Raw genomic sequence first — 72,089 nt, 5'->3', positions numbered from 1 at the left:
AAATGGGATCACTTATTAAAGCTCTACTTTAAGTCTTATTTTTTTAATGTATAAATACATAAGGAAGTGTTTTTCTTTTGCTACAAACTGAATTCTCAAAGAGATTAAACCTGAAGAGGGATTTATCCTTCCAGTGATGGGCACTGTTCTTGAAGTTGTAATCCACTGTAGAAATGGGGGGATCATTTAGACATTACTCATGGATCGTCAGGACAGTCTCAAAGGCCTGAGAATGGATTTTGAGATGTCTCCTGGGCTGGAATTACAATAAAATGTATATTCCTGTAAATTACATTGCCCACATGAAAATGTGCTACACACTCCAAATAGAGATTGCTGGTAACATCAATGGCAAATAAGGGTTGTGTTATTTTATTTATTTTATTATTTTATTTTTTTTGAGACAGAGTCTTGCTCTATTGCCCAGACTGGAGTACAGTGGTGCCATCTTGGCTCACTGAACCTCCGCCTCCCGGGTTCAAGCGATTCTCCTACCTTAGCTTCCGAGTAGCTGGGATTATAGGTGCACGCCTCCACACTTGGCTAATTTTTTTGTATTTTTAGTAGAGATGGGATTTCACCATGTTGGCCAGGCTAGTTTCGAACTCCTGACCTCAGGTGATCTGCCTGCTTTGGCCTCCCAAAGTCCTGGGATTACAGGAGTGAGCCACCACGCCCTGCTGCATTATTTTAAATTTGATAGATGTTGTCCTCTTGCGCATTTCTGAAAGAAATGTACTGAAGTCAGGTGACTCCATAGTAGTCTTAAGTGACACTTAACCTGATGGTTCTTCAATAAAGATGTTCTCCTTGAATGAGCAAGAGGCACCAGGACAACTAGATTCAATTTCATGCTGAAGTGTGTGAATATTCATTTCTCCCAATTGTTACCGAGAGTCCAATTTTAATTTGTTTGCTATTTCTGTTAATACCAAGGCCTACTTAATAAATCCATTGAAAGTCCTTAAGAATATTCACAGGGAATCCTCCTAGAATTGCTACAGAGTTTTTAAATGTTTGTGAATTACCCTGACAGGCTTTTAGTTTCAACTCACATTAAGTAGATTTCATCGTTAACAAGAATATATGCAAATTAAAATGAGGCCATTAACATCTTAAATACACTGCATTTTTAAAAAGAAAGCAAGTTTGCAAAAAATTGGGAGAGTGAAATTTTTTTTTTTTTAATTTTTGGGGAAAAAAGTTGCCAAAAATAAAGAGAGAAGAGAAGCCAAATGTAACCATCCTATGAAAGGCATACTTGGCTTACAACGAAATACTGAGAAATATTTCAAAGAAAGTAAGTTGGACTAGAAATCTAGGGTCTGAGTTCCAGTTCTGGGTCAGTTTTCCATAAACCAATTTGCTGTCAGGTGAGTCACTATATGGTCAACTTGCCAAATAAATGTATTTATTAAATTTACAAAAAAATAGTATTTATTTTAAACTGTTGGATAAAATGGGTTTTTTTTTTTCCTTTCTTTTTTTTTTTTTTGAGGCGGAGTCTTGCTCTGTCGCCCAGGCTGGAGTGCAGTGATATGATCTCAGCTCACTGCAAGCTCCGCCTCCCAGGTTCATGCCATTCTCCTGCCTCAGCCTCCCGAGTAGCTGGGACGACAGGCTCCCGCCACCATGCCCGGCTAGTTTTTTGCACTTTTAGTAGAGATGGGATTTCACCATGTTAGCCACAATGGTCTCGATCTCCTGACCTTGTGATGCGCCCACCTCAGCCTCCCAAAGTGCTGGGATTACAGGCGTGAGCCACCGCGCCTGGCCAAAATGATTTTTTTTAAATATTATATCCACCTAAAGGAAGATGCTAATGGAAAGTGAATATAGTGAGTTTATTTGGGCCAAGGTTAGGGACTGCAGCCCGGGACACACTTCCAATTTGCCTGGAGGAGTGTTCCAGTGAACAAAAGAGAAACTCAAATCTTTAGAGATAAAAGGACAATTCAGAAGAGTGGGTGATTACAAAAGCTGTTTAACAGGAATTCTCATCGGTTTACAGAAAGAACATTGATTCCTGATGAGCTATATATTGTTGAACTATAGGGTAAGTTTTATGGTGTCTAGTTTACGACACTGTGTGGCTAGTAGGCATGAGTTAGTTTAGAGACCACAGAGCAAGTGGCTTGAAGAAGTAATTATTTAGCACAAGGGGGAGTGTGATGTGGCAGTGATTGCTGTTATATTTTAAATGCAGCTCTGGGCCTGATCATTTAAAGGGGCTCACAGTCCTTAGATAATTTTTTTTTTTTTTTTTTTTTTGAGACGGAGTCTTGCTCTGCCACCCAGGCTGGAGTGCAGTGGTATGATCTTAGTTCACTGCAACCTCCACCTCCCTGGTTCAAGCAATTCTCTGCTTCAGCCTCCTGAGTAGCTGGGATTACAGGCACCTGCCACCAAGTCCAGCTAATTTTTGTATTTTTTAGTAGAGGTGGGGTTTCACCATGTTGGCCAGGTTGGTCTCGAACTCCTGACCTCAGGTGATCTGCCCTCCTCAGCCTCCCAAAGTGCTGGGATTACAGGCGTGAGCCACCGTGCCTGGCCAAAAGTTTGTTTGTTTTTTTTCTTTCTAACGCTTTAGAAAATTTCAGTGACATTTTAGGTGATCAGCATTCATTTTGCCTTCAGAGTAAGCTTTTAAGGACTATTCATCTTGCCTTCATCCTACCTCCCCATGGCTGGAGCTTAGTGAGCCAGGATCAGAGAGGGGACCCTCTGATGGAGGAAGACAGAGAATATGGTTAGCTGAGAACACAGCCTGGCTTCTGATCCAGTAAGGAAGTCACTAAAGAGCAGAAAGCAGAGAGTAAGCAGACACAATGCTTCCAAAGAAAACTTTTTCTTTGCACACGTTTCTTCTTCTTCCTTTTCTCTTTTTCTTTTCTTCTTCTTTTTTTTTGGTTTGTTTGTTTGTTTGTTTGTTTGAGATAGAATCTCACTCTGTTGCCCAGGCTGGAGTTTAGTGGCATGATCTTGGCTTCCTGCCACCTCCACCTCCCAGGTTCAAGTGATTCTCCTGCCTCAGCTTCCCAAATAGCTGGGATTACAGGTGTGCTCCACCATGCCTGGCTAATTTTTGTATTTTTAGTAGAAATGGGGTTTCATCATGTTGGCCAGGCTGGTCTTGAACTCCTGGCCTCAGGTGATCCACCTGCCTCGACCTCCCAAAGTGCTGGGATTACGGGCGTGAGCCACCACACCTGACCTCTGCACGTACATCTGACACCAAATGTGTAGATTTTCCCTCCCATACCAACTAAGCCTCCAACTCTCCAGACACCAGCTAGTATCCTATAGTTAATTTAATTCTGACACTGACTACCTTTAGTTAGTGCAGACGCCATTGGTTAAGGGCTTAGTCCCACAAGATTACCCCTACTTCAGATGCCAATGGCAAGTAATGGGTCTCCAATCTGACCTGGCTACAAATTGAGGCTCCTACAGCCCTCTCCTCAGTTTTGATACTTTGCTATAAAGGCTCACGGACTTTAGGAAAACACTTTACTTACATACAATGGTTGATTATAAAGGATATCAATAAACAGGCAGATGCAGAGGTGCACAGAGGAAGGTATGGGGAAGGTTTGCAGAGCTTCGATACCCTGTCTGGGCACACCACCCTCCAGCGCCACAATGAGTTCACCAGCCCAGAAGCTGTCTGAATCCTGTTCATTGGGGTTTTTTATGGAAGTTCTGAAACCATCCCTATACATTTTATAACATTAATCAGGAAAGAAGACAGGGGTACAAGTGAAAATAAACCAAGTTTGTAGCACCTTTGGCATTCATCATTAGGTCACCTTGCTCTCTGACCTGCTTCCTCATAGTTGCTTGGTGATTCTTGCCCCAGAATCACACAGACCCTGTCACAAGATTATAGCTCTTCTTAACAGCTCTATAGATAACAACTTAAGCATTCTGAAACACTGCATTTTCCCTCTGAGATATTCCTTCAGATCCTGCATACCAATGAAACTACTGACATCAGCTGATCTGAAGGATCCCACAAGGAACTGACTCACCAAAGAATGCGGTTTCCACTTCCTGATGATTTCATCCCCCTTTCCTCAACCAGTCAATGACACCAATTTTCCAGCCTCTTGCCTGCCATGGTGCCCTCAAAATTACCAGCCCAGAACTCCTTGGAGAGATGGATTTGAGAGTTCCTCCCATCTTCTCATTGGCTTCCCCGTGATCATTAAACTCTTTCTCTGCTGCAAACCCTTCTGTCTCAGTGTATTGGTCTGTTATTGTGCAGTGCGCATCGGAACCTGGTGGTCCTGTAACAGTTTCATTATGTGGACATGATTGCTTAAGTTATTGGCCATTGGTGATTGAACTCAATCTCCAGACATTCTCCACTTCCGATAGCAAGTTATTGATAATTTGGGGGAATATCGGGGAGTGGGGCTAAAAGTTCCAATCTTCCAATCACATAGGTGGTTTCTCTGACAACCAGCTCCCATGATCTGATAGTCACCTCATTAGCATAAACTCAGGTACGATTGAAGGGCTTGCTAAGAATAACAAAAGTTGCTCCTCCCAGCCTCATCACTCAGAAAATCCTAAGGGTTTTAGAAGATCTGTGCCAAGAACCAAAGACAAAGACCAAATATCTATTTTTGATTATATCACAGTATGACAGGCTGGGGCAGGGTAAATAGAGAGTACAGAGCTGGAGGATAGAATGAGGAGCCCAGCACTTTGAGGGTAGAGGAAGATACTGAGGGATGGGGACACTAATGGTAGAATGGGTGGGACTAGGGGCAGTGAGAGGGAGACCCAAGGGATATGCTGAGGATGTGAAGGTATGAAACCATCTTTGCAAAATTATGACAGTAAGCAAAATCCGACATGGCTGACTTCATCTTGCTTCTAGTCTCACAGGTTGCCCACCTTTGCTCATTCCTGGGCATGGGCCAAGCTAACTTTGGGATAAATTTAGTTTATAATTTATAAAATAGCCCTTTCCCCAAACTAAACTGCTGTTGTAAAACTAATGAAAGGCCACTAAGTTAGGAGGATGAGAAGGGCCTCAATTCTCTAAGGTATAAGTACAGTTAGGTGATTACCAGTCATTACTCCAGAAATCACAAGATATTACAACTTGCTCAATTATTCCTGCAGATGACATCACTATTGCAGAAACTAAGATTGGCCTTTCGAGATGACTTTTCAGGGTTTTGCATTTCTGGTGACTGATGGCTCCACCCGGACTCACCAACCAGTACTGCGGCTCCCACCCAGGAATCGATTCAGTGCAAGAGGACAGCTTTGACTGCCTATGATTTCATCTCTGCCCAACCAATCAGCATGCCCCACTCACTGGTCCCCTGCCCACCAAACCATCTTTGAGAAACCCTAGTCTCCAAATTTTGAAGGCAACTGATTTGAGTAATAATAAAACTCCAGTCTCCTGTTCAGCCCCCTCTGCATGAATTAAACTCTTTCTCTATTGCAATTCTCCTGTCTTGACAAATTGGCTTCATCTGGGCAGCAGGCAAATGAACCCATTGGGTCACTATAGGTATCTGGATTGAGTGCAGGCTCCCCACATTTCTGCCCATGGGTCCAACATGAACTGTTGCAAACCTAATCAAGAGTTTAAATAGCAAGTTATTGATGATTTGGAAAACTCAGATATTAGTCATTTGATGACTTGGCATTCAGCAGACTAATGTAAAGTGCAGTGATTTTCATCGAACTGACTTAGTGAAGTGGCTGTTTGTTGAACTGGTGGTTCAGAAACCAGACTTAGTCCCAGGTGAAGAGGCTACAAGATGTGGCTCTAGCCAAGTCATCCTCCTCTGTGGGCCTCCACAGTGGAGGAACTAGACCAGGTTGGAAGACCACTGAAAGACCCTTCTCCAGGGAGGCTCCTTGAGGTTGTCGATGGATAATCTAAACTCCATGAAATATTTAAAGAGGTTTATTCTGAGCCAATATGAGTGACCATGGCTCCAGGGAACAGTCTCAAAAGGTCCTGAGAATGCGTGCCCAAGGCAGTTGTGTTACACTTTTGTTTTATACATTTTAGGGAGACAGAAGTTACAGGAAAATACATAAATCAATACATGGAAGATTTACATTGGTTCAGGCCTGAAAAGGCAGGACATCTAAGCAGAGGCTTGAGGTTATAGGTAGATTCCAAGATATTGTTTGATGAGTTATGATTTATCTGAAGTCTTGAAGTCGGTGGAAAGAAATGTTTGCATTAAGATAAGGGAGGTTGTGGAGATCGAGGTTCTTGCTATGTAGATGAAGCCTCCAGGTAGCAGGCTTTGGAGAGAATGGATGGTAAATGTCTATTTTTTTTACTTAAAAAGGTGTCAGGATTTTAGTTAATGTCTCCTAGACCCAGGAAAGACCTGGTTGCATTAATGGAGATTCTCTACAAATGCAAATTTCCCCCACCAAAGACAGCTCTGCATGGCTATTTCAAAATATGTCAAAGAAATATATTTTGGGGTAAAATAGTTTTATTTCCTTCAGGGTCTGTGATACTATACCAGAATCAAGTTGGAATTTGGTATCTTGTTGCCATAAAGAGTCCATTTTGTCAGTCTTATGATCTCTATTTTAACGTTAACGCTGGACAGTTTTACCTAAACTCCAAAGGGAGGGGGTGTAATGAATTGTGTCCAATCTCCCCATCATGGCTGGGGATTCAGTTTTTCAGGTTTCTCTGCAGTCCCCTTGGCCCAGAAGGGGTCTGTTCAGTCAGCTAGGGGGTGCTTAGAATATTGTTTTTGTTTTACAGACATTAGGTTTAGCCCAAAGCTGCCTCCATACATATTTTAAGTTTGGCCTAAAAGTTTCTCTGTACATAGTGAACTATCACCTAGATGGAGGTGTAAACAGACTATAACTTACTCTTGTGCCAATCAATGAGTTTTGGCCAATCAAATGCAGCCAATGGCTCAAATGGTGTTCAAATAAGGCAAACGCCAAGCTGTAACCAATCCAGCTGTTTCTGTACCTCACTTCTGTTTTCTGTACATCACTTTCCCTTTTCTGTCCATAAATCTCCCACCACGTGGCTGCATTGCAGCCTCTGTCAGCCTACTCTGGCTTGAGATGCTGCCTGATTCCTGAATCATTCTTTGCTCAACTAAACTCTGTTGCATTTAATTTGGCTAAGTTTTTTCTTTTAACACAGAGGAGCAAGAGGCCTAAGAAAAAAGGATTCTGGGCTTTGAACCCTCAAGTCCACCAGACCTGCCTCTTTTACCATATGAGGTTTCTTTAAGAAAAAAATGTTTATCTGCTAAAACCATCAGAAACACGTTTGGAAAAACACTAGCAAGATGAGATGCATTCTTTGGAATAGTAATAGCAATACCTTTTGAGCACTTACTGTACCCAGACGCTGTGCTGAGCACTTCAAAGTCATTCCCTTATTTGCTCCTCACTTCTCCTCTTGGAGGAAGGTGACTGTCACCTTTCTATTAAAAGTGAGGAAATAGGCTCAGAGGGTCAAGGCATGATTTGGACCCAGGATCTCTGACCTGTTTCTAGAAAACAGCACATTCCAGAATATCCCTGCAAGCTGCAAATGGCCTGCGGTCTCTCTTTTGATCCCATTCATTTGGAGACTCTCTGGGGGATTTTTAGGCAGCCATTAGGACCACTGTATAATCTGACCCCAGCCTCCTTGTTTAACAGAAGCTCTGAGGCTCTTCCACGTATGCCAGCTGGGCTGTTCTTGCGCCTAAATGCGTCTCATGCCTTGTCGTGACCTTTGCTTTCATCCCTGCCTGGCCAACCCTTTAAATTCTAGCTTCAAGGCCATTCTTTCCACAAAGACTTCAGTGTCCTCAGAGTGACAACGGCAGCTTAGGAGCTGACATGGAGTATGCTTAACATGTTCCTGGTACTGTGCACAGGGCTTGCTTCACAGCTATCACCCAAGAGTCCTAACATCCTTGCCTTTCCACAGAGAGGGAAACTGAGGCACAAGAAGTTAAGTCACTTGTCCAGAGTCACCCAGCTGGTGAGTGCCGAGCCTACCCCCAGTGCGTTACTGCTTTCTCACCTGTCTCTGCTGACCTCTCTCCCTCTCTCCCCAGGCCACAGGAACCCCTGCCTTCTTCCAAACTCCTCTAGCTTTTTAAAAAGCATTTCACATTGGGAGGCTGAGGCAGGATTGCTTCCGCCCAGGAGTTCAAGGCTGCAGTGAACTATGCTCATACCATTGCACTCCAGCATAGGCAACATAGTGAGATCGCCATTTCTAATAAAAATATTTAAAAATTAGCCCAGCTTGATGGCACATGCCTCTGGTCCCGGCTACTTGGGAGGCTGAGGCAGGAAGATGGCTTGAGCCCAGGAGTTTAAGCCTGCAGTGAGCTCTGATTGCACCATTGCACTCCAGCGTGGGCAACACAGTGAGACCCCCGTCTCTAACAAAAATATTTAAAACTTAGCCCAGCTTGATGGCACATGCCTGTAGTCCCAGCTACCAGGGAGTCTAAGGCAGGAAGATGGCTTGAGCCCAGGAGTTCAAGGCTGCAGTGAGCTGTGATCATATTACTGTGCTCTGGCCTGGGTGACGGAGCAAACTCTGTCTCAAAAATAAAATAAAATGAAAAGCAACAAAAAAAATTTGGGAGGCCAAGGTGAGTGGATCACTTGAGGTCAGGAGTTCAAGACCAGCCTGGCCAACATGGTGAAACTGGTCTCTACTAAAAAGACAAAAATTAGCCAGGCGTGGTGACAGGTGCCTGTAATCCCAGCTACTCGGGAGGCTGAGACAGAATAGCTTGAGGCAGAACCCAGGAGGCGGAGGTTGCAGTGAGCTGAGATGGTGCTGCTGCACTCCAGCCTGGGCAGCAGGAGACTCCGTCTCAAAAAAAAAAAAAAAAAAAAAAAAAGAAAGAAAAGAAAAAGAAAGGAGCTCACAATTATTTGGCCTATGACAGAGTGTGTCTGCAATTGTAAATTCACTTTGTTGGGGAGTGCATTTCTCTCCTCTCCAGCTAGGGCGTGAGGCTCATAAGGGTTCTTTTTCTCATCATGCCCTCCAGGGTGTTCCCATAGATAGCTGGCCACAGGATGCAAGGATGTGCTTGTTCATTCTTTAAGGGACCAGCATTGGAAGCCATTTCCCTGGTAAGTGATGGCCTTGGGTTTCTTTTTATTGATTACCGCGGGGATTTGTTTCCTGTCCTTCTATATAAATGTCTTTGTGGAATAATTGGGGCAGTGTTATAGAGAAGGTTGGCACTTCTTGGAGAAAGCGCCCTTTGTTTTGTTTGGCCTCCATCTCCCTTTTCTTCAGTTAAACATCAGCAGCTCTGAGTCCATTGTGACCCACCCAGGCTCATCCCACACTGGCAGACAACTGCATCCTTGTTCTTCCACAAGAATATGATTGTCTAGGCCAGTCTCCCTAACATCAGAACCCCCCGTGTCCTTGTAACAATCCCTCACGTGGCTGAACCTTATTCTACAGACCCTCCTCTGCACTAAATTGGGGCAAAGATTGGGGAAAAGATTCCGGGTCATACGTTTGTTTGTTTTTCTTCATAAGGATGGACTTTAGCCAATAGCCAGAACAGGCAAAAGGAAGACACCAAATAGACATGGTACCTCAGGGTGATGACATGCTATGCTCCTGGACATGAGCTGGAGAAATGACAGGAGAAACCTCACTATTATCTTCCTCATTGGAAAAATCTGCCTATGCTGCTGTATCTACTGTGGTCACGGGAATAACAGCTCCACCAAGACAGACATATTCTATTAGGTTGGTGCAAAAGGAATTACGGTTTTTGCCATTAAAAGTAATTGCACATTGGCCGCGCACGGTGGCTCACACCTGTAATCTCAGCACTTTGGGAGGTCAAGGCAGGTGGATCGTCTGAGGTCAGGAGTTCGAGGCCAGCCTGGCCAACATGGAAAAACCCCATCTCTACTAAAAGTACAAAAATTAGCCAGGCGTGGTGGCATGTGCCTGTAGTCCCAGCTACTTGGGAGGCTGAGGCAGAAGAATTGCTTGAACCCTTGAGGCAGAGGTTGCAGGGAGCTGAGTTCGTACCACTGCACCGCAGCCTAGGTGACAAAGCAAGACTCTATCTCAAAAAAAAAAAAAAAAAAAAAAACCCATCTTAACATCTGCTGGAACTTGGGACTATGATAGGTTACGTGGCCAAGAGGAATTAAGAGTGCAGATGGGCTTCAGACTGTCAATAGCTGACTTTAAAATAGAGAGATTAGGCCGGGTGCGGTGGCTCATGCCTGTAATCCCAGCACTTTGGGAGGCAGAGGTGGGTGGATCATGAGGTCAGGAGATCGAGATCATCCTGGCTAACATGGTGAAACCCCGTCTTTACTAAAAATACAAAAAAATTAGCCAGGCGTGGTGGCGGGTGCCTGTAGTCCCAGCTACTCAGGAGGCTGAGGCAGGAGAAGGGTGTGAACCCGGGAGGCAGAGCCTGCAGTGGGCCGAGATCGTGCCACTGCACTCCAGCCTGGGCAACAGAGCGAGACTCCATCTCAAAAAATATAAATAAATAAATAAATAAATAAATAAATAAAAATAAAAAATAAAATAAAATAGATTATCCTTGACAATAGAAGAGGGAATCAGATGAGATATCAAAGAGGTGGCAGTTTGAGGACTCAGCTAAACATTGCTTGCTTTGAAGAGGGAGGAGGGGGCCATGAGGTGAGGAAAGCTGGATACTTCTAGAGACTTGAAAAGACAAGAAAAAGGACTCTTCCTGAGAGCTTCCAGAAATCACTGCACCCTGCCAACACCTTGATCTTAGCCTAGTGAGTTGCAAGGCAGACTTCTGATCTACAGAATTGTATGATAAACTGGTATTTTTTTAAGCCACTAAATTGTGACAATTTGTCACAACAGCAATAGAAAACCAGCACAATTGGCTGGGCACGGTGGTTCACACCTGTAATCCCAGCACTTTGGGAGGCCTAGGTGGGTAGAGCACCTGAGGTCAGGAGTTTGAGACCAGCCTGGCCAACACGATGAAACCTCATCTCTACTAAAAATACAAAAAATTAGCCCAGCGTGTTGGCAGGTGCCCCGTAATCCCAGCTACTTGGGAGACTGAGGCAGGAGAATCGCTTGAACCCAGGAGGCAGAGGTTGCAGTGAGCCAAGATCACGCCACTACACTCCAGCCTGGGCAACAGAGAGACTCTGTCTCAAAACAAACAAACGAACAAACCTACCTTAAATATGCTCTTTTCGTGAATCTTTTGTCAATTCACATTTTAAAGCTTCCATACTATTGCATTTTAGATTCAAAACTCTCCCAGACTCTGCAAGCCTGGACTTTTCCCTTTTCATGCCTCATACAGGTTGGCAGAACTGCTTTCTAGTTGTTTTCAAACTTTGCTATGAATTTCTTAAGAGGTATGAAAAGTTAAGCGCTGGTTAACTGGTCATTTCAGTTTTGCCTCTGCCAATTCTTTCTAAATGCAATTTTCTATTGGAACCAACTTTGTTAAAATTGTGAAAGATAGCCATGGTTGCTAAGAGAAACTGCTAGGGTGTTGCCATGGGAACAATTGTTTTAAAATCAGGAATAACAGTCTCTAACTGTTAAGAGCTAAGGTGGAGAAGGTGGGGGCGACAGCTACCCCACAATTCCTCCCCATTAGGAGAAAACAGCCTGGGGTTTCCTGCTAATTCCATATATTGGGCAGATGTTGCTGTGCCTCTCTGTGAAGGACAATAGTAAATGCATGAGTTTTGGATTCAAACAGACTCTTGGGTCTGAATACCTGATTCACCAACATTGCCATCTGCAAGATCTAGGGTAACCTACGGAACTTCCCTGGGACTCCATTGTGTTAATCATGAAGTGGGGTTTTCAACAGCATTTATCTTGGAGAGTTGGTGTAATTACATGAGAGGACATATGCAATTTGTCTAGCACAATGCCTGGAGAGCAATGAGAAGGCAATAATTAATAGAGCTATTATGGTGAGACAAGAGATTGTCTGTGATTGCAGAGCTCTAGGTGGCGTTTCCCAAGCCAACTTGGAGAAGGACCTCCAATCCTTCACTGATAAGTGGTCCTCACGGATATGACTGGTAGGTAGCTCAGCCCACACGTGACTCACCTTGAGTCAGCCATACCTGAAATTGTCAATATTTTGCACAGTAAGACAAGTCTTGTGTTTCTGCACTTGGCTGTGCTGGCAATGCCATCACAGTTTGACATGCTTGCCATCAGTTTCTGCTCTTTGCTTTGTGGGCCAATAACAAGCAATTGTGGACTGGCACCAGCTGTGAGGGGCACTGGTCTAGATGCCGTCTGCTCATGCCGGGCAGTAGCTGTTTGCTCTCTCTGATTTCACCCATGGGTGACTGGTTAGAAGGCCAAGAGGGCAGACGGAGCAGGGCCACGCCTGGGGTGAGCCGGCATGAAGGCCCTAAACAGGTACAGCAGTTTGAAGGTTGGTTGTTTTCAGAGCTGCTACTATGATGAGAAAAGGCTCCACTGAGTTCAGAGAACCAAATCTACCACGTGGAGCTGGGAAAGTAGCTAAATGTTGGATGGAACTGGGAGGACTGGGCAGGAGAGAGCCAGGAGGAGGATCAAGTGTCAGCATAAAGACAGCAGCAAAACAGGGTGGGGTACAAGTGATGGAGAAGGTGTCCCCTGTAGCAGCTATGCCTTGGTTTGGCAAACCCAAGAGGCACAATGGTGAGATGATGTCTGAGCAACTTGGCCCGTAAGCTCAGCCGATTTGAACAATGCAACTTCTCCTAGCAGAATCTGCCTTCTTCTGAGAGCTTATAAGATAAGTTTCTGTCTGGGCCCAGAGTCAAGAAATACTATACCTCTCTGGGATAATTGGTCTGTTTCTGTCTGATGGTTGGAGCTGTGGAACTACTCAGGTATCCTTTTTTTCACTTGGCTGCTGAAACCTTAGAGTCAAATATATGGCCTACTCAGAGCACATGCACGGTCTCTGGGGGTCTGTGTGTTTGTTTAAGATTCAGTCCTGGATTTGTTTTATGTTTTGACCCTGGTTTGTCTTTCTTACCTACACTTGAAAAATGCTTGCTTCAGACAAAAAGAAAAATGATGTTTTTAAGTGTAATTCTTCATTTGACAAATATTTTTTTATTTAATTTTAATTTTAATTTCTCTTTTTTGAGACAAGGTCTCACTCTGTTGCCCAGGTTGGAGTGCAGTGGCAAGATCATAACTCACTGCAGCCTCTACCTCCTGGTCTCAAGCAATCCTCCCACCTTGGCCTCCCAAGGTGCTGGGATTACAGGCATGAGTCACTGCACCCAGTTACAAAGAATGTTTTAAATGACAAAATACATAATATAACCCATAGTATAGTAAAATCTGTAACCAAATCTATGTACATAGTGTATCTATAATACACTAAAGGATACTGTATTTATAGTATAATCTATGATCAAATCCGCAATCAAGATAGTACAACATGCAAAGTGGAAAATTTAGACAAACACACAAAAACGCTTAGCCCTAATCCTGCTACAATTAACATTTTGGAACATATGTTCACTGCACAGTCATCAGTGTGATGGAAACCAGTTCTTGACCTTCTCACCCAGTGTTCCATGAACTTGCTGGTCCAGATGCTGAGGCTAGAGAAGAATTTCCCTTTGGAAATGTAATTGCATTTGAGAATAATTATAGAGGTCATATATATGTACAGACCGCCTCCCCAAACAACAAGGAAACCCAACAAAATCTGAACTAAAACTGGCTTAACAATGGCTTCCTTTTGTGGGCATGGTGGCTCATGTCTCTAATCCCAGCACTTTGGGAAGCTGAGGCAGAAAGATCACTTGAGCCCAGGAGTTTGAGACCAGCTTGGGCAACATAGTGAGACCATTCTCTAAAAAAGTAAAAAATTTAAAACAACCCAAAAAGCCACATAGTAGTTTCAAATAGCACCCCCAAAAATATAGTTTCTTTTTCAATGACTACTAACAGCCATTATTATCTGGTTATTTGCTGTTAGCTTATTTCAGTGAATTCTGGAATTTTCAAGTAAATTTATGTGGATGAATAGCCAGGATATTAGCAAAGGTAAGAAAAAGAATACCAAGGAGCAATTTGATATATTAAGTAGTTGTTGAGTTGCATCTTCTCACACCCTAAAGAGGAAGAGAGGCCGGGTGCCGTGGCTTATGCCTGTAATCCTAGCACTCTGGGAGGCCGAGGTGGGCAGACTGCCTGAGCTCAGGAGTTTGAGACCAGCCTGGGCAACACGGTGAAATCCTGTCTCTACTAAAAGACAAAAAATCAGCTGAGTGTGGCGGTGTGCATCTGAAGTCCCAGTTACTCAGGAGGCTGAGGCAGTAGAATTGCTTGAACCCGGGAGGCGGAGGTTGCAGTGAGCTGAGATCATGCCACTGCACTCTAGCCTGGGTGACAGAGTGAGACTCCTCAAAATAAAATAAGATAAGATAAGATAAAATAAAATAAAATAAAATAAATAGATGAAAGGCACAAAGAAGAAAAAATTATTTAATATGGCATTATTGCAATCATTTAAATTTTTATTAGCCTGTAATTATGCATTGCTTTGGAGCTTAAAAAATGTTTCAGAGTAATGTTTTTTTCTACATCTAAAATAAGCAGTAAAGTCACATACCATAGCCAATAGTTCATCAATTCATTCAAGTAGTATTTACTGAGCACCTGATTTGAACAAAGCAGCACTCTTCAAGGAACCAGGGATAACTTATTCAAGGCCCTTACCTTCAAGGAGCTTCTATTCTGGTGGGAAGACTGCATGTTGAATTTTAACTTAGTTTTGCCTCTCTGGGAATTTTGGTAGCACAGACAGAAAACAAACTAAGTCAATGTAAGAAAGCAGGAGATGGGGAACCCAAATGAGTGGAATTTCTCCAGACAGAGAAGGGGCAGCCAGGACCACGAAGATAATGAACAGCAAACTGCAAAAAGATCATAGCTGGCAATATCACCATTGGCCTGAGTTACTGTGAGTGTGGCTGCCGGGGTTGAATGAAAAAGTCGGAGGGAGCAGCATCTTCTTGCTGTCTCTAGTCTCCGGGACAGCTCATCTCCCTGTTTCCGCATCTTCCTATCTAGTTTCCCCTTATTTAATTCCCATGATCACACTCCTTGACACGGGCTCTGTTTTCTGGACTGCATGCAGCTGAGAGATTGTGGAAGGAATTCAGTAGTTGGTAAGTGCCCAATAAATGTCAGCTATTTTTATTATCAATGTAACTGGCTGCTCTATTTCTATAAAGTTACAGTCACTCGAATTTGCGTGTCAGTTAGAGTGGGCATGGAAGCTTTACAGCTAAAGGGAAGCAGATCCACACTGGATGGAATCTTTTAATTGTAATCCCCATGAAAATCTCTTTGTGGCATTGACAAGTGAACATCTTTCCTCATGACAACTAGTCTTGAGAGAACTGTAGCTTCTGTCTTGCTGGGCCCAGAGTCCCCCGCCTAGGACTCAGTTCCCAGGGGGACAAGAGGACAATGTAAAGAGAAGTGAACCCCAGCTGCCATGTTTTTTCAGGGACCAGGTGGCAGCCCTGCCTCTGTGTCCTCCTAAAAAGGGGATCATGTGGCTTCATCTTCCCCCAACCCTCCAGCCAAGAGTATATCCAATCCAAAGGCGAGGACGTGAATGCGGAATCATTTGGCTAGAAAGCCATTCCTTCCACTTTTACCTTTTGTGGGGGATTGCTGGTGTGTCTGGAATTGGTGCACGACAAACACACCAGGCCATGATGCGTAAAACCCACAACATTCATGTTTTAAAATGTCAGACCTTTGAGTTTAAAAACGGACTTTAAAGAGCTTGAGAACCTGGCAATTTATCAGCACCCTCTGCTCAGAATGAAAGCATAGGACAGGTTGGTGTGTCTCGACGCACGGATGGATATGGCTGGATCTAATTACTTTTTCTCTATGGTGCTCAAACACCTATTTGTTTTATGTTTCTCCCCCTCTATTTTGTTATTTATTGCTTGGCATTTGGTAGGCATAGCCCAGTATTGCAGGGGGTTTGGAAATCATTTTTGAAAAATTGGTGCCACTGTTGTATGCAGGACAAAATCTGCTGCGGTTTTGATCGCAGTGAGATTGGGTTCTCGTTGTCTTACTATTACTTGATCAATTCACAGAGCCAGGGACTGGATTTTTTTTTTTTTTTTTCCCCTTGAGATGGAGTTTCACTCTTGTCTCCCAGTGCAATGGCGTGATCTCGGCTCACAGCAACCTCCGCTTCCCGGGTTCAAGTGATTCTCCTGCCTCAGCTTCCTGAGTACCTGGGATTTTAGGCATGCGCCACCACGCCCGGCTAATTTTGTATTTTTAGTAGAGATGGGGTTTCTCCATGTTGGTCAGGCTGATCTCGAACTCCCGACCTCAGGTGATCCTCCCACCTCGGCCTCCCAAAGTGCTGGAGTTACAGGCATGAGCCACGCGCCTGGTTGGTACTGGATTCTTTTGCTTGGTCTCCTGGTTTCTGTCTTAGCAAACTGCAGGAGTTTCTGCCTTGGTTTCTTTAATTAATGTCTAAGATTTACTCCACATGTTTGTCCCCTTGGAACGCTGTATGTTTGTCCCCTTCCCTGGAAAGTTTCTCTTGACTTTATTCCTCAGACTTATTTATTCCACAGTCAAGACGCATTTATTGAGTTCTTATTTTGCACTAGACACTAAGGGCATGGAGTGAAACACGTCACTGTTGCTAGCCTTTGGGAGCTCACACTGGGGCTTACACAGAAGTCTGAGCTGCACGGAAACACAGACAGAGAAAGGCACTCAGCAGCAGGCAGCCAGCACAGCTTGGGTAGTAGGAGAGATTGATGGGGAGGCTTTGGAATTGTTTCCTTTTTGGAAATTGACCACTTTCTGATTTAGACTTTAGACAATGTTGATCAGGCATGGATGGTGTCTTTCTCCTGCAATCCTGGCACTTTGGGAGGTCAAAGTGGGAGGATTGATTGAGGCCAGGAGTTTGAGACCACCTGGGCAATGTAATAAGACCCCATCTCTACAAAACACACATACAAAAATTAGCTGGGTGTGTTGATGTGCACCTGTATTCCCAGCTACCCAGGAGGCCAAGATAGGAGGATACCTTGAGGCCAGGAGATTGAGGCTGCAGTGAGCCATGACGCCACTGCACTCCAGCCTAGGTGACAGAGTAAAACCCTGTCTCAAAATAAAAAAAAAAAAAAAAAAAGGAAGGAAAGAAAGAAGAGAGAAAATAAAAGGAATTCAGAGAATATAATTTAAGGCAATAGAAATTCTATTTCTTTCTACACATGAGATCAGAAAGGTGTTAAAAATATTACATTGTGCCAATGTGGCAGAGTGAAAAGAACTTGGAAGCTGGGGAATATCAGAACCCTTCTGTAAAATGGCGATTCTCAGGATTGGACTTGACACCACGTGTGTAAAGATTATATTTAGAAAAGGCTTGCCTTATGAACCAAATAGGTAAGACATCTTGTACATCTATGTGTGATTAATTTTCTAATATTTGAAAATGCTGAGATTAATAACATACTTTTTTTTTTTTAAGGAATTGCCTCATTGATTGTATCTTTTTATAGCAGTTGTTATTCACTTCCTCCAAAGTAAATTGAAAAGTATAATTGCTACTATTTTGGGGGAGAAGGTCTTTTGGATTCATTTGATGATAGAAAGGTGTATTAGTCCATTTTCACGCTGCTGATAAAGACATAACCGAAACTGGGTAATTTATTAAGAAAAACAGGTTTAATGGACTCACAGTTCCACGTGGCTGGGGAGGCCTCACCATCATGGTGGTAGGTGAAAGGCACATCTTACATGGCGGCAGGCAAGGGAGAATGAGAGTCAAGCAAAACAGGGAAATCCCTTGTAAAACTCTCAGATCTCATGAGACTTATTCACTACTGATAACTGTGTGGCAGTAACTGCCCCCATGACTCAATTACCTCCCCCTGGATCCCTCCCACAACATGTAGGAATTATGAGAGCTACAATTCAAGATAAGATTTGGGTGGGGACACAGCCAAATCATATCAGAAGGGCACACCATACTCTGAAACACTGGGAAACATAGAAGATTCTTTAAAGAATAAAGCCAGTCTCTGTTTTCTGCTCTGCACGGTCCAGGAGCCTATAAATGATACACTTGTCTGAGCATTCCTCCAACTTGGAAAATGACCAAGAAATGTCTTCCCAGCAATGGTAATCTACATTGTGCTTTTGAATCCTGCTGCTGTAACTGGAAGGGATTAAGGTAGAGGAAAATTGGCTTTTCTCAGGTCCCATCTGTCAGGTTTGCCTTTGTTTTGTCATGGGGTAGGAACTGGCTCAGGCAGGATGCCTCTCAAAAGCAGCCTGAGATGAGAAAGACTCTGGCCAGTATTTCCAGTTAGAAGAATACTGTTTTCTTATTTTGCTATTTCCTACTTCTCATTTGTAGACTGTCGCTACGGATGAGAATTTTCAGACCATTCCTTGCCCAATTCTTAATGAGTCCCAGTGATCTCCTAATACCTGTGCTGACTCTCTCATCCCAGGGTGACAGACTGGGCCTTCTGCCTGCTTGTGGATTTCTGGCACTGGCCTGAATATTTCTGGTTTTCATGTCTCTTCAGCCCAAACTACACCAGGTCCAGTATCCACCATCTTTATCTAGAATCTTAAAGAATTCATCCTCTAGCAAGGAGGGAGCTGTTGTGCGTTAGACCATGATATTCATCTCTCAAGACATAAATCCTATCTGTTCTTTATTATCTTGAATGGCAAGCTATGGCATATTCTTTAGTCTCTCTGTATCTCAGTATCCTAATCTGTAGAATGATACTGTAGTGGCTCAGGTTCTCCGGAAAGCAGGTGCCAAGATGTATTTAGAAATGCAAGAGCTTTGGGTCAGGCATGGTGGCTCATGCCTATAATCCCAGCACTTTGGGATGCTGAGGCAGGTGGATCACCCGAGGTCAGGAGTTTGAGACCAGATTGACCAACATGGAGAAACCCTATCTCTACTAAAAATACAAAAATTAGCCAGAGGTGATGGCACATGTCTATAATCCCAGCTACTTGGGAGACTGAGGCAGGAGAATGGCGTGAACCTGGGAGGCAGAGCTTGCAGTGAGCTGAGATCACACCACTGCACTCTAGCCTGGGTGACAGAGCGAGACTCCATCTCAAACAAACAAAAACAAACAACAAACAAAGAAATGCAAGAGCTTTACCTGTGATGTGAAAGGTAAATAGGAATAGGAGAAGGAGGCAGTGAAGTCTTCAGACCATTATGGTATGGGTTGTTAAAGAAAAATTATTCCATGTTACTTGTTAAAGCACAATAAGAAAGACTTTATTTAGGACCATCGCAATAGGGCTGGACATTCACCTGTTTCCTGGCTATCATTCAACTCTGAACAATTGGCACCATGGTGTCCCCTGCAATGAAGACCACCACAACAGGGACTTGCAATGGAAGAGAGGGACTGGGCTCAACTCCAAATCCAGTAGGGGCAGGTGGACATTTTTAGCCATGGACAAGGTGTGAGTTAGTAGGTGGAAACTCACTAAGAGAAGACATCAGGGGTAAGGGGAGTTTTGGCTAAACTGATCTAACAGGAGTTTTGCTGAAGACAGGACAGGAGGATCAGACACACCTGAGGGATGGTGGAGGCTAAGAAACCTGGTCACATATCAAGGATTATCAGATATCAAGGATGAAAGGTGTCTTAGTCTGTTTGTGTTGCTACAAAGAAATATTGAGGCTGGATAATTTATAAAGAAAAGAGGTTTATTTGGCTCACAGTTCTGCAGGCTGGAGTTTCCCAGGCTGGAATGCAGTGGTACAATCATCATAGCTTATCGCAGAGTGTACAAGAAGCGTGGAGCCAGCATCTGCTTCTGGTGAGGGCCTCAGGAATCTTCCACTCATGGCAGAAGGTGAAGGAGAGCCAACCCTAGCAGTACATGGTGAGACAGAAAGGAAGAGAGAGGGGAGGAGGTGCCAGGTTCTTGTTAACAATCAGAACTCACAGGAACTGGCAGAGTGAGAACTCGCTCATTGCTGCTGGGACAGCACAAAGAGATTCATCAGGGATCCAATCCCCATGACCAAAACACCTCCCATTAGGCCTCACCTTCAACACTGGGTATCACATTTCAACATGAGATTTGGAGGGGACAAATATCCAAACTATGTCGCGGGGTTCTTGCTAAACTGACTTAGCAGGGTTCTTGCTAAAACGGGATTGTGTAAGAAAGTGCACAGACAGGCCTAGCAGGAGATTCAAAGGCCTAACTGAGGTTTGACGAAGAAAAGTTTTTGTCAGGGCAGGGAATGCCCTGAGATCATTGTACAAGCCTGGTACCTGTGAAAGGAGAAGGGGAAGAAAAGGAGATGGAGTAGCAAGAGTCTGAGACAGTGGTGGTATTATGAGCATATCTAAGCAAGCTGAATGGGGACCTCTAGTGCAGAGAGACATCCCAGAGAGGTGTCCCATGTTGTGTGGGACTGGCCAAGCCCTGGTGCCCTTTCCAAGCTCAGTCACTGACTGGGCACTGTATGGGAAGACTGTGGCCTCAGCTCAACTGCTGCAGCCAGAATGTCTTTGTAGTTAAATGGCAAATTCATTCATTCTTTTTTTTTTTTTTTGGAGACAGAGTCTCGCTCCGTGGCCAGGCTGGAGTGCAGTAGTGATGCAATCTTGGCTCACTATAACCTCCACCTCCTGGGTTCAAGTGATCCTCCTGCCTCAGTCTCCTGCGTAGCTGGGATTACATGCATGCACCACCGTGCCCAGCTAATTTTTATATTTTTAGTAAAGACCAGGTTTTGCCATGCTGGCCAGGATGGTCTCCATCTCTTGGCCTCGTGATCTGCCTGCCTCGGCCTCCCAAAGTGCTGGGATTACAAGTGTGAGCCACTGCGCCTGGCCCAAATTCATTCTTGGACAGAGATCTGAGAGGCATATCTGCATGGCTTCTTTTCTTTTTTTTTAATGAAGAGCCATGGCTGGGCATGGTAGCTCACATCTATAAAACCAGCACTTTGGGAAGTCAAGGAGGGAGGATGGCTTGAGACCAGGAGTTTGAGACCATCATGGGCAACATAACCAATACATCTCTACAAAAAATAAAAATCAGCCCAGCATGGTGATGGCTGTCTTTAGTCCTTCTATTTGGGAAGCTGAAGAGGGAGGATATCTTGAGCCAAGGAGTTCGAGGGTGCAGTGAGCTATGATCACAGCACTGCACTCCATCCTAGGCAACAGAGAAAGACCCCATCTCAAAAAAAAAAAAAAAAAAAAAAAAAAAAAAAAAAAAAAGAAAAAAGAAAGAAAGAAAGAAGAAAGAAGGAAAAGAAAAGAAAAGAATTAAAAAGGACCAGGGTGGGCCGGGTACAGTGGCTCATACCTGTAATCCTAGCACTTTGGGAGGCCAAGGCAGGAGGATCCCTTGAGCCCAGTAGTCTAAGGCTGCAGTGAGCTATGATTGCAGCACTGCACTCTAGCCTGAGTGACAGAACAAGACTCTGTCTCAAATTAAAAATAAAAATAAAGAAAGAAAAAAAAAGAGCCAGGGTAGGACCAGGTGTGGTGGCTCACGCCTGTAATCCTAGCACTTTGGGAGGCTAAGGCAGGAGGATCCCTTGAGCCCAGCAGTTTGAGACCAGCCTGGGCAAGGTAGGGAGACCAGATCTCTATAAAAAATAAAAAATATATGTAAATTTAAAAAAGAAAAAAGAAAAGAACCAGGGTAAAGCCATCTCTAATGTTTCAATGCAAGCTGCATGTAGCTCTTCATAAGCATTTTAATTGTGTGAACATTTCAAGCATGAGCATAAACAACTCTCTGTGTTTCCTTGAAGCTAAGACATGCTTCCCTTGAACATCTGAATGCATTTCACCAGGATTGGTGTCCTGGGCCTACGTGCCACTATGTCACTATGAGTTGGCAAAGTCAGAGACCCATGACGAGACCCAGGAAAGCTCTGGACACACACAGATGGAGAGTGAGTTCTGAGCTGCCTGCCACCTGAGGAGAAGCTGGAGCTCCAGAGAGAAGCTGGCGAGTGGGTGCTTCTCACTTCCCAGGAAGGGCCTCACACCCGCCTCGTCAATCCTCTCTGGGCTTCTTTCCAGGTCCAACAGTCGAGGACGTCTTAAGATCCTCACTGTTTCCTGACTTGCCATTTAGGTTTTAGGAAATTAGATGTAAGAAAACACATCTTGCTTTCATTTTTTTTTTTTTAAGCTGGTGCTTTTGAAGATGGGGTTTAGGAAGAGGCTGCTTGATCCCTGAGCCAAAATGCTACAGCAAAGGGGTACCAATCCAGACACCAAGAGAGGGTTCTTGGATCTCATGCAAGAAAGAATTCAGGGCAAGTCTGTAGAGTGAAAGCAAGTTTATTAGGAAGGTAAAGGAATAAAAGAATGGCTACTCCATAGACAGAGCAGTCCTGAGGGCTGCTGGTTGCCCATTTTTATGGTTATTTCTTGATAATATGCTAAGCAAGGGGTGGATTATTCATGCCTCCCCGTTTTAGACCATATAGGGTAACTTACTGATGTTGCCATGGCATTTGTAAGCTGTCATGACTCTGATGGGAGTGTAGCAGCCAAAACCACCAGAGGTTACTCTTGTGGCCATCTTGGTTTTGGTGGGTTTTAGCCAGCTTCTTTACTGCAACCTGTTTTATCGGCAAGGCCTTTGTGACCTGTAACTTGTGCCGACCTCCTGTCTCATCCTGTGACCTAGAATGCCTTAGCTGTCTGGGAATGCAGCCCAGTAGGTCACAGCCTCATGTTACCCAGCTTCTATTCAAGATGGAGTTGCTCTGGTTCAAATGCCTCTGACAATAGCATTGCAGGAAAGAAAGAGTTTAATTGATGCAAGCCCAGCTACTCCATGTCAAAAATCAAGTTATTACTAAAATCAATCTTTCTGAGCATTTGGAGGCTATGGTTTTTCCAAGGTAGTTTGGGGGAAAGGTTGGGGGTGACTAGGCAATGGGTGCTTTTTGTTGATTGGTTGGAGGTGTCATCATAGGGGTGTAGGAAATGGTCCTCCTGCATTCGGAGTCACTTCTTGGAGGGGACACAGGAGCAGTTGGGGTTGGTGGGTCCAGGTGGGGCCATCTATAGTCAGAAATGCAAAAAATCTGAGAAGATATCTCAAAAGGCCAATCTTAGGTTCTGCAATAGTGACGTTATCTGCAGGAGTAACTGGGGAGGTTGCATATCTTGTGACCTCTGGAATAATGGCTGGCAATCGTTTATGTCTATACCTTAGCAAGAATCAGGCTCCACTCATCTTCCTAGCCTGGCGGTCTCTCACTGGCTTTATGAAAGTGGTTGAGTCTGGGGCAAGGGCTATTAGCATTTAAACTATAAACTCAATGTCTCCCAAAGTTAGCTTGGTCTAAATCCAAGAATGCTTAAGAGCAGCTTGAAGGCCAAAGACAAAGTGAGGGTTGGCCAGACCAGACCTTCTAACTGACACAATTTTTGCAAAGGCAGTTTCAGTGAGGTTGAGCTAAGTTTACAGGTAAAAACAGAAAAAAAAAAAAATGAATGAAACAAAAGTTAGGTAATGAATAAAATATATTCCAGGTTAACTGTTGTAGAGTGCCACAACTTGCAACTCAACATTAGCATTTCTTTCGACTGTAACTGTGGTTTCCATGTTGTTAGTGAACAGTTTCCTGGTAGTGAACTTTACCCTTGGATAACTAGCTGTTTCCACGTGTTTGTGGCCCTGTGGACTTCGATAGCCACATGCATCTGAAACTCCTATGCAGTCATAAGGTAGAGGCAGTGGTTTTACATATTTTATTGCTCAGATAAATAAGTTGATTAGCAGGGCATGGCGTCTTGCACCTGTGGCTCCAACTTCTTGAGAGGCTGAGGCAGGAGGAGGATCACTTGAGCCTGGGAGTTTGAGTGCAGCCTGGACAATATAGTGAGATCCTGTCTCTTAACACAATAAATAAATAAGTTGGTCTTGTGTCTACATGCAGATTTGGGAGCTGGGGAATGAACATGAGTTTGCTTATGTTAGAAATGATTGCTCCTTGGTGCCATAAAGAAATAGCACTTGAACCCAAATTTAATTTCCTCAGCAAGGCCATTTTTACTTTCTGCAGAAAAGGTACACTCACCAGCAGTTTTGCAATGTGAGGACACCGAACAAAGGAGACAGTCATTTATAACCTGACGCGTCCACCCTACTGCTGTTACCAGTTCCCATTGGTTGGAACGGGACCTCACATTCTGGATTTGTCCTGATTGGCTAGCAACTTAGAACTTTTTAAAACAGGCAAAGGCAGAGGAGAACAAAGGAAAGAGGAAGTAACTTGTGGAATGCTGAGAAAGGTAAAAACACCTTCAAATAAGGAAGAGGAACAGGCTATATGACCTAATGCTTACCTGACCAGTATAAGCATGCCAGGGCAAATATTTAGGGCTAAATTGTGAGAGCTAAGAATATAAAGTACATTGATTTCTTTATTACGGCTAGCAGATATTTAAGAATGTTAGCACAGGTCTTTGAATAAATTTCGCTTTCTAAGAGAAGTTACTATTTATTCCTAATTAGATGGGGAGGAAAGTCTTTGAAGAGGAACCTCTACGTTGCTTTTTACACTTAGAACTGGTTTCTTCCCATTGCGGCACTTTGATCTGGCAGAAGATAGGAGGATGGAATACACAAGGTCCAGTGCCTGAAGAAATTACAGTGCATTTGTAGACATGCTAATGACTCACAGTGGATGGAGCACAAGGCTTGGGGAGACACATACCCAGAATGAACAAAGCCAGGAGGTCTTTGCCCAGCCGGTGAGGAGCCTGGGCTCAAGCTTGGGAAGAATGGGAAGTTCTGCAGGGCTTTAAGCAGGCAATGACACCATCAGCTCTGCTTGTGGAAAGATCACTGGCAGAAACATGGAGAGGCCAAGAGTTGGAATGGAAAACTGTTAGAGGGTTTTAGAAATAATCCAGGTGAGAGAATGATGGTGACCTCAATTAAGGTGGTGTCCCTGGACAGGGAGGCAAGTTCACTGCTTTGAGAGCAGAGAAACAAAATACGGTAGGAACAAGAGTGTGAATCACAGCTGTGGGCAAAGCCAGCAAGGAGTTTGCAAGGAAACAGGCTCAGCTTCTGAGACTGAGACCCCCAACGACCTGTTGTGATAGAATATCTTTAAAATTTTTCTTTTCAAATATCCAATTGACAAGGATCGAATTGAAGGAGCATTGAGAATTTCACCCCCAAACATGGCTTCCTGGTATAATGAAAATTTTGAAAAATCCTTCGAAATCCACAGGACTTGGAAAAGACTTTTCCCTTATCTTCATAAAGATCAGATGCGCCCACCAAGAACAATGGCTTTATCCTTCTCTTCTCTGCTATCTCATTATCCATTTCAGGAAAGGAAAGGAAGAATGTAGCCAGACCTGGCCTCATCATTTTTACAAAATAATGCCTGTCTCCCTGGTTCATTCAGCTTCCAAAGAGAACCATTGACAAGTCAATCTCTCTTCCCAACTTCCATTCATTCTCCCAAACACTCATTCATTTTTATCTTGGTAATCATTTCATGCCGCTCAACAGAATTACCTATATTCCTCATCTGTTATAATATTTAATGATTAATTAATCATTTAATGCCCCTCAACAGAATAATCCTTTTGAACGGAGGTTCTGTAACTGCCCAGTGGGTTCACCTTGCCTGCTGCCTAGACAGAGGCGAATTATAAAGACAGGAATTGCAACAGAGAAGGAGTAATTCATGCAGAGCCGGCTGTGTGGGAGACTAGAGTTTTGTTATTACTTAAATCAGTCTCCCCAAAATCTCCAGGGATTAGAGTTTTTAAGGAGTGTTTAGTGGATTAGGGGAAGCCAGTGAGCCGGGAGTGCTGATTGGTCAGCGATGAAATCTTAGGGAGTCAAAGCTGTATTCCTGTGCTGAGTCAGTTCCTGGGCGGGGGCCGCAAGATCAGATGATCCAGTTAATTGATCTGGGTGGTGCCAGCTAATCTATCAGATGCAGGGTCTGCAAAATATCTCAAGCGCTGATCTTAGGAGCAGTTCATGAAGGGTCAGAATCTTGTAGCCTCTAGCTGTATGACTCCTAAACCATAATTTCTAATCTTGTGGCTCACTTCTCAGTCCTACAAAGGCAGTCTAATCCCTAGGTAAGAAGGAGATTTGTTTTTGGGAAAGAGGCTGTTATTGTCTTCGTTTTAAACTGTAAACTAAGTTCCTTTCAAAATTAGTTCAGCCTACACCCATGAGTGAACAAGGACAGCTTGGAGGCTAGAGGCAAGATGGAGTTGGTTAGGTTAGATGTCTTTTACTGTCTCAGTCATAATTTTTCAAAAGTGGTTTCAGTTCTGTAAGTGTTTGAGCCCCATTGGGAAACTGCATTATCATCCTGTGACTCATGCGCATGGTTAAATAAATTTGTATGTTTTTTTTTCTTATTAGTCTGCCTATTGTGAGTTGATTTTTCAGTGAACCGTCCAAAGCTGAGAGAGAAGCTTCCCCTCTTCCCTTACAGAATATATTCGAGGTGTACAATGTGATGATTTTCTTTTCTTTTTTTAAAGACAGAGTTTAGCTCTTGTTGCTCAGGCTGGAGTGCAACAGCGCGATCTTGGCTCACTGCAACCTCTGCCTCCTGGGTTCAAGCAATTCTCCTGCCTCAACCTCCCCAGTAGCTGGGATTACAGGCACGTGCCACCAGGCCTGGCTAATTTTATATTTTTAGTAGAGATTGGGTTTCTCCATGTTGGTCAGGCTGGTCTCGAACTCTCAACCCCAGGTGATCTGCCCGCCTCGGCTTCCCAAAGTGCTGGAATTAGAGGCATGAGCCACTACACCTGGCCAATGATTTCTTATATGCATAAATTGTGTTATGAATACTACAATCAAATTAATGAACACATTCATCACCACCCAAGCTATATATTAGGTCCTCAGAACTTCTTCATCTTTTAACTGAAAGTTTGTACTCTTTGACCAACATCTTCCCATTTCCCCCCATACCCTAGCCCCTGGCAACCACCGTTCCACTTCTTGGCTTCTGTGAGTTTGACTTTTTTGCATTCCACATATCAGTGTGAACAGGCAGTATTTGTCTTTTTGTGTCTGGCTTATTTCACTTAGTATAATGCCCTCCAGACTCATCATGTCACAAATGGCAGATTTCACTCATGAATGAGTGGTATTCCATTGTATATCTAAGACCATGATTGTGTCCGTTCATCCATTGACGGACACTTAGGTTACTTCCATATCTTGTCTGTTGTAAATAATGCAACAATAAACAGGTAGGTGCAGAGATCTCTTTGAGATACTAACTTCGTTTCCTTCATATGCATACCCAGAAGAAATATCGCTGGATCCTATAGTAGTTCTACTTTTGATTTTTTGAGGAAGTGATGGGATCTTTTTGGAAAGGCCAAGGCTTCTTGCAACAGGGAACTCATATTTGTCTTGGAGATTCTTTTCCAACTTGGCATCCACTCCTATCAAGCACTGATATTGGCATGTCCAGAAGGTGAATGCCATGTGAAATTAGTGTTTTCTGATTATCTAGTGAATATAAGCTAGTCTAGATGAGGCCCTTGAAACTGGATGATTTCCATGGAATACTACACAGCCATAAAAAAGGACGAAATCATGTCTTTTGCAGCAAGATGGATGAAGCTGAAAGCTATTATCCTAGGTGAATTAATGCAAAATGGAAAATCAAATATTGCATGTTCTCACTTATAAGCAGGAAGTTAAACATTGGGTACACATGGACATAAAAATGGGAACAATAGACATTGGGGACTAGTAGAGGAGAGAGAGAGGAAGAGGGGAAAAGGCTGAAACACTACCTATTTGGTACTATGCTCACTACCTGGGTGATGGAATCATTCATATCCCAAATCTCAGCATCATGCAATATACCCAATGTAAAAAACCTGGACAGGTACCCCCTGAATCTAAAATAAAAGCTGAAAAATTTTTTTTAAATGCCAGCAAGACCGGGTGTGGTGGCTCACGTCTGTAATCTCAGCACTTTGGGAGGCTGAGGCAGGTGGATTACAAGGTCACGAGATCAAGACCATCCTGGCCAAGATGGTGAAACTCTGTCTCTACTAAAAATACAAACATTAGCTGGGCATGGTGGTGTAGGCCTGTGGTCCCAGCTACTCAGGAGGCTGAGGCAGGAGAATCACTTGAACCTGGGAGGCGGAGGTTGCAGTGAGCTGAGATTTTGCCACTACTTTCTAGCAACAGAACAAGATTCCGCCTCAAAAAAAAAAAAAAAAAAAAAAAAAAAAAAAAAAAAAAAAGGCCAGCAAGTCACTTGAAAAAAAAAAGGAACTAGGTGATTTGGTTGATTCAATCAAACAATTCATAAAAATATCCAGTGATATTTTGGCATCATGTCTCAGCTTTCCTCTTCCCATTGCAATGACATTGTACCTGTTCATTCAGGCAGCACCATAGTTGACTGCAGCTCGGGCTTTGGCATTTAAAAGACCTGGATAAATGACTTCATCTTTCCTGGTCTCAGCTTTCACATCTGCAAACCGAGGATAATAATAATAGCACCTGCTTTTCTATGGCTGTTGTGAAGTTCAAATGAGTAATGTTCTCAGCACAGCGCCCGGCTTGCAATAAACCTCCATAAATGTTAGCCAAGATGAGTATTATTACACATCCCTGTGCGCCAGAATGTCCCGGCCTCTCCATAGCCTTCTAGCTCATTGGGATGTCTGCAACTGAAAGAGCCGTTCCTATGCTCTGGTTCACAATGAGTCTCTGCTCAGAAACGCACCTTCCACGCCTGCCATTCTTCCGCTAGCTTTCCCTCACCGGCCCTTCTGCCCTCTTCTCCCCCAGACCCTTTCAGAATGTCTACATTCATGAAGGAAACCATGAAGGAAACCTGTTTGATTACAGTCAGAAGTCTCTCTGGGAAGCTCTAACCCTTTCAGGGTAATTTGGCATGATTTTATGGAAGTGAGCCTTGGGGAAAATTCAAATGTCAAGCATAATTTGGTACTTGAAACATGAAAGAAAAAGCCTTCTGATTTCTTTTCATCTACATTTCCCCCTCTGCACTCTGTCCAGCCTTCCCTCTTCTCTCTCAGGGGTCATTACCTCACAGCAGGGACTAGAGGTGAAGCAACAGAAGCAGGTGGCAATCTTTCAACCCTTGCTTCTTCCATCAGAACCCAGGCATTTGGCCTCACTCATTTGCCCAGGGACCTCTGCTGACCTCTTGTGTTTTTTGGGTGCTGGTAAGGTTGGATTCTTTAATGAATGCCAAAGACTCAGCTGAAGGAGAAGGAGCAGCAATTCTTATTTTTTTCTTTTTCTTTTCTTTTTGAGAGACAGAGTCTCACTCTCTTGCCGAGGCTGAAGTATGCAGCGATGCAATCATAGCTCACTGCAGCCTCTGACTCCTGGGATTAAGAGATCCTCCAACCTCAGTCTGCTGAGTAGCTGGGACTACAGGTGTGCACCACCACACCTAAGTAATTTTTTAAATTTTTTTTAGAGACAGGGTCTTGCTTTGTTACTCAGACTGGTCTTGAACTCCTGGGCTCAAGCAACTCTCCTGTCTCAGCCTCTGGAGTCACTGAGAATACAGATCTGAGCCACCATGGCTGGCAATTTGGTTTGGATCTGTGTCTCTGCCCAAATCTCATGTCAAATTGTAATCCCCAGTGTTGGACTTGGGGCCTAGTGGGAGGTGATTGGATCCTAGGGGCAGAGTTCTCATGAATAGTTTATCACCATCCCCCCTTGGTACTGTATAGTAAGTGAATTCTCATGAGATCTGGTTGTTTAAAACTGTGTAACACCTCCCCTCTCTCTTCTCTTCCTCCTGCTCCAGCCATGTAAGACGTGCCTGCTTCCCCCTCCCCTTCCGTCATGACTGAAAGTTTCCTGAGGTCTCCCCAGAAGCCACTATGCTTCCTATACAACCTGCAGAATTGTGAGCCAATTAAAACTCTTTTCTTTATAAATTGCTCAGTCCCAAGTATGTCTTTATAGCAATGCAAGAACAGACACACACCTGGTTAATTTTTTTTTTTTTTGAAAGATGGTGTCTCTCTATGTTGCCAAGGCTGGTCTCAAACTCCTGGCCTGCAGTGATCTTCCTGCCTTGGCCTGCCAAAGTGCTGGGATTATAGGCATGAGCCACTGCACCCGGCCAGGAGAAGCAATTATTTATACATAGTTGATGATGAATTAAAGTTCTCATACATGTTTTCTGAATGTCTATTTTATTTAAAAAGACATAATACAGAGGAAAAGTTGTCTTTTCAGGTTAAGGATGGTTCATTTCCACCCCTGCCCCTATTTGAGTTTAGATGACCAGGCTTCCTGGTTAGTTGCATCCCAAGGTTGGGATTTATATTAGTCTAGTCTCACATTGCTGTAAAGAAACACCTGAAACTGGGTAATTTATAAAGAAAAGAGGTTTAATTGGCTCATGGTTCTGCAGGGTGTACAGAAAGCATAGTGGCTTCTGCGTCTGGGGAGTCCTCAGGAAGCTTCCAATCATGGCAGAAGAAAAACGAGGAGTGAGGAATCTTACATGACAGGAGCAGGAAGGTGGTGGCAGGGGCAGGCGGGGGACATGCCACACACTTTTAAACAACCAGGTCTCATGACAACTCACTCACTGTCACAAGAACAGTACCAAGAATATGGTGCAAAACTATTCATCAGAAATTCACCTCCATGATTCCTTCACCTCCCACCAGGCTCCACATCCAACATTGGGGATTACAGCTTGACATGTGATTTGGTGGAGACACAGATCCAAGCCATATCAGGATTCCAGTTTCATCATTCACAAGCCAAGTGACTGGCAATTTCCCTCACCATGCCAGCCAGGTGTGCCAGAGATGAGGGACAGTGTACCTGAGCAGACACTGTGCCTGGTACCCAGTGCCAATCACCTAAGCAAATAAGAAACATGGCTGCTACTTTAGGTCCACCTTCTGAATCTCATGTAGAATGTCTCCTGGGTCCATGCTAACCCAGAACTATACAGGGAAGGGAATTCTTGGAAACATAATTTCACTGTAGCCAAATGGACCCAGAAAAAAATCCACAGAAAGGATTATACAATGCATGTGACTGGGTTTGGTGGCTCATGCCTGTGATCCCAGCAACTCAAGGGGCCAAAACAGGAGGATCACGTCAGATAAGGAGTTCACGACCAGCTTGGACAACATAGTGAGACTCTATCTCTACAAAAATTTTAAAAAATTAGCTGGGCGTTGTGGCACTCATCTGTGGTCCCAGCTACTCCTCAGAAGGCTGAGATGGGAGGATCGCTTGAGCCCAGGAGTTCGAGGCTGCAGTGAGCTATGATTGTACCACTAGACTCCAGCCTGGGTGACAGAGTGAGACCCTGTCTCAAAAAAAAAAAAAAAGAAAAGAAAAGAAAAAAGAAAGTCAAGCGTCCAGCCCATGAGGACACTCAGTGGTCATGAGTTGCCATTCTTCTTTCTCTTTCTTCTTTCATCAATAAGGAGGACTCTTGCCCTCCTGAGTTTTTGGGCAGCAACGGGGCATGGAGGTAGATGTACAGTGAGTTGAAGGATCCTCTGTGTGTGTGTGTGTTCACAGAATGGGTGCATACCACTCTCAGATCAAAGAATACAGCTTGGGGAGAATCTGTTTTGAACATCCTGGTCTTCTTTTCTCTCTGTCTGTTTTTTAGTGTGGATGATAGCGAGTTTTTCCAGCTTTACTGCTCGGGTATAAGCATCTGTCCCCGGCTAGGAAAAACTAGATTCTAGAAGAGCTGACAGGCAGGAGTTCAAGACCAGCCTGGTCCACATGGTGAAACCTCCTCTCTACTAAAAATACAAAAAACAATTAGCCAGGCATGGTGGTGCACGCTTGTAGTCCCAGCTACTCAGGAGGCTGAGGCAAGAGAATTGCTTAAACCTGGGAGATGGAGGTTGCAGTGAGCTGAGATCATGCCACTACACTCCAGCCTGGGCGACAAAGCAAGACTCCATCTCAAAAAATAAAATAAAATAAAATAAATAAAAGAGCTGATGCGGCCACACACCTCATTCGTCTTGTCCTTGGTTTTTCTGGGGTTCATGGTTGGAACCACAGTCTCCTTAAGCCAACCATGTTTTCTGGTTTTTTTGTTAAGTAACTTTTACTGATGATAACTTTGTCATCTGCGACATGATGGATAACCTGCCTTAAATGCTGCAACACTCGGTCACAGGAATTTTAATTCCTGTAAGAAGCCTTGGAGACAATTTTATTATCTTAACCTGTTGGAAGTTCCTGGGTCCCAGCCACAGGTACATGGAATTTGCTTTCCAATAACCCCCTCACAGTCTGGGATGAGCAGATGGATCCCAGTCTGCAAGAAATGAGACAGAAAGCAATTATGATGGCCACCTTCTAGGCCTACAGGGACAGCATAATATGTGGTGAAGGCAGGGCTTCCCTTATCTGGCTTTCTGGGTCTCCTTGGGTGCACCTCTTCTAGATTCCTTTAGTTGATGTCTATCTCTCTGTCTACCTTTGTATCTATCCCTAGATAAGGGGAAGTTACACGTCTATTGATTACAGGACATACAACCAATGCATATCACTGGACTAACCATCAAAAGACCTTGTGTGACTTGGTTTTACAGCTCCTGCAAAATAGGGATTTTTTCCATTGGCTTATTTCAAGATCACACCCTCTTGCTCGGAGGTTAGTTTGGTCAGTTATGGTGGTTATTGTTCCCCCAGTCAATGAAAGCACTTGGATGGACAGATACCTCATTTGTTGGGCTTGTACCATTTGATGTCATCGCAGGTGGGCAGACACAGTTGGGAAAGGGGCCAGATCCAGTGCTTTGGGAGGCTGAGACGGGAAGATCACTTGAAGCCAGAAGGAGTTCCAGACCAGGCTGGGCAACATAGTGAGACTCCCTGTGTGCGCACACACACACACACACAAAACACACACACAGAAGAAAAAGGAGCCAGGAGTGATGGTGCACACCTGTAGTACCAACTACATGGGAGGCTGAGGAGGAAGGATCGCCTGAGCCTAGGAGGTCCAGGCTGCAGTGAGCCGTGATCACGCCACTGCACTCCATTTTGGGTTACAGAGCGAGACCTAGTCTCTAAACAAATAAAAAAAAAGTGGGAAAGGACAAAGCTCTACTTATGGCACAAAAAGGGAGGGGTCAGAGTCCTGCATTGGACGAGTTTTCTTATCTTTAGGGAAGTAGTTCTCCAAGTGTCATGTCTGGACTGATAGCAGCAGTGTCACTGGAGAACATACTATAAATGCAAATTCTTGGGCCACACCGTGAACTTACTGAATCAGAATATCGGGGGATGGGGCCCGGCAAACTCTGTTTTAACAAGCCCTCCAGGTGGTTGTGAAGGTAGCTAAAGTCTGAAAATCACTGAGCTAGCGCTGGAAACAGACTAATTTTCTTGACACCTGCAACAGCTGCAGCACATTTGCTCAGACAGTTCACACAAGAGGCACATATGCGATGTTAAAATGAGCTGGAATGCTCAGACAAGAGAGGCAAGCTTTTCTTCTCAATACATTTGTCCAAATCCTTAACTTTCATGGGTAAAAGCTTTGAGGCTAAAGGAAAAAACAGGAAGAGGGACCAACCTAAGGTCACATAGTTGGTTGCAGAAATCGGAATCAATGTTAGCTCTTTTGTTTGCTGCTTCACTGTTCTTTTTTTTTTTTTTTATCCTTAGTACTCAACATGAATTTGCAACGGTAAATGGAGGGTAAGGATAAAGGTAGATGTTGGCGGTAGATAACAGTGTATTATGTTGGGTTTAGCATTTCATCCAAATTCTGGCCATTTTCTAGGCATGGCCAAGGGAGAACCACTGTACTCTCCCCTCACAGGTCTCAGTTTCCTCATCTGAAAAATGGGAGCAATAACTCATGTTCCGTCTACTTCCAATGATCTGCAAACTGTAACATGAAATCTGGAAAGCAGCAGCAGGCTCCACCACTGCCTTTTCTGCCAGCATCCAGCTCTCCTGCTTGCCTTTCTCTGGAGGACCGGAGGGAGATAGCATACCTCACTGTTGTCAAGGAGGCCACAGAGCTCTCTCACCATGCGGAGAAATGATCCTTTCCTTTCACTGACTAATTCAGATGACAGCCTTTTCCATTCTGCTTCCAGTCCTATTAAAACCAGCCAAACAACCACTTATGTGATAATAATTTTATCACACAGCTGCTATTGTAAATAAGGGAGGGAGGCTCCTGTGCCGGGCCATCTTTACAACAGCTCCATCTAAATGCAAATTTCAGATCCTCTGCCAAACCAGGAGGTGAAGGCTTTCTTATTAGCAGGCGGGAGATAGGAGAGTTAATTTAATGCTAAAACATCCCCGTGCAAGGAGAGCAATTCCCCCTGTTGAGCGGTGGCCTCATTTTCTCTCCATGACCACCGTGCCCATAATATGATAATTTTTACCTTTTTAAACTTTGCTGAAGGAAAAAGGACAGTCATCCGTCTTTGGAAATAGCTCCTCCTGCATTCATTTTATCTATAAAAATGCAGATATTTGTCTATGTGGTGAGTGAATGGCCTGGGAGAAGCTGAAAGATGAAGATGCCGTGGATGCTCTGACATGCTGGGATTCGATGCCTGTGCTTGACTCATGAACTTGCCACAGGCAGGCTCGCTGTGTGACGGTGTTGGCCAGGTCTAGACTAATCGTCTCCTTTGCTTCCTTCATGAAGCCAGTCTCCCTGGGCTGAGAGAAGAGGAACTGAGGGAAAAAAAGAAAAGAAAAAGAATATGAACAGCCAAGTCTATGCATATAGCAGTTATTTTAGCAGTGGGTTGACAGGAATTAAAATGGGTTATTTTTCCTAATTTTTTTTTTGAGACGGAATCTCACTCTGTCACCCAGGCTGGAGTGCAGTGGCGTGATCTCAGCTCACTGCAACCTCTGCCTCTCAGGAGGATCAAGAGATTCTCCTGCCTCAACCTCCCAAGTAGCTGGGACTACAGGCATGCACCATCACGTACAGCTAATTTTTGCATTTTTTGTAGAGACGGGGTTTCACCATGTTGGCCAGGATGGTCTCGAACTCCTGACCTTGTGATCTGCCCGCCTCAGCCTCCCAAAGTGCTGGGATTACAGGCATGAGCCACCATGCCCAGTCCTTTTTCCTAATTTTTTTGGGTTGGATGCTTTCAAGTTGTGGGACTTTGAGCACTCACTTAGCCTTGCAGAGGCTCCTTAAGAGTTGTTGGGATTTGAGATAATTTATTAGTATTATTGTTTATAGAGACAAGGTATTTCTCTGTACCCCTGCTGGAATGCAATGGCACAGTAATAGCACACTGCAGCCTCAAACTCCTGGGCTCAAAGGATCCTCCCACTTCAGCCTTCCCAGGTGCATGCCACCAAGCATGGCTATTTTTAAAAATTTTGTAGAGATGGGGTCTCGCTACATTGTCCAGGCTGGTCTCAAATTCCTGCCCTCAAGGGAACCTCCCACCTCGACCTCCCAAAGCATTGGGATTACAGGAATGGCCCACCATTCCTGACTTGAGATAGTTAATTAATGCATGTGCCTGGGTAAAGAGAGAAGGAAAGGAATGCTGTCTGAACCCATTTCATAAAACTACCACTACCTGGTTTTTTGCACTGTCACCATTACAGCCACTGCAACCCTGAGAAAAGGTTGGTATTATCCTCATTTTACAGGTGAGGGAACAGACTTGGGTGTTCGTCTCATCAGAGGCTATACAGCTAATGAAGAAGCTACAGTCACTCCTTGCCATTCAGGAATTTTGGCCTTGTGGATTTCCTTACTCCATAAACTTTATTTGTAACCCTCAAATCCTGCAGCTCTTTCACGGTCATTCTCAGACAGGCACAGAACTTTGAAAATATTGAGTTGCCCGAAGGACACATGCCCAGCTGAGGCCAAAGAAGGTGACTCTGCCTCCTTGTTCCAGCTCATTCTGTAGATAAGCATCTTTTCTGTGATCTTTGTGCCACATTTTCCCATTTTTTGGGCTTTTGTTGGTTATTTTGCTGTTTAAAATGCACCACCCAAACGTCGTGCTGAAGACCTCTCTGGTGTCCCTAAGCAGAAGGTTTTGTGACGTGTCTTATGGAGAAAATACATGTATTACGTAAGCTTCATTCAGGCATGAATTATAGTGCTGTTGGCTGTGAATTTAACATTATGAATCAATAATAGATATGAATAATAGATATGTATTGTTCTACGGAAACCCATGTAAACAAGGTTGTATATTGATTGGTTGATGCAAATGTGATCAGAGGCTTGCAGGAACCTAACACTGCACTTCTGCTAGGAACAATGGTTCAGTGTTCACTGATTCACTGTTGGTGGTGACTTTAGGGAACATTATTACTGTGAATAATGAAAACCAACTGTACTTTGAGTCAGGTCTGTTTGTCTCTTCCATCATCCTTAAGAAGGAATGGAAAAGACCACCAGAGTGGTCTGGTCCTTAACCCATGCCATCCTCACCCCAGCCACAGTTCTGTTCTTCTCTTTCAGGGTCAGATCTTCCTAAGTCCTGGATCAACTCTAATGGGGCACAGGGAGGCGTTGAGGGTTTGTTGCTTCAAGAGGCAAGTAAGCTGTTTCTTTACCAATTGGGTAATCTTGGGCAAGGGTTCTTAATGCTGTTTGTCAGGGTTGTTGGGGCAATTGGGTGAGATTCATGTACATCACGTGCTTAGCACAGCATCTAGATCATTGTGAAAGTAGCAGTTACTCATAAAATTATTAGGATCTTGGTTTGGAGCTGTGTTGTGACACTGGTGTTCCAGCTCCTTCCTGGCTGGTTATTGTGGATCTCACCTGGACCCTCCTTTAACTCTCTGCCTGTCTTCTCTGCAGCTAGCCCCATTTTGTAGGTCTCTCCTGGCTTCTCTGGTTCTTGGCCTTACAGACCCAGGCCTCACTGGTTCTTTCTGGTGCCCAGGCCCCCTTGGCTTTCTGTGGTTGGAAGGCTGAACAAACTGCCCCAACTAAGAAGGGAGCAATGAAGCCCATGATAGGGAGGGGGCAAGAGGTCAGATGGTCCCAGTATGTATCAGGAGGCATTATTCCAGTGTCATGGAGGTCCAAGAGATACCACACTCCACAACCTCAATTGGTCAAGGTCATTGAGAAGTCTGATATTTGGAGTTTTTCCCTCATTGGATTGTACAAGAACACGAAGGTTTACATAGTCCCAGAAAGATCAGGGTGGGATGCCATGGCCCCTGGGGGTAGCTATGATGTCTTTGGAGCATTGCCCAGCATTTCTCAGTAATGTCCTTTAGTCTTCTTCCAAAGACAGGCTTGGCAGCAGGGGTGTTGCTGATGGTCCCAAGGCTACAGCCCCAAGCATCCATGAGCCTCCTTGCAGCCATGCTCTACCTGGGTCCTGACTACTCCAGGCACTATGAAGGCATGGACATAGGTTTCCACCCCTACTGGAAACCCAAACCCTGTTTCTATTCCTTGCCCTGAGGGAAAGAGACTGGAGATTAGGTGAGAAGGAGGGCAAGACTCCCACTAATTTCTCACTTGGTTATACCACGTAAGAATTTGAATAATTTCTATAGTGGAAGCACAGCGTGAAGGTGGCTATTCTGAGATAACAAGGAAGATACCAAGAGGATCCCCCATGGTGGCTAAATTGGACGAGTTGGGATTGGTTCATCATGGAGCACACCTCACTGCTAAGGGACATCTTTGAAAGCTCTGGACCATCTTTAGCATGTTTCTTTTAGATTTAAAAGGATAATCCAACAGGTTCAGGTTGAAAAACATAGTCTTTCTGCTGTCAGTTAATGATGTTCGTATCTTCCTGTCTGGGCTGTGGTTGAAAGGTTGCCCAGTAGTGCTTGGGAGATAGTGAAATCCTGTACTTTGCTGGTGCTATGTTAAGAGGATACTGATGTTCACATTTCATCCTTGCAAAAATTTTGGAGTTACATACTAGGGCTATCTTTATTTTAAAGATGAGTAAACAGTACTTGAGAGTTAAGAGATGTGCCCAAAGTCAGATAACATGTAAGAGGAATGACCATTTAAACTGAAGTAGGTAAGCAGGTTCAAAACCATTGCTCTCAACCACTGAGTCCTTATGAGCAGTATCAGGAAGATGAATTGGGCATAGATCCTGTCCTCAACAAGCTACCAGCCTGTTGGGAGTTTGCGTTCCATCGCACTTTCTTTTTATTTTTTGACCATGGTAAATGACAATGAGATTGCCTTGGATGGTCGTTTTGGGAATTGGCCACCCCACTCTCAGGGATGGATCTCCAAGACACAATGACACTTCCATAGGAGGAAAGACACTTCTCTCCAGGCCACGGCACGTTGGTCAAAGGGAGAAGGGACTTTAGGGGTCAATTAGAGTCTCTCTCTCTCTGTTTCACGGATGTTGGGAGCAAAGTCAAGTAAAATCAAGGTTCAAGAACAAAGATCTATTAACTCTTCTTGATGAAAACTCAAGAGCGTCTGCGGCTTCCCGTCTTTCTATTAGTTTGCTTGTTCAGCTTGTCATTGGATTCTTTGAAATATCTCTGTTACCATCATCACCATGATCATTATCATCATCACCATCATTGCCATCATTATCATTATCATCATCATCACCATCACCATCACCATCACCATCATCATCACTGTCATCATCACCATCATCACCATCATCATCATCACCATCACCAACAGCACCACCATCATCACCATCACCATAATAATAATCATCATCATTATCACCACCATCATCTTCATCACATCATCACCACCATTATCATCATCACCATCATTATTTCCTTAAGCTCACCCACATTTTTTTCTATTATTGCAATCAGTGTAATTTTAAGAAATACAAAAATCCACTCCTTAACGCAATTTCACTAGATACGGGGGCCTTGGTTCTGCTGAGTGTCAACTAGACTAAGAAAAAAGATTGAAATTCTTACCAGTCAAAACACCCAGTACCCAGATCCCAGGCTTTCTTGGGTCAGCTCTTTGGCTATTTCTAAGTTTAGAATCTGTCAAAATATCAGAGGTTGACTGTTGGAATTCAAGCCATCTTTTACTGACAGCAATTATTCTGTAGTGTCTAACATGCAGATATAGCCAGGACCTGTGAGAATCAAAAGGGCATGCCTAACTCACAACTTATGGTGAAATGACAGGAGTTGAGAAAGATGGATATAAAAATTATGTAAGTCAGTTACATGGAACACAGCATTTCCCTAAAAGGGCTAGTCTCTCTTTATTAAATAAAATTGGTTGACTATAATCTGTAAAACATTTGTGAAACTGACATCCTAGAGCCACTGATATTCATCTAGAACTTTTGTTTACCTAATTAAATCAAGAAGGCTTAAATGCATCCACTTTCTTCATGGCAGCTGATTTCCCTTGTTTATTCAACTGGGAAGGTAGTGTCAGATTCAAATCCTGTTTTATTCTGGCTCCAAAGCCCATGAATTCATTTATCATGCCAGTGGTTTTCAAATTTTTGCATGCATAGGAACTTCCCAAAGAGGCTGAGACATTTCCAACATCTGGCCCTATCCCTCAGAGATTTGCAGCCAGTAGATCTGAGAGTGGCACCCCAGAATCTGCATTTTTAACAAGCCCCTGAGCCAGTCGATTCAAGGACTTCAACTGGAGAAATATTTTAGCAACCTAGATTGCTCTCAAAAAGGTAGCATTTATAAAAAAAAAAAAAGAAAAAAAAAAGATTTATACACTAGGTGAATACACTCAGAAACCTTTAGCAAACGGGGAGAGGAAATTTTACCGAGAACAATTTTTCTATAACAGGAGTGGATTTTGCTTTTTGTCCCCTTTCGGAAGATTAAAGATGCTTTTCCCTCTGCATTTTCTATGGGATTATAGCATTTTTGGCCAAAGATTATTACTTCAAATAAAAAAATAAGTATTTCCGATCTTACTACAGACGTGTATGAGAGGGATGAAGGTGGTTTTCTGGTCCAGCCGCAGAGGAACAACAGGATCTGATTAGTACATCCTGTGTTCATTTATCCGGGGGGCTGTCAGCCGTTCCAACTTATTTTAAAGCATTTCACACTATCTGTACAGAAAAGGGGATATTATTGCTTGTAAGAATTGGGTGCTTGGGATGCAGGCCATGTGCAAGCTTCCTCTATTGATACTTGGAGTGAGTTTTTCCAGTTGCCTGGAGGCTGCCTGCTCTGTTCTCCATCCCACTTTCCTCCAAAGGGATCAACCACTGATCAAGGCAGGAAATGGGATTTGAAGTGCCATTGATTCACTTGGCCTAGCTCTTTTTAATATTTTTTTCCTTCTCTGTGCTCAGAAGAAAAAAAAATACCCATAACTCCAGGGAGTCAGGAGTTGGATAGGTTTATCTGAAAGAGATGCCAAGGGTGAGGCGATGTAACAAATTAAAGAGATAAAAGACAGACTTCAACAATATAGATGACTTACAGTCGCCGTTCCTTATGGACGTCTTTGCTCCAATTAATACTTTCTATAGCCTTAAGGTAAGATTATGAAGTAGGTAATAAGATCCTTTAAATCCTACTGTTTTGAAAGAATCCTTATTGTCTAATTCCCTTGCCTTTTCTGTAATGCTTTCAAGAGGTTTCAAAGCCAAAGTTCCAGAAATATAGGGCTCCCTCCCCTCCAGCCTGAGAGATAAGTAAAAATAATTGATTCTTCAGGGTCCTTCATTTGTCGAGGATTGCAAACTGAATCCTCAAAAGATTGGGATCCATTTGTTATATAAATGTTTCTAGGATGAAAAAAGCTAAAGGCAGAGTCAGATTTGAGTCAGGTGGAAAAAAAGAGTCTTCAGATTATCACTGTGTGTCTATAACCAACATTTTAAACAGTGCTGGTGCATGTTCACAGAATTATTTTATAAAAGCATTGCTACTCTGTGCTGTTCTTTAATACTCTGGCCTCTTTCCCTCATTTCTGTTGGATCCAACGTTCAACGTGGAGTCAGAAACTCTGAAGTTAAGTTCTGGCTCTGCTCCTTTGCATATGAGGATGAAGAAGTCTTTTGTTCTTTCTGGAAGAGAGTTTGTCCTGGCGTGGAATTGTGACTGGAAAGGGGTTCTGATCCAGACCCCAAGAGAGGGTTCTTGGACCTCATGCAAGAAAGAATCTGAGGCAAGTTCACAGGGTAAAGTAAAAGCAGGTTTATTAAGAAAGTAAAGAAATAAAAGAATGACTATTCATAAGGCTGCTGGTTGGCTATTTTTATGGTTATTTCTTGATCATATGCTAAACAAGGGGTGGATTATTCATGAGTTTTCCAGAAAAGGGGTGGGAATTCTCCAGAACTGAGGGTTTCTCCCCCTTTTTGACTATACAGGGTAACTTGGATTCTTACCATGGCTTTCTAAACTGTCATGGTGCTGGTGGAAGTGTCTTTTAGCAGGCTAATACATTATAATTAGTGTATGAGCAATGAGGATGACCAAAGTCCACTTTCGTCGCCATCTGGGATTTGTTGGGTTTGGGGCAGCTTCTTCATTGTATTCTCTTTTATCAATAGGGTCTTTGTGACCTGTAGCTTGTGCTGACCTCCTCGCTCATCCTATGATAAGAATACATAACCTCCTGGGAGTACAGCCCAGCAGGTCTCCACCTCATTTTATCCAGCCTATTATTCAAGATGGAGTTACTGTGGTTGAAACACCTCTGACAGAATGGGAAAAATAATGCCTACATTAGAGGGTTATTGTTTACCTATGTGGCCAGCCATGCCTTATTCTCATATTCATCCATTCATTCATTCTGAAGCCCCAAGCCTCTACTAGGTTCTAGGATATAATGGTGAATAAGCCATCATGTCTGGCTTTAGAAATCTCAAAGATTATAGGGTTAATATATAGGCAAATGGTCAATTATAATATAATATAGAGTTCAGGTTTGTGACAGAGAAAGTAATAGAGAGACGTGGTCGCACACGGTCACCAAACGCAACAACGGTGGGCGGAGAGCGCAGAAAATAGTGTTGGTTGTCAGCCTCAAATCATCGTCTCTTCTAGTGGACTTCATCCAGTTTCTGTAATCCCTGTTTTACTAATCCTATCACAGTAATCCCTCTCTTGCTAGTGATTGATTTAGGCATGGGTTTGTTACACAATGCTGGTCACTGAGAATTGAGAGAAAGTCCAATGAAGGATTCTGAGAAATGTTTCCTCACTCTTAAAGAGAGGCACACAGGGTGAAATAGAGCCTTTTCTTCCTCTGGAAACTACTGTGACCACAAGTTTTGTCTAGACTTGTGGCAGCTATCCATGAACACTGCAGGAACTGATAAGACAGACAGGATGATGGAGCAGAAAGATGGAAATACCATCTTTGATGACATTTTTGAGCAGCTAAATGTACCCATTGAAGAGCCCTCTTGTCTTGAGACTTCCTGTTTTGTTAGATAATACATCTTTGCTATTCTTTAAGCCAGCTGAGTCAGGGTATAAGGGCCCTAGCTGTTGATAGCATGGTTGATTCCTGAAGGAGAAGTAGGAGATTCTCAGGAGGTGAGAGTGACACTGTCCCTGTAAACTTTATGAAATTAATCAGGGAAGAAGAGTAGGGGAGAAATGAAGACAAACCAAGCTTGGAGCACATTCAGCATTCATCATGAGGTCACCTTGCTTGTTCTCCGACTTGCTTGTTCACAGCTGTTTGGTGCCTCTTGTCGTGGAACCATGTAGACCCTGTCATGAGATTATAGTTCCCCTTAACTGCTTTGTAGATAACAACGTACGCATTGCGAAGTGTTAAGCTTTTCCTTTGAGATACTCTTTCAGGTCCTGGCTACCAGTGAAACGACTGACATCCACTGGTCTGAAGGATTCCAAGAGGAGCTGACTCACCAAAGAATGTAGTTTCCACGTCTTGATGATTTTATCTCCCTTTCCCTGACCAGTCAATGACCCTAATTTTCCAGCCGCTTGCCCTCCAGGATCCCCTTATAAAATCCCAACCCAGTGAAACCCCATCTCTACTAAAAATACAAAAATTAGCTGGGCATGGTGGCACACACCTGTAATCCAAGTTACTTGGGAGGTTGAGGCAGAGAATTGCTTGAACCCAGGAAGCGGAGGTTGCAGGGAGCCAAAATCATGCCACTGCACTCCAGCCTGGGCAACAGAGCAAGACTGTCTCAAAAAAAAAAAAAAAAAAAACCCACAAAATCCCAACCCAGAAGTCTTTGGAGAGACAGATCTGAGGGTTCCTCCTGTCTCCTCACTTGGCTGCCCTGCAATCATTAAACTCTTTCTCTAGTGCAAACTCTTGCTGTCTCAGTGTATTCGTATGTCACTGCATAGCAGACATACGAACCTGGTAGTCCTATAACAAGAGGACAAGGGCATTCTAAGCAACTGACAGCGCATAGGCAAAGGCCCTGTGGTTTTTAAAAATAACCTGGCACACTGAGGACATTGCAAAAATGTCCAATATATGCAAAGAGTGGCAAACAATGAGCCTAGAAAGAGAAACAGGATCCGGGTCATAGAAGCTTATGGTATCTTTGTAATAACGAGGCAATCTTTTTGAGGACTATGAACTTTTTGAGGACTATAAAGGACTATGAACAGGTAAGGAGCTAGGTGACCTCCAAGTCTCCTCCAGCACTGATGTTCATCTCCCTGTTGGGACCACTGCTTGGTTTGCAGGACTGCAAGAGGAACCCTTCACAGTATAGTCCATGTGAGTGCCAGTCCCATGAGCATGGAGCATCCTTCTTTTTGGCCAGGAAAGCACGTGAATAGTGCCCTCAGCATTCTGTAGCCAAGTGGACTTGGCTGAATCTGGAGAGTCTGAGAGCCAGAGTGATTCCTGTTGTGGCCATTGTGGCTGGAAAGAACCACAGGGGCTGCCACATCTGCCCCAGTGGTCAATCTTTGCTAGCCTTATCCTTAACCAACCAGTCCTCAGCCAACACCAGAGAGAGCTCATTGAGGCTGGATTACCATGGAGCACCCTTTTAGCTCCCAAGGGCTCAATTATTGCAATTCATTATGATAAATGTGCACACACCATTCTATGAAAATCCATAAAAGGTAAATTCTGCTTGCTTTTAACATTTCGTTAATTAATTAATTAATTAATTTTTTGAGACAGAGTCTCACTCTCTCACCCAGGCTGGAGTGCAGTGGTGCACCCTCGACTCACTGCAAGCTCCACCTCCCAGGTTCATGCCATTGTCCTGCCTCAACCTCCCGAGTTGCTGGGATTACAGGCACCCACCACCACACCTGGCTAATTTTGTTTTTGTATTTTCAGCAGAGACAGGGTTTCACCATGTTAGCCAGGATGGTCTCGATCTCCTGACCTTGTGATCCGCCTGCCTTGGCCTCCCAAAGTGCTGGGATTGTAAGTGTGAGCCACCGCGCCTGGCCTATTTATTCATTTTTGAGACAGGGTCTCACTCTGTCACCCAGGCTGGAGTGCAGTGGTGTGATCATGGCTCACTGCAGCCTCTGCCTTCCTGGTTTGGGTGATCCTCCCACCTCGGCTTCCCGGGCAGCTGGGACTCCAGGCACATGCCACCACAGCTGGCTAATTTTTTGTATGTTTTTGTAGAGATGGGGTTTTGTCTTGTTGCCCAGGATGGTCTTGAACTCCTGGGCTCAATCTGCCCACCTGTGCCCTGCAAAGTGCTGGGATTACAGGCATAAACCACTGCACCGGGCCAAAAGGTAAATACTGCTTGCTTGTATAATGAAGCAATCATTCATCCTTGCAGAATACTCAGTATTAATAAGTTCATTGTTCTCAAGGAGGATCTCATCTTTTGGCCATGTTGTTTGAATTTGGTTTTTTTCCTGTTCATGTCTCTCTGTTTCTGCCTGTCTTCAGAAATATGAAATCTACACTTGGCCTTTTAATAAGTGAGACTCCAGTGGTGATTATCATATTTTGGAGATGTGTGTGAACGTGATGTGGTCAGTGTGGGTGCTGATGCCACACAGATGGGTCAGTTTTCTTGAGCTACTTTGGATCCGCAAGGGGAAAATGCCGGTGTTACTGAGAGCACAAAGCATTCTCTTACGCCAGGAATGGTGGCTCATGCCTGCAATTTCAGCACTTTGGGATGCTGAGGTGGGAGGACTGCTTGAGCCCAGGAGTTTGAGACCAGCCTGGGCAACATAGTGAGACCATATCTGTATGAAAAATATAGCCAGACAGGCTGGGCGCGGTGGCTCACACCTGTGTGTGTAATCCCAGCACTTTGGGAGGCCGAGGCGGGCAGATCACTTGAGGTGGGGAGTTTGAGACCAGCCTGACCAACATGGAGAAACCCTGTCTCTACTAAAAATACAAAATTAGCCAGGCGTGGTAGTAGGCACCTGTAATCCCAGTTACTTGGGAGGCTGAGGCAGGAGATTCACTTGAACCCGGGAGGAGGAGGTTGCAGTGAGCTGAGAAAAGTGTCATTGCACTCTAGCCTGGGCAAAAACAGCGAAACTCCATCTCAAAAATACATATATACATAGCCAGACATAGTAGTGCACAGCTGTAGTCCCAGCTACTCTTGACACTGAGGTGGGAGGATCGCTTGAGCCCAGGAGTCTTTTTTATTACTATTACTAGTATTATTATTTTCTTCTAGGAGCTTGAGTCTTCAGTGAGCTATGATTGTGCCACTGTGCTCCAGCCCGAATGATAGAGTGAGACTCTGTCTCAAAAAATAAAATAAAATGAAATAAAATAAAAAGTATCTTTAACAGAAACACACAAAAAGCAAATGTATGTATTGATCAGTTGGTGAAAATACTACAACCAGAAGCTTGAGGGAACCTAACTCTGTACTTCTCCTAGGAGCGATGGTTCAGGATTTGATAATTCAGGCTTTGCAGTGGCTTTATGGAATGGAATTACTGCAAATAACAGGAATCGACTGTATCTTCCTTGTGTTACTGATTTTATCATAGACCTGTTCTCTTGATGTGATCACAAAATCATAGAATCTCAGAGTTTATAGGGAAATCCCTTTGTGAAGAGCTTGGATGCTTCTGCTGACAGGGTGCTCACTACCATAGAACATATCCCATCTTAGCTCTAATGACCAGAAAGCACTTTCTTATGCAGAGCTGAAATACTTGCTCATTGAAACTGTGCTTGTACATTTTTATTTTTATTTTTATTTGAAATGTGGTCTCACTCTTCACCCAGGCTGGAGTGCAGTGGCAAGATCTCAGCTCACTGCAACCTCCACCTTCCGGGTTCAAGCGATTCTCCCACCTCAACCTCCTGAGTAGCTGGGATTACAGGTGTCCACCACCATGCCTGGCTAATTTTTTGTGTGTTTTTAGTAGAGACGAGGTTTCACCATGTTGCCCAGGCTGGTCTTGAACTCTGACCTCAGGTGATCCACCCTTCACAGCCTCCCAAAGTGCTGGAATTACAGGCGCGAGCCACCGTACCTGGCCGAAACTGTGCTTGTACATTCTAATCCTGCTCTCTGGGGCCTAACAGATTAGGTCTGCTTCCTTTCTTAATATATTGTTTCCTTCAAGTAGTGAAGATGCTGACCTTACTCTTCTCCACTCTGTCTTCCTTCTCTCCTAATTCTGTCTTCTTCCTCTTCCACCCCACCTTTCCTCTTCTGTATCCCAGAGTGGCGTTTAATCATTACCCCTTTCTCTAGATGAATCGACTCCAGATTTCCTTCCTTCCTTCCTTCCTTCCTTCCTTCCTTCCTTCCTTCCTTCCTTCCTTCCTTCCTTCCTTCCTTCCTTCCTTCCTTCTTTCCTTCCTTCCTTCCTTCCTTCCTTCCTTCCTTCCTTCCTTCCTTCCTTCCTCCTCCCCCTCCCTCCCTCCCCCCTCCTTCCTCCCTCCCTCCCTCGATCCCTCCCTCCCTCCCTCCGTCCTTCCTTCCTTCCTTCTTCTTTCTTTCTTTCTTTCCTTTCTTCTTTCTTTTTTTTCTTTCTTTATTTTTCTTTTTTGACAGCATCTTGCTCTGTCGCCCAGCTGGAGTTCAGATCTCTGCTCAGTCGCCCAGCTGGAGTTCAGATCTCTGCTCACTGCAACCTCTACCTCCCAGGTTCAAGCAATTCTCCTGCCTCAGCCTCCCGAGTAGCTGAGATTACAGGTGTCCGCCAGCACACTCGGCTAATATTTTGTAGAGTTGGGGTTTCACCATGTTGGCCAGGATGGTCTCGATCTCCTGACCTCGTGATCCACCCGCCTCGGCCTCCCAAAGTGCTGGGAGTATAGGCGTGAGCCACTGCGCCCGGCCCATTTCCTGATTCTTTCAATCCTCCCTTATATGACGTGAATTTGTCCATTGCCCACTGTTGGAAGATACAAAACATAACAATGTTTCTATCCCTGTTGTATTGAAATATACTTTCCATTTCTATACAGTCTCACCCTACCATAGTCTTTCCTACCTAAACGTGCTCCTGGATTTCATTTTCTAATTCATTTTAAGTTGGTCCCACTTAAACCAAACTCTTTTAAAATACACCTGTTTTAGAAGTGGGACACCCAGACCCTTAGGGTGGAGGAACGGTTGTGATAACACTCAAATTATCTGTGCTCTTAAGGGATCCCATGTGACATTTTTTTACAGCCTTCTCACATACATACCGTTATTGAGGCTGGATCCCAATTAATGAGGTACTATTTATAATTTTCCTTGAAAGCAACTGTTCGTTTTAAAAATAGCTTTTTTAAAGAAGGATTGTATTATATCATGGGAATGAAATCTGTTTAAGAAGGCTGCCTTCTGCTGCAGAAGAAGTGAGGGGATTATTTAGAGTGGGTTGTGTGTGTGCCACTGGAGAGATTACTGAGCCTGGGGGAGCTGGGAGGATTAGGGAGGTTTGACATAGGACAGCAGATTAAAAGCATACTAAATATGTATTACAGGCTCTCTCTTATTTCACACGATATTTCAATGCTGTCTTCTCTGAATAATTCAGAATTAGAATCCAACCAATAGCTTACCTAGGAAGGTTTATGAATGGGATGAAATAGAATTACAAGTTTTGATCCCACTGGAGACTGTGTCTTCTCATTCACAATCATCAGAATTTGTTCTTCCTGTTTAGAACAAGGAGAAAGAACAGGAAGACTAAAATGGTGGTGGGGGGGGGAGCATGGAAATCTATTTATCAAGACTTTTTTTTTTTTTTTTTTTTTGAGACAAAGTCTCGCTCTGTCCCCAGGCTGGAACACAGTGGCACAATCTTGGCTCACTGCTCCCAGGTTGAAGCGATTCTCCTGCCTCAGCCTCCCAAGTAGCTGGGACTATAGGCGCGCACCACCAAGCCCAGCTAATTTTTGTATTTTTAGTAGAGACAGGGTTTCACCATATTGGTCAGGATGGTCTTGATCTCTTGATCTTGTGATCCAGCCCCCTCTGCCTCCCAAAATGCTGGGATTACAGGCGTGAGCCACCGCGCCTGGCCTTATTGAGCCTTTTAAAGGCACATACAAACTGTAAAATAATTAGATTACACCTCAAAACTAGCACTCGATTAGATTTTGCCTTATGATTTTGGTCTTTCTTTTCCTCTCTTTTTAGACACTAGGACTTAGGTAAGTCAGTCCTCAAATATATAGTAGTGAGTATTTCATATCCAGGGAGTTAAAGACTGCACTTAACATGTCATTTCTGACTCCCTAGCTGCTTTGAGGACTGTGATGTCTCAAAACCGCCAGCACCATTTGTTACCTGTACTCCATGGGACAGTACCCTGTCAACCAGAGTAGGCAGATCCACCATGCACAAAAGCAGAATGAAATAAAACTGAAGAGCAACTGTACGGCTGAATAAAAAATTAAAAAGAGGGTTGGGCACGGTGGCTCACACCTGTAATCCCAGCACTGTGGGAGACTGAGGCGGGTGGATCACCTGAGGTCAGGAGTTCGAGACCAGCCTGGTCAACATGGTGAAACCCCATCTCTACTAAAAATACAAAAATTAACCGGGCATGGTGGCACACGCCTGTGATCCCAGCTACTGGGGAGGCCAAGGCAGGAGAATTGCTTGAACCTGGGAGACGGAGGTTGCAGTGAGCCAAGATCGGGCTATTATACTCCAGCCTGGGTAACATAGTGAGACTCCATCTAAAAAAAAATATTTAAAAAATAAAAAGAGGTCAAGCATAGATGCTCATGCCTATAATCCCAGCACTCTGGAGGGCCAAGGTGGGAAGATTGATTGAGGCTGGGAGTTCAAGACCAGCCTGGGCAACACAGTGAGACCCTATCTCTACAAAAAATAAAAAAAATAGCCGGTCATGATGGCATGCACCAGTAGTCCCAGCTACTCAGGAGACCAAGGTGGGAAGATCACTTGAGTCCAAGAGTTCGAGGCTGCAGTGAGCCATGATTGCACCACGGCACTCCAGCCTGGGTGACACAGCGAGACCCTGTCTCTGAAAAAATAAAGAACTGTTTTGAAACTACTGGTGAAAGTTGGAGTTAGTAGTACACCCAATTCTGATGTCTTCACTCTTTTCCTACAGATGACAAGCTCCTGTGTTAATTCATTTTTTGATTCTTGATTGATGGTTCAGTTTGTCCTTTTGATTTTCAAAACCACTTATTGGCATCATATCATTCCAAGTCCTTTAAAAAACTCTATGTAGACTTAATTCTGTGGGTGGTTTCTGAGTTTGGATGGAATCATATGTGAGGTAATTGAAAGAAGTGAGGACATTGATAGATTAATTGCCACTTAATGGAAGGAAGACAGAGTTAGGAATGATTTACTGAAGTTAAATTTGCTTAATGATTGATTCACTTGATTATTTAGGTGTTTCTTTTTTATTGGTTGTTGTTTCCTTTTTGTTTTGGGGAAGGTGAGGATAAGGAAAAAGCAGTTTGCACGGGGAAAGCAGAAAAGTTTCTCTTTTAAAAATTATATCTGTTCATGGCTGGACACAGTGATTCACACCTGTAATCTCAGCAGTTTGGGAGGCCAAGGCAGGAGGATTGCTTGAGGCCAGGAGTTCAAGACCAGTCTGGGCAACATAGCAAGACCCTGTCTCTACAAAAAGTAAAAATAAAAATTAGCTGAGGGCAGTGTTGGCACATATCTGTAGTCTCAACTGCTCAGGAGGCTGAGGCAGGAGAATCCCTTGAACCCAGGAATTCGAGGCTGCAGTGAGCTACAATGGCACCACTGCACTCCAGCCTGGGCAACAGACTGAGACCCTGTTTCTTAAAAGAAAATTATATCTATCCAATGGTCACGAATCAGAAAATTTTTGTTGTTCCAGGCCATGTGTCGTGAAAAGTTCTCTGTAGACTCTTTTCAGACTAAAACGTGTGCTTGTTCTGGGCCCACTGTGTGACATGACAATCACTTTGTTACCCAGAACACTCATTTATGATGAAAATTTATGAACAGTTATAAGGTTTTATTGGTCTTACATTCCAGCTTTGTCATGTAATTCACGACCTGTATTTCTCGATTATGTATACAACTGCTAGTATTTATGAGGCTGGCTAATGAGTCAGCTCACCAGCCACAGGAGCTGCCCTCCTGTGAGTAGCCCCTGATGGACTCACAGGCATGTGTGTTTCCTGGCCCCTCCCTACCGCGTGATGGTCAGCTTGGTGACACAACAGACCCTGTATCTCATAGGCTTTTGTTGTTCTTCCCAGCACCTACCCCGTCGCGAGCCTGCAGGGCGAGTCTGCAGTGTCTTGAGTACATTTCAACCCACGGCTTGCTCCTCTGTTGGGTTTTTCTCCTCTCTCCCTCTCTCCCACTTCTTCTCTCCCTCTCTCCTTGCCTTTCTTGCTCTTGCTCTCCCCACGTCTCTTTATCTCTTTCTCACTTTCTCTCTTTCTTTCTCCCTCTCCCTCCCCCTCCCCTTCCCCTTTTCTCTCTGTCTTCTTTTCACCTTTTTCTCTTTCTTTTTCTCTCTCTTTTTCTCTCCCTCTCTTTCTCTCTGTCCCTCTCCCTCTCTCTCCCTCTTTTTCTCTCCCCTTCTCTCTTTCTCTCTGCCTCTATCTCTCTCTCCCTCCCCTCCCTCTGCCACGTTCTCTTTCCCCTCTTCTTCTCTTCCCCATCTCTTTCTTCCTCTCTCTCTTTTCTTCTCTCCCTCTCTTTCTCTCTCTCCCTCTTTCTTTCTCCCTCTCCCTCCCCCTTCCCCTTTTCTCTCTCCCCTCTTTTCACCACTCTTTTTCTCTTTCTTTCTCTCTCTCCCTTCTTCTCTCCCTCTTTCTCTCTTCCTCTCTCTCCCTCTTTCTCCATCTCTCTTTCTCCCTCCCCCTTCATCTGCCTCCCCTCCCTCTCCCCTCTTCCTCTCTTCCCCTCCCCCTTTCTCTCTCCCTCTCCCTCTCTTTTTCTCTCCCTCTCTCTTTCTGTCTTCTTCTCTCCCCCTCATTCTCTCTCTTTCTCTCTCCTTCCCTCTCTTCTTTCTCTCCCCTCTCTTTCTCTTTCTACTTCCTTCTCTTTCTGTCTCTCCTCTCCCCCTCCCTCTGTCTCTCCCTTTTCTCCCTTCTTTCTCATTATTTTTCTCTCCCCCATCCTTCTGTCTCCCCTCTCTTTCTCTCTCCCTTCTTTCTCTCTCCTCTCTCCCTCTCCCTCTTTCACTTTCTCCCTGCCTTGCTTCTTTCTGTCTCCCTCTGTCTTTTTCTGTTCTTCTCTCCCTCTTTCTCTCTCCCTCTTCCTCTCTTCTTTCTCTCTCTCTCCCCTATCTCTTTTCCCCTCCTTCTCTTTCTCTCTCTCCTCTCCCTCCCAACCTCTCTTTCTCTCCTCTCTTCTCTCTCCCGTTCTCTCCCCACTTTCTTTCTCTTTCTCCCTCCTTCTCTTTCCCACTTCGTTTCTCCTCCTCTCTCCCTCTCTTTCTCTCCCCCATCTCCCTCTTCTCTTTCTCTCCCCCTCCTTCTTGCTGCCCTCCCCCTCTCTCTTTCCCCTCTCCATTCTTCCCACACTCTCTCTGTCTATCTCTGTCTCTTTCTCCATTTGTAGTTGCCTGCTATGGTATTACTCTCATACATCACCTTATTGCCTTTTAAGCATGAGCTATGTTGCCCTTAAAAATGTACCAAAGGAAGCATCTTGAATGCATTTTCCTTTGACATTTATGAGATTTGCTTGCATCAATTCCCCAGTGAATAGATGAATCTAGAGCGCCCTGTGAACTCTCTTCCTGGGGAAGATTTGAGGAGATGCTTCTCTCTCAGAAGCATTACTCTTTCTGCAGAAAACCCCAGTAGTGAATTCATATAATAATGAGTTGCCTAATAACTTAGCAGATGTTAGAATATCTTTTTCTCAGGCTTCTATTGATTGTGAAGAAAAATTAGACAGTTGACAATTGGTCAGGCATGCGAGCCAGGCAAGCTGGAATGTCAGGGCGACACATCGGGATGTAATTTTGCATATAGATAGGAACACGGCTGTGTGAATTTTCACTTTCAGGTCCAAAAGAACAAAACTGTGGGTTTTTCTAAAGACCGAAAGTGTTCTAAAATGGGACGCTGGCAAACAAATGTTTTGTGGGAACAAGCAGGAAGAAAGAAAAATCAGGAGGGAAGCCATGGCGAGTAGAAGAGATGTCAGTGAGGAAGGTGTACTAGGTAAATCTAAGCCTCAAAAGGTAACACCGCTCCTCGGGCACGGCACTGAGTGGACAAATACCAGGGGGTGCCTGGGTTAACACCAGGGTCAGGAAAGAACAAAAGCTCAAAGTCAGAGTAGCTGGGCATCTGGGAATTTGTTTGCATTCAGAAAAAGAAAGCAAGAGTCAGATAAAACCAACATGAATGACCCAAAAAAATGTTAGGCAGTAGTGGCCAGGCGTGGTGGCTCATGCCTGTAATCCCAGCACTTTGGTAGTCCGAGGCAGGTGGATCACGAGGTCAGGAGATCGAGACCATCCTGGCTAACATGGTGAAACTCCGTCTCTACTAAAAATTCAAAAAGTAGCCCGGTGTGGTGGCGGGTGCCTGTAGTCCCAGTTACTCGGCAGGCTGAGGCAGGAGAATGGTGTGAACCTGAGAGGCGGAGCTTGCAGTGAGCCGAAATCGCACCACTGCACTCCTGGGCAACAGAGCAAGACAGTGTCTCAAAAAAAAAAAAAAAAAAAGGTGGTATTTCTTTACTGGTACCAGTTGTACACCAGTAGGATGAGATAAGGAATGAATGCCCTAAAATACACGCGTAAGTTTTTTCCCACTCTTTCATTTTAAAATTTTTTTAATGATTTCAATTCTTTCGGTTATAGTTTGTTTATTTCTTTTTTTTCTTTTTCTTTTTTTTTTTTTTTTTTTTGAGACAGAGTCTCGCTCTGTCACCCAGGCTGGAGCGCAGTGGTGCCATCTCAGCTCACTGCAGCCTCTGCCTCCTGGGTTCCAGCAATTCTCGCACCTCAGCCTCCTGGGTAGCTGGGACTACAGGCACATGCCACCATGCCTGGCTACTTTTTGTATTTTTGGTACAAATGGAGTCTCGCCATATTGGCCAGGCTGGTCTCGAACTCCTGACCTCAGGTGATCCATCTGCCTCGGCCTCCCAAAGTGCTGGGATTACAGATGTGAGCCACCTCGCATGGCCGATAGTTTATTTAAATACTTATTTTTGTGGCCAGGTGCAGTGGCTCATGCCTCAAAAAACAAAACAAAACAAAACAAAAAAACTCATTTTTGGAGTTTGATCCTTGGTTCATGTGTCCTCGCTAAATATATAGAAGGAGAATTCTGGGTTTTAGAATTGAGCCTGAGGTCACAGTGGGCTACAAGCCTTCTGAACCAGAGGTGCAGACCCTTTTCTGACTCCCTATATAGAGCTGAGTCTCTAAACACACTTGCAGACAATGGGAAATATGGGCTGGGCGTGGTGGCTTGTGCCTGTAATTCCAACACTTTGTGAGGCCCAGGTGGGAAGATTGTTTGAGGCCAGGAGTTTGAGACCAGCCTGGGCAACGTAGAGAGATCCTGTCTCTACAAAAATTAAAAAAAAAAAAAATCAGCCAGGTATGGTGGAGCACATCTGTGGTCTCAGTTACTCGAGAGGCTGAGGCACGAGGATTACCTGAGCCCAGGAGGTCAAAGCAGCAGTGAGCTATGATCATGCCACTGCATTGCAGCCTCGGTGACAGAGCAAGATGCTGTCTCAAAAAAAAAAAAAAAAAAAAAAAAAAAAAGGAAGGAAGGAAGGAAATAAGGAAGACATATTTTAGAATCAGGGTCTCCCACCTCAGCCTCTTGAGTAGCTGGGACTACAGGTATACGCCACTATTTCTAGTTAATTAATTTTTTTTGTATAGAGACAGGGTCCTGCTGTGTTGCCCAGGCTGATCTCAAATTCCTGGCCTGAAGTGATTCTCCTAACTTAGCCTTTCAAAGTGCTGAGATTATATGTGTGAGCAATAGTTTTTTAAAAATTAATGAATTGATATGTAAATAAGTATTAATGAAATAAATCAGAAGACCAGTCTAGACTCCACATAGACAGTGTGTCAATCACCAAGGATTGTGATTAATTTAATTTTGTGCCCAATGGCTCTAAAATGAGTTATTAAAAATTCAGTGTAGGCACAGCAAATTAAATGTTCGGATAGAGAATGAGGGATATTGGTGCATTGTTTTTTTTTTTTTTGAGACAGAGTCTTGCTCTGTACCCCCGGCTGGAGTGCAGTGGTACAATCTTGGCTCACTGCAACTTCTGACTCCCAATTTCAGGCTATTCTCCTGCCTCAGCCTCCCAAGTAGCTGGGATTACAGGCACTTGCCATCACACCCAAATAATTTTTGTATTTTTAGTAGAGACAGGGTTTCACCATGTTGGCCAGGCTGGTCTCAAACTCCTGACCTCAAGTGATCCGCCTGCGTCGGCTCCCCAAGTGCTGGGATTAAAGGCGTGAGCCACCATGCCTGGCCGGATACTGGTGTCTTGAAAGCTGTTTGTGTGAAAAACACTTGGGCATTTTTGTGGATCACGAGTTCATCTGAAGCCACGATGTGCAAGCATTCAACTTCTTCGCTGAGTTGGAATGCACCCAGTGGGAAAGTCAACTGCATGAAGTATCTCAAGATAGGTCCAAAGACCAGGTTGACCTGGGCTGGGGTGTTCCATTTGCTGGAAGCAGGTATAATTCAAAGGAATAAGTGAGAATTTTGGTCTGGAAATGGAGCCATAGGTCCTATCAGAGAGGAGCTGTGGTCCCATCAGAGCTTCAGGGGAGACTTTGAGGTCAGGAGCCGAGGGGATCAGGAGGCCTGGGAGCCGAGTGCAATAAGCTAAGATATAGGCTCTAACAGAGCAAACATGCCAGGAGCTGGAACTTTCAGGGTGCTGGCTGCATGCTGAGGAGCAGGTAGATGGGTTGCAAGAAAGCCACAAACCTGAGAAAACAGCTAGGGAAATCCTAGGTAGCATTAATAGCAGTCGCGCATTAGGGAAGAGTGTGATGGTCTCACTGTACTTCGCCCTTCTGCAATGCCATCTGGACCATAATGGGTATCTTTGGACATCAAGTTTGCTCGTTTGTTTGTTTTTTTGTTTGTTTATTTATTTATTTATTTTGAGAGGGAGTCTTGCTCTGTCACCCAGGCTGGACTGCAATGGTGTGATCTCGGCTCACTGCAACCTCCACCTCCCAGGTTCTCCCAGATTCGCCTGCCTCAGCCTCCTAAGTAGCTGGGAGTACAGATGTGTGCCACCATGCCTGGCTAATTTTTGTATTTTTGGTAGAGATGAGTTTCACCATGTTGCCCAGGCTGGTCTCAGGTTATCTGACCTCAGGTTATCTGAGGCACCAAGTTTAGACAGAGGTAAGATCAGAATTGGGGCTCTTGGGGAACAGTGAGCTGGTGGTCACCATATCCCAGTGACTAAGTTGTGACTTGTGAATTGACCAATTAGAGAGAGCCGAGGACAACAGGCCAGTGTCACAGATTCATGATTGCCTGGCCACAGTCATATTCAGAGGTCCTAGTAGACAGCATCCCAAAGGCCTGGTGGTAGCTGGCAGAGACAGAATCATGGGGATCAGGGCTCAGGAGAAGGACTCTGGTATTTAGATGGAGGAGCAAGACAGGGAGTTAAAAACAGCTGGAATTTTTGACACAGAACAAAGACAGGAATGGGGAATATGAGGCAGAAAGTGAGAGAAGACAGGGAAACAGATATGGATCACAAGAATAAGGAGAATCCTGGGTCTTAGAACTGAGCCAGGGGTCATAGTGGGCCATAACACCTCCGAACTACAGGTGCAGACCGTCTTCTGGATCCCTGTGTGGACCTGAGCCTCCAAACACAGTTGCAGACATTCAGAAATATCAACAATGGGTGCGAGGCCAAACTATTGGTTTGATTCTTGCTGCAAAGGCTTCATTAAACTTCGCATGCTTTGATTTTATCTCTCATGTTTACTCATCTACATCTCCATGTCTCTGCATTTCTGGACTCTCTGCATTTCTATTCATGCCTACCTGTAAATTGGCTACTTATTTTCCGAACTACTCTCTTTCTTGTGTTACCTGGCCAGATGAAGCCAGGAGCAATCAGCATACATATTTTGTCTTCTAACTTATTTCTCAAGAGCTACAGGCCAGGCGCAGTGGCTCACACCTGTAATCCCAGAAATTTGAGAGGCCAAGGCTGGGGGGATCACTTGAGGTCAGGAGTTTGAGACCAGCCTGGCCAACCCATAGTGAAATCCTGTCTCTACTAAAAATACAAAAATGAGTTGGGTGTGGTGGCAGGTGACTGTAATCCCAGCTACTCAGGAGACTGAGGCAGGAGAATCACTTTAACCTGGGAGGCAGAGGTTGCAGTGAGTCAAGATTGTGCCACTGCACTCCACCCTGGGCGACAGAGCAGGATTCCATCTCAAAAAACAAAAAAGAGCTGTACATTTTCTGGTGTACAGCAGGTAACAGTTTTACCACCTACCTTAGCCTTCCATGACAAGGGTTGCCATTCTTCCAGCTTCTAATAATGGTTTCCTCATTGTAAGCCCCCTGAATCCTAAGCTAGTATCACATACAGTTAGCCCTCTAACAATGGAAAAGGTGGGTAGGGGACGGTTGGAGAGCTGACCCCTAACACAATTAAAAATCCACATATAACTTTTAACTCTCTAGTCCACTTTTAACTCTTCCAAAACTTGACTACTAATAGCCTACTGTGGACCTGAAATGTTACCATAACATATACAGTTGATTAACACATATTTTGAATGTTATATGTATTATATGCTGTATTCTTACAATAAAGTAAGATAGTAAAGGAAAGTATCATTAAAAAACATGCAGTGGCTCACGCCTGTAATCCCAGCACTTTGGGAGGTTGAGGCAGGAGAATTGCTCAAGCCTGGGAGTTCAAGATCAGCCTGGGCAACAAAGTGAGACCTCATCTCTACAAAAAAAAAAAAAAAAAAAAAAAAAAATACATTAGCTGGGCAGAGTGGTTCACGCCTATAATTCCAGCACTTTGGGAGGCCAAGGAAGGAGAATCACTTGCACCTGCAAGGTTGAGGCTGCAGTGAGCCATGATTGTCCCAATGCACTCCAGCCTTGATGACAGAGCAATACACTGTCTCAAAACAAACAAACAAACAAACAAACAAAAAACTCAAATCTGAAAATAATACATTGTACATTGTGTGGAGTTTCCAGATTAATGCTCAGGAGATCAAGGATATCTGATTCTGAACATGGTGGCTGAGCTAATTAAATGACCAAGTGAAGGTCTGTTCTCTGAGAAACATAGTCAGAGATGTCATGGACAGTAGGTCTGATATACCATAGGACATTCTTATAGGCTTATTTTGTTCTAAGTTAACTTCTAACAATGAATTTCCAGTTTTAGAAACAAAAAACAAAAAATGAAAAAAAAACCCAAAAAAATCAAAACAAAAGAAAAATATAAATAAAGAAAAAGAAAGAAAGAAAGAAAAAAAGGAAGGAAGGCAGGAAGGAAAAAGTGATAAGGAAGAGAAAATACAAAATACATTTGCAGTTCATTAAGTGGGAGTGGATCATCATAAAGATCTTCTTTCATCCTCATTGCCTTCACACTGAGGAGGCTGAGGAGGAGGAGGAAGAGGAGGGGTTGGTCTTGCTATCCCAGGGGTGGTGGAGGTGGGAGAAAATCTATAGGTAAGCGGACCGGCATAGTTCAAATCTGCATTTTTCAAGGGTCAATTAAATTTGAAGTTTTTGTTATGGTAGAATCGCATTTTTAGGTACTAGCTTATGTTCAGTCAGAATAGATTAGATAATGTTGAAGTGGCAAACAAATTCAAAATTTCAGTGCATATTTACTTCCTGTGGATACTTCGAGTCCACCCGTGGTGGGCTGGGCACTGGCTCTATATCCTCCCTACCTACTCAAGGACTCAGCGTGAAGAAGGCTCTCTTTCCACGTCTCCATGTTTCCCCTTGGCTTCTCAAAGTGCTGGAATTATAGGCATGAGCCACCATGCCCAGCCCCAGTTCTTAAAAAAATAAAATGTATCTGTGGAAATGACATGTGATACTTCTGTGGATATTTCATTGACTTATCTATTCAGGAGGAATCCTATTGTAGTGTACCATGTACTTGGGAGACAGAGAGTAAGGAATATTTGAACAACACTAATGACCACCACAATAATAGTAGCTGTGTTTGTCTGTTCTCATGCTGCTAATAAAGACATACCTGAGACTGGGTAATTTATACAGGAAGGAGGTTTAATGGACTCACAGTTCCATATGGCTGGGACAGACTCACAATCATGGTGTAAATCAAAGGAGAAGCAAAGGCACATCTTACATGGCAGCAGGCAAGAGAGCATGTGCAGGGGAACTCCCATTGATAAAACCATCAGATCTCGTGAGACTTATTCACTAGCATGAGAACAGTGTGGGGGAAACTGCACCCATGATTCCATTATCTCCATTTGGCCCCACTCTTGACATGTGGGGATTATTACAATTCAAAGTGAGATTTGGGTGGGGACACAGCCAAACCATATCAATAGCTAATGTTTATCAATTGCTATACACTTTTAAAAAACAGTGGTCTATATGTATTAATGACTTTAATTCTCATAACCCTCTGAATTAAGTACTAAGTACTGTAATGAATATGCTTTTTTTCATTAGAGACAGGGTCTTCCTCTATTACCCAGGCTGGAGTGCAGTGGTGCAATCCTGCAATCCTGCTCACTGCAGCCTCGACCTCCTGGGCTCAAGCAATCCTCCCACTTTAGCTTCCTGAGTAGTTGGAACCACAGTTGCATGCCACTGTATCGACCTAATTTTTCTTTTTAATTTTTGTAGAGATGGAGTCTCTCTATGTTGCCCAGATTGGTCTTGAACTCCTGGGTTCAAGTGATCCTCCGGCTTTGGCCTCCAAAAGTGCTGGAATTATAGGTATGATGCCACTGTGTCTAGCTAATGAACTTTTTTTTTTTTTTTTAAGAAAGAAAAAAAAAACAGGGGTCTATATTTATTAACAGGGGTCTATACATATTAACTAATTTAATTGTCATAACCCTCTGAGATAAGTATACAATAAGCTTGTAAAAAATTTTTAATTTAATTTAATTTTAAATTCTGGGATACATGTGCAAGATGTGCAGGTTTGTTACATACGTAAATGTGTGCCATGGTGGTTTGCTACATCTATCAACCCATCACCTAGGTATTAAACCCTGTATGCATTAGTTATTTATCATGATGCTCTCCCTCCCTCCATCACCCCCCAACAGACCTTGGTGTGTTTTGTTCCCTTCCCTGTGTCCATGTGCTCTCATTGTTCAGCTCTCACTTATAAGCAAGAACATGTGGTGTTGAGTTTTCTGTTCCTATGTTAGTTTGCTGAGGATAATGGCTTCCAGCTCCATCCATGTCCCTGCGAAAGACATGATCTCATTTATTTTATGGCTGCATAGTATTCCATGGTGTATTTGTACCACATTTTCTTTATCCGGTCTATCCTTAATAGGCATTTAGGTTGATTCTATGTCTTTACTATTGTGATTAGTGCTGCAATGAACATATGTGTGCATGTATCTTGGTAATAGAATGCTTTATATTCCTTTGAGTATATACCCAGTAATGGGATTGCTGGGTCAAATGGTATTTCCACCTCCAGGTCTTTGAGGAATCGCCACATTGTCTTCTACAATCTTAATCCAGATTCTTAATCTGTATAATATTCTGCCTCTTAACGTGCTGCTGTTGATCTGAGGGCATAATTACTGTAACTTGCTTGGGTGCCAAAATGTCAGCTCCCTCCGCCTGCAGGTAAGAGATAAAGGACCCCAGTCATGGGCACTCAAGGAGAGCACCTTAGGGGTGGAGAGTCAGCTGAATGGACAAGAGAAAGCAACAATTGGGCAGCCTCCTCTGATCCAATGGGAGCCTTTCCCTATTTATCAGAGAGCTCTGTGCCTTTTAGCTGAGAATGTTTCTGAACCTGTGAGACTGAAGGCAGAGGCTGGCCCTGCTCATGAAGGTGAGGATGTCATTAATTTCAGAGGCTTGCCACGGTGGCTCCCAGACGACCAGGTGATGCCAGTGAGTCCCTGTGCAAGCATCAATGCGAGGACGCCCCTTGATACTGCAGGACCTCCTCTGCCCTGCTTTGCCTGTGGTAATTCAGCTGTCTGACCTCTAAGGGAGCCTCCCCTCTCCTCCTCCAAGAAAGAGAATTGATTTGTCAAACATATATTCACATTTCTCCACCCAGGCAGATTCATTCTCTCTGTGAGCTACACATCACGCTTTCAAAGTCAAGCACTGCATCCTGCCACAGGCAATCCCGAGGATTGTAGAACTCTCTATTTCTTCTCTTTCTGACATATCCAAAATGTCAAGATGCAGGGGAGTCATTTATTTATTTAACTGAAGCTTGGCTGGGAAGGGCACATATATCAGATGGGTCTAGAATCTCTGTTAGCAGCTCAGGACCCCAAGATAAATAGCCTCAGGGTTCTTTGTTAAGGACAACCAAGTTCAAATCGGGGTTCTCTGGAGCTCCTGGGTGGACTTTTGCAGAGTACCTCCTATTCTCACCACCATTAATATTAATCAATTCATTGCATTAATTATTATTAATGCAATTAATAAATAATAACATTGCATCCTATACTTATAGAGAGCAGGCCTCGAATTTTGCATCACCAAAAAAGGTGCTAGATGCCATAAATATACCTTGTTTCTTTCCCCCTAACTTTCTAATGAGGAAAAAAAGGATGAAAAGAGCTACATAGATCACAAACGAATACCTTGATGAACTGTTGCAAACTGAGCACGTATTTAATCAGCATCCCGATCAAGAAACAGAACATTACCAGCACCCCAGAAATTCCCTTTCATGTCCCTCCCTGCAAGTGTTCTCTATCAAATGTAACCATTATCCTGACTTCTAATAGAATGACCTTGTTGTTTTAAGTCTTAACAACCTTGCCCCATGCCACGTCTATTTATTTTCCCAAGATGCACTCCCCACGTGATAGTCCTTAGATGATGAGCTTGGTTTTCTTCTATAGCCCACAAAACTATCACAAAAAACACACTCTCCTTCGGTTACCCATCACAGGGGTCCGGCGGCCCTGAGATTTTCTGAGATTTGGATGATGTGTTAATTTGGCCCCCGTGAGAAGCAAATACCAGGATGGATGGAAGTAGACATCCAAGAAATTTACCGGCTGGGCACCGGGGCTCAGGCCTTTAATCCCAGCACTTTGGGAGGTGGAGGTGGGAGGATTGCTTGAAGCCAGGAGATCAAAACCAGCCCGGGCAACATAGCAAGGCCCTATCACTACAAGAAATTAAAAAAATAAAATAAAATTCACAGGGCATGGTGGTGCCTGCCTGTAATCCCAGATCCTCAGGGGGCTGAGGTAGAAGGATCGCTTGAGCCCAGGAGTTTGAGGCTGCAGTGAGCCATGATCACACCACTGCACTCTATCTTGGGTGACAAAGCAAGACACCTTCTCTAAAACAAACAGACAAACAAACACACACACAAACATAACCCCAGAAATTGGTTGAGAGAAATAGTTGCGAAGGATAAAGGTGAGAGTGAGCAGAGATAGGCCAGGGGAGCCTTCAGACCACAATGCTGGTCTGGCACCTAAGAAAGAAAAGAGGGAAGGAAGGGAGATTTAATGGGAGAAGCCTCAGGCTATAGGCAGGTGACATTAGAAGAAACATGCTTCGTCAGGCACGAATGGCCTGGGTTGAGTAACCTGGCTCTTCTCAGTTATTGGCTGGGCGTGTCCTGGAAAGAGTGTGTCTTTAGAGCAAATACTGCAGAGGTCCTGAAGGTTAGGATGCTGGATCTCTTCCCAGCAGGTTCTCATAAGGGGAGATCTGGGTGGTGCACCTCCAAGACCATCCACGGTGGCATCTTCTCTGGTGATGCACACTGTCTTCTTCCTCTGTTCAGCAGTTCTTTATCTGGTTTCCTTGTTTGTTTGTTTGTTTTAAAGGGATGGAGTCCTGCTCTGTTGCCCAGGCTGGAGTGCAGTGGTGCCATTATAGCTCACTGCAGCCTCCAACTCCTGGGCTCAAATGATCCTCCTGCCTCAGCCTCCTGAGTAGCTGAGACTACAGGCATGCACCACCACACCTGGCTAATTTTTAAAATTTTTGTAGAGATGAGATCTTGTTATGTTGCCCAGGCTGATCTCAATTCCTAACTTCAAGTGATCTTCTTGCCTTGGCCTCCCAAAGATCTGGGATTACAGGCATGAGCCACCATGCTCGGCCTGTTCAGCAGTTATACTGAAAGGATGTCTCTTTGTCTTTGCCATGGCCAGAGAGTGGACTGTCAAACCAACTTACATTTGAGTTGTTCCTAGTTCCTTTATTTTCTAGTAGGATGCTCACACTTCTCTGAGCCACAGTTTCCTCATCTGTAAAATGGGGAAAATCATTCTTACCTTGTGAGCTTGCTATTAGTATCATATGGGATTATTTCCAGTAAGACACAGTATGTGATACAGAGTAGGCACTCCATAAGACCCCTTCCCTTGTGAAATTTCTCTTCCTCTTCATCAGGGTGTAGAGTCCACACCCCCAACTTAGGCCCCTAGGCAGAGGCACATTCTGCAGTGATAGGTCCTATGCTTAGAGGTTTTGGGCAGCAGGTTCATTACACCCCACTTAAGCCATGGACCCCTTTCCAGTCTGGTGAACCCTGAGAACCCCTCTCAGAATACTATTTCTAAAGAAAAAAATAAAATTACTCAGATTAAAGGAGAAACCAATTATGTTTAAATTATGTATTACAACATTACAAAAACAAATTTATGATACAGTCATAGGTATGTTTCTTTATTGACACATTAGGTAGCAAGTTGGAACTGCAGATGTAATAATGATTCCAATTATTGGAAGTTGTGATGAGCATAATCGATATTTTGTGACATCTGCACCAGTGTGATGCGATTGATATAAAAATATATATGATTTCTATTACGAACAGTCTCAGATATTGCAAATTCTATGCCAGTTTGCTATCTGCATTCATCATTAAAGGAAATGCTGTATTTCAGTTAAAGGTAAGAGAAAATTAAGGATGTATATTATTTTATCAGTCCACATTTATGACTGCAAACCTAAGTAAGGACTTGCTACCTTAAATGAATGACACCTATTCATTCACTTTGGAGCACTGAATTCCCAGAAGTTAGGGATACCCCCAGGTATCTTCATTCAGAACCTCTCAATGGCCTTTCCCAATGACACATATAGAAATGAGTCTGCAGCAACTTTGATACATCGGTCCCAGTCCAATGCCCTGTCTCAGTGATGTGGGCATGTCATTCTGTCCCTGCAAGTTGGTGGGAACAAAGGAACTCTGCATTAACAAACAGGTTAATAATGGTCTCAAAAAGAGTTGTCAAGAATTAAATGAATTGCTACCTATAGAGCATAGAGAATAATGCCTGGCTCATTACTCCATGGGTAATTCTGGTGCCCCAAATAGCTTCCCATTTGTCGTTAGAATGTAGCTCTCACCTTCATTCGTTTTTTCCCTCCTCTTTTTTCTCTTTCATTCAACAAATGCAGCATGTTCTCTGCATCATTCTAACTCCACCAAAAGTTCTAAATCAGGACCACGTTTAGAATCTACCCAGTGGCGCTAGTGTGAGTTCGGAGGCGTATCTACCCCAAACATATCTCCCTATTTGATTTTAAGATATTCAAGAATGCTATAATGAGGGCAAGTTTTCAGCCTGATGTGAAATGCAATACTAAAAGCTGATCACACTTGACAGAAACCTATTGTTCTGTGTCAAAGACAGTGTACTAGGTGCATTTCATGTGTTTTATTGCTTAATCTTTTGTTTTCAACAGAATTTTATTTAATAGTTTATAACAGCAATGGGAGAAATTTTTTTTTTTTTTGAGACAGAGTCTCACTCTTGCCCAGGCTGGAGTACAGTGGTGCAATCTCGACTCATTGAAACCTCCCTCTCCTGGGTTCACATGATTCTTCTGCCTCAGCCTCTCCTAAGTAGCTGAGATGACAGGCACATGGCACCAGGCCCAGCGAATTTTTGTAATTTTAGTAGAGATAGGGTTTCACCATATTGGCCAGGCTGGTCTTGAACTCCTGACCTCAGGTGATCTGCCTGCCTCAGCCTCCCAAAGTGCTGGGATTACAGGTGTGAGCCACTGTGCCCGGCCTGGGAATTGTTTTTTAGAACAGTTACCAACTTACTTTATTTTTAACTTTTATTTTAACTTCAGGGGTGCAAGTGCAGGTTTGTTGCACAGGTAAACTTGTGTCATGGGGGTTTGTTGTACAGACTATTTCATCACCCAGGTATTAAGCCTGGTAGCCATTAGTTATTTTTCCTGATCTTAACAACTCCATGAGAAATCAATCACCTTTTCTAACATTTCAAAGAACAAACTGGAATCCTAGTGGTTTTCTCTAAGTAACATATCTAGGATATGAATTTGAAAAACAGCTCTACCTTTTTCCAAATCCTCAAAAAGGACATAGCAGACCCCCTTCACAAGGGTCCCTTCATTTGGTTCAGGTATGAGAGACTGACGTCACAGAAGTGGGGAAGTCAGTAGGGCACTGAGCATATCGGTTTCATGGAGAGATGGTCTGCATTTAAATTCTCCATTTTCTACTTACCAGCTGTGTGGCCTGGGAGGAGTTACTTAATTTCTCTGTGCCTTTGTTTCCCCACCTACAAACAGGTTAATAATGGTCTCATAAGGAGGTGACAAGACGTAAATGAACTGGGGGACAGGCACGGTGACTCATGCTTGTAATCCCAGGACTTTGCGAGGCCAAGGTGGGTGGATCACCTGAAGTCAGGAGTTCAAGACCAGCCTGGCCAATGTGGTGAAACTCCATCTCTACCAAAAGTACAAAAATTAGCTGGGCATGGTGGTACAATCTTGTAGTCCCAGCTACTTGGGAGGCTAAGACAGGAGAATTGCTCGAACCTGGGAGGCGGAGGTTTCAAGTGAGCCGAGATCACACCACAGCACTCCAACCTGGGTGACAGAGTGAGATTCCATCTCAAAAAATAAAAGAAAAAAGAATTAAATAGATTGATACCGATAGTGCATAGAGAACAATGCCTGGCTCATTGAACATGTTCACTAAATGCCAGTTATTATTATCTTTGTGAAAAAAATCTGACTATGGCAGATGCCTGAATAAAACCTCTGATGATCCTCTTTCGAATTCTAAACTTTTTTTTTTTTTTTTTTTTTTTTGAGATGGAGTCTCGCTCTGTTGTCAAGGCTGGAGTGCAGTGGCGTGATCTCAGCTCACTGCAACCTTCGCTTCCCAAGTTCCAGCGATTCTCCTGCCTCAGCCTCCCGAGTAGTCTGGGACTACAGGCACGTGCCACCACATCTGGCAAATTTGTTTTATATTTTTAGTAGAGACAAGATTTCACCGTGTTAGCCAGGATGGTCTCGATCTCCTGACCTCGTGATCAGCCTGCCTGGGCGTCCCAAAGTGCCAGGATTACAGGTGTGAGTCACCATGCCCGGCCTCAAATTCTAAACTGTTATAGTGAGCAAAGCACTTCACAGTCTGGTCTCTGCTGACTACTTCAGCCAGAAATTCTACCAGTCTCTGACTTTTTAAAAAATTCATGTTCCAGCACCCAAACTACTGGTGGACATTCCCATGACCATGCATTTTGGTCTCTTCGGGCCTCACTCATCACATTCTTTTATTTTATTGCTATGAAGTTGTTCCTGCCTTTCTTCACCTGATTAACTTCCTGTGGTGCTGTAAGTCTCAGCTCAGGGCTCTTTTTTTTTTTTTTTTTTTTTTTTTTTTTTTTTTTTTATTGAGACAGAGTCTCGCTCTCACCCAGGCTGGAGTGCAGTGGCGCGATCTCGGCTCACTGCGAGCTCTGCCTCCTGGGTTCACGCCATTCTCCTGCCTCAGCCTCCCGGGTAGTTGGGACCACAGGCGCCCGCCACCATGCCCGGCTAATTTTTTGTATTTTTATTAGAGACGGGGTTTCACCATGTTAGCCAGGATGGTCTTGATCTCCTGACCTCATCCTCTGCCCGCCTCGGCCTCCGAAAGTGCTGGGATTACAGGCGTGAGCCACCGTGCCTGGCAGCTCAGGGGTCTTCTTGAGAAAATCCTGCATAAGTCCTCAGGCTGACAGGGATTTCCTCTCTGTATTCTCACCCTATCATGCTCATCAGTAGACTTAGCCTGTCACACCAATGCTGAGTGTAGACTTAGCCTATCACACTAATATTGAATGTAGATTTAGTCTATCACACTAACCCTAAGCATAGACAGCCTATCACACCAACACTGAGCATAGACTCAGCCTATCAATCAACACTGAGTGTAGACTAAGCCTATCACACCAACCCTGAGTGTAGACTCAGCCTGTCACATCAACACTGAGTGTAGACTTGGCCTAGCACATCAACATTGACTGTAGACTTAGTCTATCACTTCAATACTGAGTGTAGACTCAGCCTATCACACCAACCCTGAGTGCAGACTCAGCCTATCACACCAACACTGAGTGTAGACTTAGCCTATCACACCAACGCTGAGTGCAACTTAGCCTATCACACCAACACTGAGTGTAGACTTAGCCTATCACACCAACGCTGAGTATAGACTTAGCCTATTACACCAACGCTGAGTGCGGACTTAGCCTATCACACCAACCCTGAGTGTGGACTTAGCCTATCACACCAACACTGAGTATAGACTTAGCCTATCACACCAACACTGAGTGCAGACTTAGCCTATCAAACCAACACTGAGTGCAGACTTAGCCTATCACACCAACGCTGAGTGCAGACTTAGCCTATCACACCAACACTGAGTATAGACTTAGCCTATCACACCAACGCTGAGTGCAGACTTAGCCTATCACACCAACGCTGAGTGCAGACTTAGCCTATCACACCAACCCTGAGTGCAGACTTAGCCTATCACACCAACACTGAGTGTAGACTTAGCCTATCACACCAACCCCGAGTGCAGACTTAGCCTATCACACCAACCCCGAGTGCAGACTTAGCCTATCACACCAACACTGAGTACAGACTTAGCCTATCACACCAGCACTGAGTGCAGACTCAGCCTATCACACCAATGCTGAGTGTAGACTTAGCCTATCACACCAATGCTGAGTGTAGACTTAATCCATCACAAGAACATCTAGTGTCTATTTACTGACGCGACATAGATAAACTTCTGTCTCATCTCCAGGTGAAAATTCTTGAGGGTGATAAACTATTTTTGTCTTACTGAGAGATCTGTCCTCTCAACCTGTCTTACTAGGCCTCAGAGGAGAGAGTAGGGGTCTTCTCTCCCTCCCACTGAGAGTGGTGGTGGTGTAGCAAGTGCTCTCCACTGGCCTATTAATTTCTCCCCTGGGAGGAAAGAAGAGTAGCTGATCTGATTGCTGAATTCCAATATCTACTTTTCCCCACTGGGAGTGGTTCCAGGGATGAATTGAGAAAGTGGTAGTACCAGGATTCCAGCCCACAATTATTGTGGTCAGAGCCAACGTACTTAGTGTTTAGTAGGAGAAATCAAAGACGAAAATGATTGAGTGCAATAAAAAGTTATAAGTGTGTGTAAGGAGTTCACGTGACCCTAGCTGCTTGAACTGAGCTTGAATGAGGAGTAGGTGAATGGAGGTGGGTAAGTCATTCCTGGCAGAAGAAAGCATGTTAAAAGCAAAAGCTCAAGGGGGAGGCATTCTGTGTGGCAGGAATGTGGTGTGGGTGTCATGTGTGGTCATGATGGATGGTTGGGTTGGAGAGGTAGATAATATCTTCCCCCTCAAAAAAAAAAAAATCTTGCAAATATTTGTGAGAAGGAAAGCAACTTGCCCAAGAGAAACTTTTACAATATATTTCTACCCAGTGCTCCACTGGAATTCGGTGTGGAATTTTTTTTTTTTTTTAAGAAAGGGTCTCGCTCTGTCACCCAAGCTGGAGTACAGTGGCACAATCTCAGCTCACTGCAACCTCCGCCTCCTGGGTTCAAACAATTCTTCTGCCTCAGGCTTCCTCCCAGGTAGCTGAGATTACAGGTGCCTGTCACCATGCCAGGCTAATTTTTTGTATTTTTAGTGGAGACAGGGTTTCACCATGTTGGCCAGACTGGTGGCAAACTCCTGACCTCCGCCCACCTCAGCTTCCCAAAGTGCTGGGATTACAGACATGAGCCACTGCACCTGGCCCACACCCAGCTAATTTTTGTATTTTTCATTGAGACAAGCTTTCACCATGTTGCCCAGGCTGGTCGCGAACTCCTGACCTCAGATGATCCACTTGCCTCAGCCTACCAAGGTGCTGTGATTATAGGCATGAGCCATCACACCCAGCCAAATTTTAAAATTTTTGTAGAGATGTGATCTTGCTATGTAACTCTTGGGCTCCAGTGATCCTCCTGCCTCAGCCTCCCAAAAGTGCTAGGATTACAAGCACAAGTCATCATGCCCAGCTTGGGATCATTTTTTATTGCACACAGAGAATTCAGCATCCTGGCTCCTGTCCTAAATTCCATAGTGTCCTCTGTCATTGTAATGCCCCACCTCTTCCACTTGCCTCCCTTGGGGTGGAGACAGGCTCTGACTGGTTGCAACCTATGGCTCTTAAGTTCACAGTTCTCAAACTTGAGTGTGGCATCAGAATCACCAGGGAGGCTTGTTGAAACACACTTTGCTGGACCATAGCACTTGAGTTTTTGATGTGGTAGATCTGAGATAGAGCCTGAGAATTTACATTTCTTTTTGTTTGTTTGTTTGTTTTGAGACAGTCTCACTCTGTCATCCAGGCTGGAGTGCAGCCGTGTGATCTCAGCTCACTGCAACTTCTGCTCCCGGGTTCAAGTGATTCTCCTGCCTCCCGAGTAGCTGGGATTACAGGAGTGTGCCACCATACCTGGCTAATTTTTGTATTTTTAGTAGAGACGGAGTTTCGTCATGTTGCCCAGGCTGGTCTTGAACTCCTGGCCTCAAGTGATCCACCCACCTCAGCCTCCCAGAGTGCTGGGATTACAGGTGTGAACCACTGCGCTGGGCCGAAAATTTGCATTTCTAGTAAGTTCCAGGCTGATGCCGCTGGTCTGGGGATCATGTTTTGAGAACCTGGTCTGGTTTCATTATTATCTGCGCTCCCTGAGATGTAGGGAAACCTCTCTACCTTGGGCAGGACTTGGGCCCCTCCCTGTGAAAAACTTCCCCAAATGCTTCAATGACTTCATGGGACCGAGCTGTTCACCAGACTCTGCTGGGGTCCCAGGAGCTGCTGCTGGTGGAGCTCCTCTTTCTCACATCATGCGTGGCTGCATTTTCTGCATTCTTTGGCCCTTTCTTTTTAGCACTCAGGTGAAGAGCAATTGCCGCTTCGCTCTGCAGTTCTCCATGCGCACTTCATCTCCCCTGTTTTGTTTCTGACGTCTTCAGTAATCTGACTCTGACAGTGCTCAAGGATGTGGCAATCACAGCCCACGGGAACAGCGCGTGATGAGGGGAGGTCGATTTGCAGTGTGCTCAGAGCACTCGAGATCCTGGGCTTGACTCTGAAATGGCACTAGAAAGAGGAGATGTCATCATTGCCTCCTAACTGCCTTCCTCTCCTCTCGTTCGGACCAACTGAGTGTCTGTAGGTAACTCAAAAACGAGGAGCTAGAGGCAACTCACTGACCAAATTGTCTCTTTTGTGTCTTTTTCTTTTTTTTTTTTCTTTTTTTGCAGAGGGAGTCTGGCTTTGTCATCCAGACTGGAGTGCAGTGGCCCAGTCTCGGCTCACTGCAACCTCTGCCTCCCAAGTTCAAGCGATTCTCCTGCCTCAGCCTCCTGAGTTCCTGGGATTACAAGCACAAACCACCATGCCTGGCTAATTGTTTGTATTTTTAGTAGAGACGCGGTTTTGCCAGGTTGGCCAGGCTGGTCTCGAATTCCTGACCTCAAGTGATCCACCCACCTCGGCTTCCCAAAGTGCTGGGGTTACAGGCGTGAGCAGAAATGGCAGAAAGCGTGAACTTAGAGCCAGTGAGAGCAACTATTTGGATCTGGCTAAACTCAAAACAATTAACCAAATGGAACTGTTAGCTCAGGGCCCCTAGCTAGCATCAGCTGAGCCAGCTGAGCTGATTCTAATGTCCTTAAGGTTTTTTTGTGTTTTTGTGTTTTTTGTTTTTTTGAGATGGAGTCTTGCTCTGTTGCCCAGGCTGGAGTGTAGTGGCCAGATCTCGGCTCCCTGCAAGCTCCATCTCCTGGGTTCACGCCATTCTCCTGCCTCAGCCTCCCGAGTAGCTGGGACCACGGGTGGCCGCCACCACGACCACACCCGGCTAATTTTTGTATTTTTTTTTTTTTAGTAGAGACAGGGTTTCACCATGTTAGCCAGGATGGTCTCGATCTCCTGACCTCATGATCTGCCCGCCTCTACTTCCCAAAGTGCTGGGATTACAGGTGTGAGCCACTGCCCCTGGCCCTGATGTCCTTAACTTTGAAGGTCTATGTGCATTCATCTCCTTTACAACAGTAATGGCCCCCATTAACTGAGCACAGACTTTGTGCTAGGCAGCTGCTAAGGGCCTGATGGGCCAACATGATGGCAGGAATGCTATGAGGTCGGTGATATTATGTACCCATTTGACAGCGGATAAAACAGAGAGGAAGAGATGAGGCAGCTGGGATTCAGATTTTGCTCTAATTCCAAAAAGTTCATGTTCCTAAATCAGAATTAGCAGACAGTGTAGACACCTTTATTTTCTTAGTGAAAATGGCCCTTTATTTTCTTCCAATTAAGAGTTTATAAAGGGGGCTGGGGGTGATGGCTCATGCCTGTAATCCTAGCACTTTGGGAGGCTGAGGCAAGATCACTTGAGGTCAAGAGTTCGAGACCAGCCTGGCCAATATAGTGGAACCCTGTATCTACTAAAAGTATTAAAAAATTAGCCAGGCAGGTGGCGCATGCCTGTAATCTCAGGCTACTCAGGAGGCTGAGGCAGGAGAATCACTTGAACCTGGGAGACGGAGGTTGCAGTGAGCTGAGATCGCACCACTGCACTCCAGCCTGGGCAACAGAGCAAGACTCCATCTCAAAAAAAAAAAAAGAAAAGAGAGATAAATGGGCAGTTTGGTTGTGTGTGCGTGCGTGTGTGTGTGTGTGAGAGAGACAGAGAGAGCGAGAGACAGGGAAAAATAGAGAAAGGGTGTGAGAAGTGAGAGATGAAGGTAGTGGGAGAAATGTATTAAGCTTACTACAACTGAATACAATGACATGTGGGAAGGATTATGGTGTGTTAGACTTTGGCAATGGTAAAACAAATATATCTAGATTAGGATAAAAGTGATTTCAATTTTAATGCTTCTTTTTACAAAGTCTTGCCATGAAGTTCCAAAGTAAATCTCATAAGGTGTAGAGAAAGTAACAACAATAATAACAAAAATCAGATAGACGCCTATGGTACTATTTAAAGTGGGTTGTATGGAATTGTGTGCATAGCACCCCCTCTCCTCTGGGAAGCCCTCCTCACTGGCCCCACCATTCCCATAAGATATCCCAGATAGCGACTACATTCCTTTCCTCTTGCTGTGTGACAAATTGTCACAACCTTATGGGCTTAAAACAACATCCATCCAC

The sequence above is a fragment of the Macaca fascicularis genome, chromosome 3, assembly GCF_037993035.2.
Source record: "Macaca fascicularis isolate 582-1 chromosome 3, T2T-MFA8v1.1".
Lineage (NCBI taxonomy): Eukaryota > Metazoa > Chordata > Mammalia > Primates > Cercopithecidae > Macaca > Macaca fascicularis.
This window is presented reverse-complemented; position numbering follows the sequence as displayed.